The following is a 72,089-nucleotide window of genomic DNA, read 5'->3' as shown; positions in this document are numbered from 1 at the left end:
ACTCAGCTTCTTCAAGTCTGGATTCACAACCACTTTTGGAAGACTAATGGGGTGGCCTATCACCGATTCAACACTACCTATTCATCTTTGGGAGAATTCATCACTAGGAAATGGCATGAGGCGCTTCGAAAGAAAAGTGGATGAAAGTCTTTACACATCTCCAGGATCGAGATATTACCTGGAGAGCCCCTTGGTTATTCCTCGGTGACGTTCTTTTTCGGTGTGGGGATTCTGACACTATGACCTTACTTGGACTTTGGGGTGTAGTTGAGTATACTCTGTTGCTAGCACTTAGACAGTATGGGGTACATCAATTTATCCCGGTAACATGCGGGCTAGCTAAATCAAAGTTTGTGTATCATGGTGACAGTTATAAGAAGATGATCAAGGAAGCAATTGATTCGTCGAAGAAAGTATTTCGGATGGATGTTGTAATTTCCAGAGACATGCTTACTCTGGATTATGTGGAGTGGTGAAGACTGAGAAAGAATGAAAACATCCTGGTGCCAGACTGCGAAGACACCTGAACCATAGAGGAACATCTCAGGCATGTCCCTTCCGAACTTGAGATAGCCAAGACAGAGTTTGAAGCTGTGAATAACGAACTGAAGCAGAGGGTTAATGAACTTAAAGCTGAACATTATCAATGGAAACTCGATGCCGACTCTCAGAAAGATAGAGCAGACAAACTGGGAAAAGAACAAAAAAGAGTCCGTTTTGAGCTTGAAGATTTGAGAAAGGGGTATCAAGATAAAGTCAATGATAACTCCAAGTTGAAAGTAACCTCTGAATACTGGAAAGACGAAGCTCACAGTCTGAAAAGGAAGTTCGAGGGGCCTGATGAAAGAGCTTGGAAGGAACAGCTGAAGACTGCTCAAAGGCGCTTGGCAGACAGTCAACATAAGAACTAACGCTTGAGAATCCGGGTGGCTGACTTAGAGAAGCAACATGAAAAGGATGGCAAAAAAAATAGATGAGTTAGAAGCTATTATAGATGGATTCAAGAAACAAGCAAACGAGTTTTAGATAGTGTCTTTCGACGGAGGCTTATAGTGACGTTTCATTGGGAACAAACACAACAAAGGGTGAAGGCTAGAGACGCAGCTATCTGAGATTTCCTGGATCAAGTGCAGAAGGTAGCTCGTCATCTTCACGGACTGGCAAGGGAAGCATGAGTGGTTCGACAAGGCATTCAACCAGTGACAGATGAAGGCATAAGGCTTGTCAACCTACTAGAAGCTGTTAGGGGTCTAGAGAATTTAGTCTGAATGTACCTTTAATTTATTTTTATATCTCTTAAAAGATAAAACATTTTTGTCTAAATAAGGATTATTTATAATAATGGACAATTTTATGGATCAATGCCTCCAAATTGTACACATCATACATTGCATATTTTGCATTTTATATTTCATGTTTGTTTTCTTTATTTTGTATTTTCCATGTTTTTACATTTGTATTAACTAACAGAACATGTCTCAGACACCAAGCTTACCACCGTCATCATTAGATACGCATCACCCGCACAATACTCGAGCAAAAAAGAGATAAATGGAGGCCAGAATGGAGAAGATCGAAGAGAGCATAGCAAGACTTCATAAAGAATTGGAGGACAAAATGGCTCAGAATAGTCAAAGTACCATGGAGTCCATCAAGAAAAGCCTGGAATCCTTAGTCGACCAAATCGTGGCTAAGTTGTTTGGTTTACAACAACAAGCAAGTGCACCCAGAGTAGGTGCGCCTGAGGGGGTAACCATATCACCAACCCCACATGTGGTTATTACACCCGGGCTCTCACCCGGACTGCAAGAGAACTCATCTGCAATGAAAGGAAAAACATCATCTGCTGCGAAGGTGCAAACGTCCACAACCTGTCCCGACAACCATCTGGATGATTACAATATCCCAGATTTCGATGAAGAGGATAAAGCGAAAAAGATGGAAGAGAATATCAAAATACTGGAAGACCAGATGAAGATGGTCCAAGGAGACCATGATTATTATGGAGTGGACGCAATGGAGCTGAGCCTAGTTCCAGATTTGGTGCTTCCATAAAAGTTTAAGGTTCATGAGTTTGAGAAGTTCGACGGGAACAACTGTCCTTCAGCCTATATCACTATGTTTTGTCGGAAGAGAACAGGATACGGGGGAAATGACCAACTCCTGATTCATTGCTTTCAGGAGAGCCTGTCCGGTTCAGCTATCCGGTGGTACAACCAGTTCAGCCGAACTCATATCAAGGCATAGAAAGACTTAGCCAAGTCTTTCTTAGAGCAGTACAAACATATCAATGATATGAGACCAGACCGAGTTATGCTGCAGAGCCTGGAAAAGAAGCATAACGAGAGTTTTCGACAGTACGCACAGAGATAGAGGGATTTATCTGTGCAAGTTCATCCACCATTGGATGAAAATGAAACTAGAAAGCTGTTTGTACAGACCCTGAAGACACCTTACTTTGGGCACCTGGTGGCAATCACAGCGGGAAGTTTCTCAGATTTGGTTATGGCTGGCGAAATGGTTGAACTGGCCATTAAACAAGAAAAGATTGAGGGAGGTGACTCCACTAAAAAGCCTCCCATGAAGAACAAAGAGCGAGAGATCAACAATGTCAACACATACATCACCAACAAAGGTGTTACGGTCTTAACTTCAAAAACAACTGCAGCTGTACCATCCGATACTTCTAACCAAACTAAGAGAACCAAGGAGGGAAAGGGAAATGAGCAGTTCGATCCCATTCCATGACGTATAAAGAGTTATATCAACAATCTTCGACACTCATGCGGTATACCCTACCCAATGGATCCGATAAAGCCCCCATATCCAAAATGTTTGATGAAAACACCCACTGCGAATATCATGAGGGTGTGCAGGAGAATTCAATCGAAAATTGTCTCGCATTCAAGAGGCTCGTACAACGAATGCGGAACAAGAACTGGATGAACACCGAACGTCGCCCAGAATCCCTTGCCCAATCATCAGGAGACAGGAATCAACGCAATCACCATCGAGAATGGCGAGAGAATCAAAACTTGTGTTTCGGAAGTTAAAGCTCATTTGGCTTGGGTATGGAGCTAAATGATAAAGGTGGGGCTTCTTATACCCCATTCACGTATAACAAGGATTGAAGTTGGTAACCATTGTTGTTACCACAACGAAGAGGGGCATAATATGCAAGAGTGCCCAGAATTCAGATCGATAGTCCAGCTCATGATAGACCGTAAGGAGCTGGAATTTTATGAAGAAATTCAAGATTCTTTGGAAGCGGAGGTTTGTGCTACTGGAGAATCGCTACTGGAGAATCATCAGACAAAAGATTCGGTAGGGGTAGTCCTTTGATAATTACCCCTAAGACAAAGATGACAGTAACAACACCAGCCAAGGTGGCGATCACAGTACCTCGACCTTTTCAATACAAGGACAATCGACAAGTGCCATGGAAGTACGAATGCCAAGTGAGTACTTCCAAAGGATGTGATAGCAAAGTGGGGCAAATACCACTTGAGCCATTCAAAGAAGATGCTAGTTGTCAATGAACCTATAAAGGAGGAAGAAGCTAAAGAGTTCCTCAAGATCTTGAAGCATAACGAGTACAATATTGTAGAATAGCTCCACAGCTTAACTACGCGTACTTCAATGCTAGTACTATTTTTAAACTCAGAGGCACACCGAGAAGTACTGTTGAAGGTCCTTAATCAAATGTTCGTGCCATAAGACATACAAGTCAGCAAGATGGATCAACTGGTAAACAATATTCAAGCTGATAATCTCATCTCATTCTCAGATGATGAGATTCCATCTGGAGGAAAATATCGAACTAAGGCATTACACATCACTACCTATTGCAAGGGGCATGCCTGACCGAGTGTGTTGATCGACAACGGCTCGACCCTGAACATGATGCCTTTGGTTACATTGAAGAGGCTACCAATAGATACCTATCATATGAGAGCCTATCAGAACATGGTCTGAGCGTTTGACGGGTCTAAAAGAGAAGTAATCGGTAAGATCGAGATACCATTGACCATCGGACCAACCACCTATGATGTTGAGTTCCTTGTGATGTATATCATGTCGTCCTATAGCTGTTTTTTGGGAAGGCCATGGATTCATCAAACATGTGCAGTACCCTCCACATTGCACCAAAAAGTTAAATTTGTTATTGACGGGGCCTTAGTAATTATCAATGCTGAGGAAGATATCGTGGCAAGCGTGACCACGGAGGCCCCATACATCGAAGTAGACGAAGAAGCAGTAGAATGATCGTTTCGCTCCTTAGAGTTTGTGAATGACACATTCATGGCGGAAGGAAAGAAGATTCCAAGACCCCGACTCTCCAAATGCACAAATATGGAGATCAAGCAAACCCTGGGCCGAGGCACCAGGACTGGGAGAGGTTTTGGGAAATATTTGCAAGAAATGATTAATAATGTCCTTCCTGTTTCAAAATTAGACCAGTTTGGGCTCGGTTTTCAGCCCATTTATCATGAAAAGAGAAAGAAGATCCAAACGAACTGGGAGAGAATATTAGCCAGATTGACTGGAAACGAACTCCGATGGAAGCCTATGACATTCCCGCCTCTTTACAAAACATTCAAGTCAGGTGGTTATGTGTTGGAAACCACCATATCCGAGTTAGAAGTGGCTCTGGAAGATCTGAACATCAATGTCGTGACCACAGAAGATGTTGACAACGGGGATAGATCCAAGATATGCCCTCTGCCACCTGGGTTCGTGCCTAGCAGTTGGTCGGTGAAAGAACTACCTATGGTTTACAAGAGTCTTTCAGAGTAATATTCGAACTATCCCTATTTGCCTATACCCGGGGTAATAGGTGATCTTTTGTAAGGGTGAATAAACATTTTGCTTAAATTCAATAAAATATGCATTTTTTCCTTTCCATGGCAAACAAATTTTATTTCATTTCCTTTTGAATTCATTGTTCATTTTCTACATTTTAGCACTTCATTTCCATTTTTCTTTCGAATTTGATTCTTGACTTTTCCATGTGGGATATTTCCTCTCACACACACATCTTCTTTGTTCCTTCAGGACCCCAGATAACGATAATGTAGGCATTAATGATCCTGATCTGAAAGTGGATTTTGAATCGACCATTTGTCTCGGGGAATTTGATGAATGAGGCACTGAAGAGGAGTGTAACTTGCCTACCGAATTGTTGAGAATGGTAGAAAGAGAAGAGAAACAAATACTACCACATGAGGAGGCGATCGAAATCTTGAATCTGGGCACTGAAGATGACAGAAAAGAGGTTAAAATTGGCACAACTCTATCGGCTGAAGCAAGACAAAACCTTATAGTCTTACTTCAGTAGTACAGAGATGTGTTCGCTTGGTCGTACCAAGACATACCGGGACTAGACACAGATATAGTAGTTCATAAACTACCAATTAAGCCAGAGTGCAAACTCGTGCAATAGAAACTAAGAAGGATACCACCCGAGATGCTCCTTAAAATTAAAGAAGAAGTCAAGAAGAAATTCGATGCCAGTTTCCTTCAAGTGGCCAAGTATCCAGAGTGGCTGGCCAACATAGTGCCAGTTCCGAAGAAAGACGGGAAGGTTCACATGTGCGTCGATTACCGGGATCTTAACAAGGCAAGCCCTAAAGACAACTTTCCTCTGCCTCACATTGATACGTTGGTAGACAATACAGTCGGGAACGCTTTTTTTCATTCATGGATGGATTCTCGGGATATAACCAGATCAAGATGCATCCTGAAGATATGAAGAAGACCACGTTCGTTACGATGTGGGGAACTTTTTTTTATAAAGTGATGCCCTTCGGTCTGAAGAATGCTAGGGTAACATATCAGAGAGCTATATGATACAAAGAGAGATCAAAGTTTATGTCGATGACATGATTGTCAAGGCACAAACCGAGAATGAACATGTCGAGAATTTGAGGAAGCTCTTCCAGAGATTGAGAAAGTTCCAACTGAGATTGAACCCTAGCAAGTGCACCTTCGGGGTAACATCCGGAAAACTATTAGGCTTCGTAGTCAGCAGAAAAGGCATCGAGGTCGATCCTGATAAAGTTAAGGCTTTTCAAAGTCTATCTCCACCACGAACACAAAAAGAGGTCAGAGGTTTTCTGGGCAGATTGAACTAAATAGCATGGTTCATATCTCAGTTAACCGACAAATGTGACCCAATCTTCCGTCTTCTCCGAAAGAACAATCCAGGAGCATGGGATGAAAACTGCCAGATTGCATTCGAGAAAGTAAAGGAGTATTTGTCTCACACTCATGTCATGATGTCCCTTATCCCAGGCAAACATCTTTTCTTGTATCTATCCATATTCGAGAACTCCATGGGGTGTGTCCTGGGTCAACATGACGAATCCGAGAAGAAGGAAAGAGCCATATACTATTTAAGCAAGAAGTTCACCGATTGCGAAGTCAGATATCCTCCTATCGAGAAGGTTTGCTATGCTCTAGTTTGGGCCACAAAAAGACTCCAACAATACATGTTGTATCACACTACTTGGTTGATTTCCAAGTTAGATCCTTTAAAGTACATGATAGGTGTACCTGCTCTATCTGGAAGGTTAGCCCCGATGACAGATGCTCTTATCTGAATTTGACATCGAGTACGTGAGCCAAAAATCAATCAAAGGAAGTGCCATATCGGAGTTCTTGGCTAGTAGAACCGATGAGAATTACGAGTCATTAGACTTTGATTTTCCAGATGAAGACTTGATAACTATCTCCTTAGAAGAAACAAGTACTTCGACGGACAATTCCTGGAGAATACATTTCGACGGTACATCAAATGCATTAGGACATGGCATTGGGGCAATCTTGATCTCTCCAAAAGGGAATCACTACCCATTTACCAGCAGACTAAACTTCGGTTGCACCAATAACATGGCAGAGTATTAAACCTGCGTCCTGGGAATCCGAGCTGCACTGGGGCAAAATATAAAGACTTTGCGGGTGTACGAAGACTTAGCCTTAGTAATCTATCAGCTTCGAGGAGAATGGGAAACCAAGGATGTAAAGCTGTTAGAGTACCGGAAACTGGTACTGGATCTGCTCGAAGAATTCGACGAAGTCACCTTCCACTATGTGCCAAGAGAAGAAAATCAATTGGTGATGCTTTAGCTACCTTGGCAGCCGCATTCAAGGCTGGCGGGGAGTCTGAAATGATGCCAATTGACATGCAGTCGTATGAATACCCGACTTATTGTTACCAAATTGAAGAAGTGAAAGACACTAAGCCTTGGTGCTACGACATTTTACAGTATATCAAGCATCAGAGTTATCCAGAAGAAGCCACCGAAACCGATAAGATAACCCTTAGAAGGATGGCAACTGGATACGTCCTCGAAGGAGAGGTTTTATACAAGAAAAGCCATAATCAAGTCCTGATAAGGTGTGTCGATGCTGAAGAGGAAAAAATGATAGTGGAAGAAGTACATGATGGAGTTTGTGGAGCACATGCAAATGGACATATGATGTCAAGACAAATAATGAGATGCATATATATTTTTTTCCACACTAGAAAGTGAATGCATCAACTATGCTAGAAGATGTCATAAATGTCAGATTTACGGAGATAAAATCAATGTTCCACCTAATCCACTTCATGTAATGACGTCGCCCTGGCCATTCTCTGTGTGGGGGCATGGATGTTATCGGGCAAATCCATCCAAAAGCTTTGAATGGTCACCGTTTCATTCTCGTGGCAATTGATTACTTCACGAAATGGGTAGAGGTTACATCATATGCAGTGTCACTCAGTCCACTATTTGCAAGTTTTTGAAAAAAAAGATTATATGTCGATATGATCTACCTGAAAAGATCATTACCGATAATGCTACAAACTTGAACAACAAAATGATGAATGTTGCTTGTGAACAGTTCAACATAAAACATCACAATTCCACTGCTTAGAGGCCAAAGATGAATGGAGCAGTAGAAGAAACAAATAAAAACATTAAGAAGATAGTGGAGAAAACGACTGAAACTTATAAAAACTGGCATGAGAAGTTTCCTTTTACTTTGTTCGCTTATCAAACCTCGGTATGAACCTCGACTGGGGCAACTCCATTTTTACTAGCTTATGGAATGGAAGCAGTGCTACCCATTGAAGTAGAGATTCCTTTACTTCGGGTCTTGACAAAAGTCAAACTGGATGATGCAGAATGGGTACAATCCAGATATGATCAGCTTAATATGATAGATGAAAAGAGACTGAAAGCCATTCGTCATGCTCAAATCTATCAGAAACGAATGATCCGAGCACATGACAAAAAGGTGCGCCCGAGAATATTCTGCGAAGGAGATTTGGTACTAAAAAGAATTTGGCCAGTCTAGAAAGATTTTCGAGGAAAATAGATGCCAAATTGGGAAGGACCTTACGTCATGAAAAAAGCCTTCTCCGGAGGAGCCCTTGTCCTGGCTGAAATAGACGGACCTAAACTGCCACATCCCATCAACTCGAATGCAGTCAAAAAGTACTTCACTCAGGATGAAAAACCAGAAAGGGCGTCTTAAGTCGGAAAAAAAAAACGTTTAGGGTGAAAACCCGAAAGGGCGCCATAAATTGAAAAAAGGAAAAAGAACAAAAAGAACAAAAAAGAAAAAGAAAAATAAGGTGGGTTCAAGATGAAAACCCGCAAAGGGCATCTTGCAACCAATGATGGGTCCAAGTTGAAAACCTGAAAAGGGCGATTTGAATATTGACAGTGGAAACATCCCGGCATCTGAATCTCCTACAAACTCAACAAGTCAGAGAAAGGTTACACTCTCCATAATGTTGTCGCATTTTCAAAGATCCCTTGGAAAATGTTGTGTTTAAAGTCACCTGACGGCTTTTCAGCTCAGAAGCGCCCACATTATCGAGATCTCGTACTTCATCATGTATTCATTTTCCAAAATGTTTGTCATGTATTATTTGTTCTTTTTCTCCCTTATGAATAAAGACGATCTTTTCTCTAAATCAATTCCTTTTGAGCATCTTGAATTGAACTTAAACTCAATGATTTATCTACTTATGCAAAAGATAATCGCATATTATTGTACAAAGATTCATTGAAAAGTATAGGTACCCGGAATCCGATCAAGGCTCATGCATATACTTGAGATGGTCGAAAAGTATTTCCCAGATCAAGGATAAAAAAACAAAATATTCACATCAGATTTCAACATTTGAAGAATTCAAGACTAAGGATCGGAACTTCAAGATTCCAGAATCAAGATTTCAGACAGGTAACCGGAGATCGAGATTTCTCTCCAGGACCCCAAGATAACATATGTTGCATATACATTTTAGGCACACCTAAGAGCATTGCATTCATAGCATCACATATATGCATAACTTTTTCAGGTTTTAGCTAGAGTCAATTTCAACTTTGCAGCGAAGGATATTGAACTCGAAGTGACAGAATTTGTTCGAGAGTAGATTTCAACTTCACGACGAATGATATCTAGCTCGAAGCCAAACTTCAAAATAAAGGGGTCATCCACGATTTCAACTTCACGGCGAAGGGAATTGTGTCCACCCGCAACATACAATACTTGGATTTCAACTTCACGGCGAAGGATATTCAAGTCAAGGCTCAAATTCACGACGAAGGGGCCATCCGCGATTTTAACTCCACGACGGAGGATATCGTGCCATTCGGAGCTCAACTTCACGTCGAACGGGCTTCCCAATTTCAAAACCAATTTCAACTTCATATCGAATGATATTGGACCCAAGACAACACAAGCTCAACTTCACGACGAATGGGCGACTGATTGTCAACAAAAAACTTTTTAATTTCATTCAGAGTCGATTTCAACTTCACAACAAAGGATATTAGACTCAAAAAAGCATAAGCTCAACTTTACAGTGAAGGGGCGGCTGACTGTCAACAAATAATTTCCCAGTTCCAGGACCAATTTCAACTTCACAACGGAGGATATTGGACTCGGAGCAATACAACTTACTTGGATTACAACTTCACAACGAAGGATATCCAATTACCAGACTCAACTTCACGACGAAGGGGCCACTCGCGGTTTCAACTTCACGATGAAGGGAATCGTGCACACAAGCAGCATCCATCTCTAGATTGGATTTCAACTTCACGACGAAGGATATTCAACTCAAAGAAGGAGTGTCTGTCAATAAACGTTCTAGTTTCTGAGTCAATTTCAACTTCACAACGAAGGATATTGGCCTCGAAACAACGTAACTTATATTGGATTTCAACTTCACGACGAAGGATATCCAATTCCCAGGCTCGACTTCACGACGAATGAGTCACCTGTAGCACAACAACACCAAAGTCTTTAGGGCAAGTTTCACTTTCACAACGAAGTATCTTGAACCAGAAGATGATTCAGAGGCCACTTGCAAAAAGTTCCAGTTTCGAATCAACCTAACGACGAGGGAGTTATTTCTTGATTCAATCCAAATCCACAAATCGGTCTTAATATCGAATTTCAACTCTACAACGGAGTGCATTCGGTAAGGATGAAATTCATGTCTTTTAATCTTTGCTCTACTTTCGTTGCACGATAATGAGCAAAGAATTACAGCTGAAAACACTGAATTTTGACCGTTGATTATATAATATTGTTTTTTGTTATTGTAAACTATATTATATAAATATATTTTTTTTTATTAATTTCGTTTTTTATATTTACAGGTCCATTACCCACGTGACCCAAGAACTACAAATCACAGCCGAAACCAATGACCCAGTAGACCCAGAGGTGATCCCGTGAACCGCTTGAACCGGGTTCAAATCAAACCGGTGAACTAGGGTTTAGAAATCCTAGTTGCTTATCGCGCTGTTTCCAAGCTGAGCGCCGCAACCCCAGACTCCCAAGAGTCTCACGCCCGAGTCCCTCGGTCAACAGCTCTCAACCACGCCCGATTTTCACGGCCACACGTCCACAACAGCCTGAAATATCCGGCGCAGAAACAAATAGCAAGTGTCAGTGTTATAATCGAAGTGAAACACTCAGATTGAGGCTAAGAAATAGGAATTTTATTCCTATAAATTGATGTAAATTCATGCACTGTAGGACACAGTTTTTTACACAATTGTTACACCAATATACACAGAGAAGATCACAGACGATTAGGCATAAAAATACAAAGCAAAATCGACAACAAGAAGCACTTGTACTCTTCGAAGGAAATAAATAAAGGAAAAGGTAGTGATTATTTTACCTTTGATTCAGTTTGTGTGGCTTGCATGTCGTTGTTTCTTTTCTTTTTTTGGTTTTAAACCTAACGGCCGAGGATCCAAGGGGAGAACCGTGATCTTTCTTTTTAGATCTACGATTCTCCGAGGCCTATTTTGTAAAACCAGTTTGATTTTTGAAATGGGGAGGGGATGGGCTCTCGAAAAACGAATTTTTTTTTAACATTTGTCGCCGATGACCGGCAGCCGGCACCGATCAACGGCGGCGACGAGGCGACGTAGGGTGGTCATTGGCCGTTTTCTGGGTTTTCATGGTGGTCGTGTTCTTCATTTGAAGAACACGGTTGAGTGGGTGAGAGCATTTTAAAAAGAGGAGAAGGGGGCTCGACTTGGAGAAGATGTGAAATGAGCATTTTAGAAAAAAAAATTGATTTTATATGCGACCCGATGACCCAGTTATGACCCGCGTGTTGACCCATTTACACCCTTGACCCGTGTGTTTCTGAACCAAAGAGGGCTAATCTCGCATTTGGTCCCATTGTCTCGTAAAACGATTGATTTGACCCTAAAATTGATTTTTAAACCCCGATCTCCTTTTAATTTGACCATTCAATTCGTTTTTATTTTCAATTTAGTCCCGATAAAGTTAATTTGTGTTTTTTTTAATTTTGTTTTATTTTATTTATATATATATATATATTATTTAACATAATACGTAATATTCTATTATATTATTTTATATATATATTTACATAATTATTTTTTTCATTTATTTATTTTTGTATATATGCATATTTTCTACCTATTTTAACTTATATATATATATATATTTGCCTTTTGTTTGTTTTTTCCCCTGTTTTTAGTATCCTATATATATATATATATATATATATATATATATATATATATATATATATATATATATATATATATATATATATATATAATATTATCTTCTTTTTATTATTATTATTTATTATTTATTTTTATTTCATCTCTATTTTCTTTATCCGTATTTTCCTTTTATATTTCTTTGATTTCATTTTAATTTTGATTTTACTTATTTATTTAATATGTTATCTCCATTATCTTGTTTGTTTTATTTATTTATTTATTTATCCTTTTTACATATCTTCGTTCTTTTACCTTCTTTATAGTTATTTTGTTTACTTTCTCGTTATTTCATCATTTCTGCTCTTTTTATCCCACTTTTTTTTATTTTTTTATTCTCATTTTTTTATCTAACGCTTTTCTCGATTTCCTAAGGACACCCTTTTAAATCAATCTAAGGTAAGTAATTCGGATCATTATTTTACCTTTTAATTTAAACTTACAATTTTCTTACTTAATGACAAATGGAAATTACATAGTACCGAAAGGGCAGTTCAAGGGTGCTAACATTTCCTTAACTGTAATCGACTCCCGAATCTGACACATCACTGGTAAGAAGCAGATCATGTAAGAAATAATGTATCCGGTCAACCAATTTACTTTTAAATAAATGATCGGTGGCGACTCCAATTTATTTAATCCAAGTCGAAGCCCAATTCCGGGTCCCAACCGAAAGACGGTTCCGACAATTAACAATATATTTTTCTTATACATATATTAACAATAGATTCATAAAATAGATTTAACAATGAATTATCGATAAAATGATATAAAATCTATACAAATTATTTTTTATTAGAAGTTGTTAGTCTTATTAAGAAATGAAAGTATCTAAAATTATGATAAGATTTATCTCTATAATCGTAAATTAAATATATAATTTGAACATTTTCCTATAACATTAAAACTATATTATATAAGAATAATACATGAAAAAGGATAAAATCCAACTAAAAGACTCGAACAAAAAATAGATACGGATAAATATAACTATATCGATAAATGAACCACAAAAAGAAAATTAAACTATTTAAAAGCCACCAAGAACCATAAATCAAAGTCGAGAGTTGTGAAAAAATATCCACGAACGAATTCAAAACCGCATATCCAAATTCAATCCATGAATTCATAACAGAGAAGATCAACATGATTACAAATTTACAAATAATTACCATCTTAATAAGTCATGGCATCATCAAATTCGAAGAATGACCAAACGATTGAAAAAGAAGACGTAAAACATGTCACAAAAACAGAGAAAAATAGGTTATAAAGTTTAAATTATTTTTATAAAAAAAAGAAAAAAAAACGACGATTGAAAACTAATATCAAAATAAGTAATGTTACCGGGCAAACAAAATAAAAAAATGATATAATCTACAAAAAGTGACATAAACCCTAAGGGGTGCGTTTGGTTCACAGAATGTAAGATTACCAGTGGGAATAAAAGATTACCAGGGAATATGATTACTGAGAATGTTGTATTTTGTGTTTAGTTGGTTTAGCAGGAATGTAAGATTACCGTGTTTGGTTAAAGGAATAAAAGATTATTGAAATGTATATTTGACCAAATTGTCCTTATTATATATTTGTTTTTTTAACAAATTGGAAAATATTTATATATTTTCTTTAAAAAAAAATTAAATTAATAAAATTTATATAATTTTTTTACAAAATTAAAAATATAAAAAGGTTTAATGAAAGGATAAAATTTTATTTTAACCCCTGAACTTCATATAAAATTTTAATTATAGATTTTTTTTTGTAAATCTAAACTAGTTTAAGGATAAATTTGTAATTTAACATTCGTATAATTTTTATTATTCAATGACAGAATAAAGATATTTTTGAAAGAAAAAAATTAAGGGCATTTTAGTCCAAAACTCCGATAAACCAACAATACCTAAGGAAAAGTAGATAATGATATCCCGGTAATATACCTCAAAAAATCCACTATTAGTAATATAAGATTACCGGAAATGACATTCCTGGCCAACCAAACGGGGGAATGTGGATTCCATTCCCATGGGAATCTCACATTCCCCCAACCAAACACACCTAATGGGAGAGGGAGAGGGAGAGAGAGAGAGCAGCTACTCTGTAGAAATTAAAATCTATACAAATTCTTATCTAACTATAGAAAATTGTAATTGATAATTTTTTAACTTAATGATACAGCTAGATTTATTGAGAAATTAGAGAAAAACAAAACACAAAAGAAAAACACCAACCAGCTAAGCACGTGCACATAAATGCTTTACACTTATTTAAAGATTTTATAAAACTTTGAAAATATAAACTATTCTTATAATAACATTTATTATTATTTTTTTAAAAAAATAATTTCTTCTAAACTTAATCAGTATCTGATTAATTAGTGATACCAACTCAGTCGAAGCTACACCAATGTTAATATACAACAAAAGAAATGGTGATTCATAATAATCATGGGTGATTTATCCATTTTAGTTTAGACAAAAGATGGTTGATAATTATAACATAATATTCATATTTGGGGAGCATGCATATATATATATATATATGATTCTAACTCTAACACAAACTAACTTATTTAACTGGTTAAAAGAATCGTTGTTATTCCTAAAAGTCACGAGTTTGAATACTAGTGACTGCAATAGGATGATTGAGCGTTCATTATCAAATGGTTGAGAATATTTAAGATAAATTTTACTTTGTAACCGCCTTAGCATAATAAAAAAAATTCTCTAACTCTAAATAGGGCATAACAACGTTTTATTGTGAGTTTTTTTTTTCATTACCAGTACAAGATCAACCAATATCATACTATTAAAAGAAATGGTAAATTAATTGGAGTTGTTTACAAAGTTGGAATTAAGAATGACAGTAGAAAAGATTACATTAAGCAATTGTTCATAACAGTTACTAAAAGTGCATTAATTTGTCAACATTAAAAATAAAGACCAAAACATTTCATGAATATCTTCTACTGATGTGCCAACCAATATCTCATAAACAGTTAACATTGTACATATTTTAGCCTTTCAAGATTGTTTCTGGGGGTCATCTAAACATGTTTATTGAGCTCACCTTGAGTTTCATCCATCTCTAATGAAAAAGGAGATTCTAAAAGAAGAGCTTGAGCAAAGGTCAGTGCTGCAATCGAAAGCCTGTCTTATAATCTCGATTTGGCCTGCTCCACCGGTGCACTCTGTAATCGAACAGTTCAATCATCAGAAAGAGATGAAATTACAGCTTGCATTTTCAACTATACCAAATAATCGGAGAATGATTCCGGTGAACGACTTCGGTGCCATACAGCAAGCATGGGAAACCACCATTCCGATAATGTAAGCAAAATCTATGCATTTTAAGGTTTGCTTACCAGTGAAGCACCCTTGGCAGCTCTTTCGGTCAAAAAGGCACAAGGCTTGAAGAACTCTCCGTACATTTTCGACCACTCCTCGAGTCTAGAATATATGTAGTTGGATCCTAGAGAGTCGGCCCAAAACATGATTCCTCCCCTAAAAAGTTAAAATCAATTTAGTTCGGTGAAGTGCCGGAAGGATTAGTGGAAACCTTGAGACGTTTACGAACCTGTAAGGTGGAAATCCCATTCCCATAACAGCAGCAATGTCAAGGTCCGCTGCTTTCACTGCAATACCTTCAGCAAAAACTCGGCAGGCCTCATTCACCACCGGAAAGAATATCATCTCCGCAATGTCCTTGTCGGATAATTTCACAAACTGCATATCAAGTGTAGTCCCGAAAATATGAGATAGAGAATTTGATTTGCTGTTCTTTATAACCGAATATTAAGTTGCTCACAGCACTCGATGTGATCATAGCACCAAGCTAAGTAAAATAGGAGTGACATCACAAGCAACATTTTTGAAGACAAACTGACCTTAGGGTCAACAGCTACACCTGAGATGCTCCTCGACTGCTCGATGTACTTATTCAGTTCAGGATCAGGCCTGGCTTTTCGTTTATTATCGTACAAGTAAAACCCTTTACCAGTAGCTTCACCTGAAACAGTGGATCATGATAACAAGATATGCTGAAGATGAAATTTGTTTGTTAGCCAAGGTCCAAGAATGAAAATCATACCGGATCTCTTATCCTCTAGCATAATCGGGACAAGCATTGATTTATAGGTTCGATCAGGGAAGTTCTCAATGAACTGCATGCCAGTTGCAATTCCAACACCGAAACCAACCAGGTCAGCCAATCTGCAAAAGTAAGAAAATTAATACGATCAGTTCATCAATATATTGAACTTCTCAGGAACAACTGAGAGAATAAAAATCCGAGCCATATATTTTCCTCTTGAATTAGGTACCTGAATGGGCCCATTGGCATTCCAAACTTGGTAATTACTCGATCAATCCGGTAAACATCAGTTCCCCGTTCAACAAGGAAAAGGCCGGCTTGCGAATATGGGAAGAACATCCTATTGACAGCAAAACCTGTGCAATTGCCTACAACAATAGGAGTCTTCCTTATTTTCTTTCCTACATTAAGCATGTCAACAATTACTCGGGGAGATGTTTGCTTGGTATGAACAATCTCCAGTAGCGGCATGACATGAGCCGGACTGCATCAGACAGAGATGTCAACAAATGAGCCATACAAGTGAGGAAGCAGCACAAGGGAGCAAACGAACAGCCAGAGTTGCATAAAAATAATACCTAAAGAAATGAGCCCCAACAATCCGATCCTGAGATTTGGTCCTCTCGCCGATCAAGTTCAGATCAATAGTGGAAGTGTTACTTGCAAGTATGCAATGTGGTGGGCAGTATTTCTCGAGATCAGCAAAAATTTGTTGCTTCAAAGAAACATTCTCAATTACAGCCTGTTACAAGGATTATAAACAAAATTATGAATATCAAAACCAAAGATAAAATACTGTAGGAAAGGCAAGATTATAACACAGATTCTTAGCTACCTCTACGACCATGTCGACATCTCTAAAACTTTCATAGTCAAGAACACCAGTAAGCAGAGAGATTGTTTTTTCAAACTTTTCCTGACTCATTTTCCCTTTCTTAAGTCGGCTTTGCAGATTGGCTGCAGAAAAAGAATAGAATCTCACAAACCAAGCAAATGTCTAAAATAAAAGTACGTGAAAATTGGTATTGGAAAAGAAAATAAATAACCCAGTAACGCTCACCTTTGACTCTACCAATTCCAGCCTCCAAGAACTTCTCATTCACTTCTTTTAGGATTACCGGATAATTGCTAAGGATCAACGCCGTTGCTATCCCAGAGCCCATTAAACCTCCACCAAGTACAGCAACTTTCTTCACCTGTCTCGGCACCAGGCCCGCATCCGTAACCCCAGGAACCTGTCCATTGCTAAGAGCTCAGTGTTTGTAAAAAGTTAAAACAGAAAAGATAGCAAGGTGCCAAGGTTAGGGGTAGCATATGGGCCACCGTTTACAAAAGGAAGGAGTAATTGATAGTTTAAAGAATATAATGTTAAATGATTTGAGATGTCAATGGTACATTGTAAGACACAATTTTGAGCTTTGTGCAGCTAGACTACATCAAAAAGCATATCAATTAATCGAAGCATTATAAACATCAGTGATGAGAGAGACAGATGATTGTAATCAAAATTTGTGTTGGAATTAGAATAACCAATGTGAAAACCGAAAAAGAAATATCATAGCTATCAAATTAAGGAGCTGAAAGATAAAAGAAAATCTAAAAGCTTCGGCTTTTAATTGCAGAATCTATTAATTGTGTATGAAGGGTGAAAACGGAAAAATCAGTGCAACCTTTGATGTACCACGCATGGCAAAGAAGACATGGATCAAGCTTTTGCAGGTGTCGGATTTCAGAAGTTCTTGGAAAGCTTCTACCTCCTGCCAAAATCAAATGTGTCGTTTTAAAGTTTACTTTTAGCTGTAAATAAAATGGTAAAATGAAAAACGTATTAAAATAGTAATGAGGATAAGTAAAGACCTTCCAAAGCCCTGCCCTAGGACCAGCAACTATACCCTCTTCAATAACATCAATACAAACCAAGGGGTGTTTCAAATTAAGAGCTCGCTTCCGAGCCTGCTCTCTAGCAAAGTTAAGTATTTCCCTCGCTTCTCCAAGGGCCTCTATCTTATCAGTTTTATAGACACTAGCAACCCACGGTCTTCTTCTTTCCAAAATATCTAGTGCCCACCGACGAGCAGTGTCTATCAACTCATGAGATGGAACAACTGCATCAACAAGTCCCAAATCAACAGCTTCTTCACCTTTAACAGGCTTCGATGTCTACATAAGGGAAAGAAAGGAAGAAGAAAATGCTCGGTTAATGAACAAAGATATTAATATATTAACCATATCAAATAATACCAATGACTGACTAAAGCAAAAGAGCCGATCCAACAACATACCAACATCATCTCAAGGGATTTCGTGAGACCAACGAGTCGTGGAAGTCGCTGTGTACCTGAGCCCATTTAGGATCACAAAGCAGAATATAATAAAGCTAACAATAATCAGAATCACAGTACCGCCTACGAATGATCATTAATGACCTCAATAACCAATATATGATTAAATGTATATAGAAATAGCTACAAAAAGAACAAAAGAGTCACACCTCCAAACCCAGGAATTAACCCAAGCTGAAGTTCAGGCAGGCCTAATTGTGCAGTAGGAGTCGATATCCTTGCATGACATGTCTGAAAGGGAAGCATTATAATGATATTTTCCATGGAAAAATTATATTTCTGAAGAAGTTAAATAAATACGCACCATTGCAATCTCTAGACCCCCACCTAAGGCAAGGCCATCAATGGCAGCAACCGATGGTTTTTTTGCAGCTGAAGTACAAAGCATCTAGAGTCAACATGGATCCATATTCCATACAACTTGATATGGTTTCCAGTTTAAATATAATTATAACCAGATGAATACCTTCTAAAGTGTCGGTGAGAATCTCAATTGATACATAGCCAGGCTTTGGCTGTTCCACTGGTAAATACAACTAACCCATCAATGTCAAACCAATGCAATATATACATATAAACGAAAATTCTGAATACCTTTTCCCGATTGAATTCCACCAAAAGATGTGATATCAAAACCACCGGAAAATTTTCCATTTGCACCTGCTCAAAAGACAAGACATTAGTATCTCAATAACCAATTCCAGTCTTTCTGGAAAGCAGTAACTGGGGTGATATATTTACACAGCTTTTCATTTAATTTTAAGGGTAATACCCATGAACTTACCTGTGACAACAATCGCCTTCACATCATCTCTTAGCAAGGCCTCATCATAACTCTCTTTTACGCTTTGCAACACTGAGGAGGCCATAAAAGGGTCAAATATACCAAGAAAAAAAGCAGAACAGTTCAATTATAGACCTAAATTTGCCTTTGAACACCAATCATGCTAAGCAGTTCCTTTTTTTAAAAAGGAAAAAAACTTTTACCTTCCAACACTCCTTTTCTCCATTACTGAATATTAGTATATACTATAAGTTTTTTTTTCTCAACTTTATCTATTCGATTGCTATCTAATTCAATCAACAAAAGAACAATGTTTTCAGTACCATAAAGTGAATCAATTATAAACCCACATACAAAAACAGAATGTAAGAGAATTCCAGTTCAACATTAGTTGTGCAAGTATAAGATCTCTGCTTTCCAATCTTTGTAAGAAAAAATAAAAATTAACTTAACAAATACAAATGTTCTCCTTGTTCCTAAACAAATCCCAATACAATAGATTCACAAATAAACCAAAAAAAATTAAAACTTTTTTCGACAATTAGTCTAAAAATTCAATTTGAGTCATAAATAACAAAGAAAAGGGTAAGTGGTAAAAAAAGATCGGATCAGAAGAAAAGGGTACCGTCAAGCGAGAGAGAATTGACGGGAGGATTGTTGATAGTGATAATAGCAACCCCATCGGCTCCAACTTCCATCACGGTTCTTCTATTGTCCTTGCTCCCCATTTTAGTTGAATTTTTCTTCTTCTTTGATCAAAATTTGCAGTACCAAAAGCAAGCACAATAATGGGTACCGAAAGTTCTCTAAAAAAATAATAAAAAAATTCGTTTGGGCGTCAATCTCATTTAAGGAGGTGTCGTGTGAAGTAGAGTTCTAACATGTTAAGAGGTTTTAATCACCTGCTTCCGTCTCTACCTTAACTTCTTCATCGTAATTATTTATATTTAACATATTAGTAGTTTAATTCAAATCTAGTACTATAGTCTCCTTATATTGCATTTCTCTGAATAACAACATTTTATTATTTAAAAATAATAATAATAATAATAATAACAACTTTTTTATAAGTTATTATTATTTATATTTAACATCTATGAATTTTCATATTATCTATGTCGTTTGACAAAATGATTTTGATACATTGAAAATTATTTGATAATTTTATAAAAATTAAATGATAAATATAATTATTTTATCTTTTTAAATGATTTATTTCTCTGTTCCATCATTAAATGATAAATATACATGATCGTAAGTAATTTTTATGAAAATTTAGTGATGTCAATATTCTACTGGCTATCTGTTAGGCAAAGACATGGAAATGTAATGTAGGGGAAATTATCCCGAGAGAAAGATAAGGTAGGTAGTTGTATTTTGATCATTCCAAAGTTTTGCACATTGCCGCCTTCCTTTTAATTTGTTTGGCAAATACATTGAATTATTATTTGTCTCGATAACGTATTTGAGAAAAAATAATTTATTTCATTTTAAGACTTATGGAAATTATTATAGTGCAAATGAGAAAAATATATGAAAATAAAAACATTAGTTTTTTTTTTTGCACCAAACAACATGCCCACACAATGGAATCTCTGACTTCTAATTCTAACTACATTAAACTCATCGGCTAACAACCATACAATCGAATCCGAGCACCTCAAGCTGTATAAATTTTTTCATTAATCAATTTGATCTATCACATTTTAGGGAGCATAACACACATACAATTGACAAATTCAAACATAAGACGAATCATTTGCCCGACACTCGGACGAATCTCTGATTTGATGGCGATGTTTCCAACAAGAAGATCGGCCTTTTTAACGTTGTATCGTTCCAGTAGTGCAGAGGTACACTAGAAAGGTCCAACCAAGTCACTCTTTCTATTTGAATCAATGACTCTGACCGTGGTTTAATTTTCATAAAGATCTCCTTCAAATACGCCCACTGTAGATCTTCCAAAAACAAAAATAAGTCTTCATCCTCGATAGTAAGTAAGAAAGTCTTACCTCCAATTCTCTGAACCTTTATCTCCCCAAGACCCCAATTTTGTAGTCTCAACACTGTGCTTGATGTACTGCACATCGAAGACATTATTCCAATAAGGCATCTTTTCAGCTTTCATACATCCTCGTCTTCAACATGACCAATAATCCTTCTCTTCGCAGGCAATTTCTGACTAGACGCTTCTCTGTTTCTACTCGCATATGGCATTAACTCGTCCTTCTTCGGCTCCCACTTCACCTCGATGGTCTTCTTCTTCCCCGCTTCAGTTCTTAGGACATGCTTTGCAAATGCCACCGATATTTTACTGTCGTTAATCTTCAGTCCATTCAGTTTCTCGATCATTCTTTTTGCATCATCCCTACTATCAGTGCGTACAACAGCAAACCTCATTCTCCTTCTAATTCTCTTGCTTGCAATGAACACACTTAGAACTTTGTCTTGGCTTTCAAACACCTGCCATAACCCCTTCCAATGCAACTCCGGTGATAAGTTGTCAACGAATAAGGATACTACACTCACTCCTGATCCTTGCATCGTTGATCACATGTACATCCAGATTCAAATCATGTTAGTTACCTTAAGCTATTCCATCTTTGTTGCATAGGATATGTGTATGATTTAGTAGGGTGTTTACTGATTCGTTTTGATGTGTTGTAGTCCTGCTTTCTTATCTTCATTGTTTGCGTTCATGATTGTGGAAGAGTTCATATCCAATCTTTGTTGTTTTGTTTGGCTTTGATTGGTTTTTATTATTTATGAGGATCCAAGATCAATGCCATTGTATGGGCGGTCAAGTGTAGTGGCTTTAGCACTGTTTCTGGGTTGGTTGTTTAGTGTCTTGCTTTTGGTATGAGGTCTTTTTCGCCTTAGAGGTGTTTTCGTGTTATTGTCTGGGTGTTTGATGGTGTGTAGCGTTGGATCTATTAAATATCCAGGTTGAGCATGTGTTTATTTGAAATTTGAATTTTCTTCAGATAATTATGTATCTGTCTATCATGAAATTTTAATCGTACCTATCTTATATAAAAAATTTATTTGATTAATATATATGTGTGCTTAATTGAAAAATATTTCTAGATCTTCCATTGATGACGTGTTGTTCCTGTCAACACACATTTTTCGTCCTACTAGGATTCAAACTCCTAAAAATATGATAGAATTTTAGGATTCAAACTCCTAAAAATAGGATAAAATTTTGCTAGGATTCAAACTCCTAAAAATAGGATAGAGTTATACTATTATATAAATTCCTAAAGATAGGATCCACAAGCACTATAAATAGCCATTGTAACTCACCATTGTAAGACAGGATTTACACACAAAACATAGAGAAAAGCACGAGAAGATACAAAGGCAAAGCTATTGTAAACGATTCAAAAAGTAAATAAAAGGTAGTATCTTTTTTACTTTTGATTTGGTCTCTTACATTTACGTTTTAATTATTATTATTTTATTTATTTAACTTTATTTATAAGCACATTTCCCTTGTTACTCATTTTATTTAATTGTTTTGTTATTTTTCTTTTCTTTTTTTTTTCATGTAATATTTTTTTTACATTTTATGTATTTTCTTTTTTACTTTAGTATATATTTTTATTTTTTTTAGATTATATATATAAATATATTATTTTTTATTATCAGTTTTATTAATTTATATATATATATATTTACTTTTTTTATTTTTTTATTTTATATATATATTATTTTTACTTTTTTATTATTATTTTATTTATTTGTTTTATTTCTATATTTTTTTTTCTTTTTCTTCTTTTTCTTTATTTTTTATATTTATTTTACTTACTATTTTATCTTTGTTTTCTTTATCTTATCTTTTATTTAATTTGTTTTCTCTTTATTTTAATTTAATTTATTTATTTCTTACCTTTTTATCTATTACATTTTTATCTAACATGGTTTTTTGACCTTCTTAAGACCACACCTTTAAAACTATCTAAGGTAAAATAATTGTGATCGTATTTTTACCTTTTAATTTTAAATTACAATTTTCTTAATTTAAGACAACCGGCAAATTACGTAGTACCGAAAGGGCGGTTCAAGGGTGCTAATCCTTCCTTGGCCGTAATCGACTCCCGAATCCGACATATCTTTGGTAAGACGCAGATCAGGTAAGATATAAGGTATCCGATTAACCTATTTATTTTTTAAATAAATAATCGGTGGCGACTCCAATCACATTTTTCAAGTCGAAGCCCAATTCCGGGGCCCAACCGAAAGACGGTTACGACAGCTTGGCGACTCCGCTGGGGACACAGGTAAGTGAGTCAGGCTAAGGTAATTTCCAGTTGTCTTTTTAATGAAAAGGGTAAGTTTAAATTTTAAGGTAACATTTCGATCCTTATTACTTACTTTTGATTATATTTTCGAGTAATTAGTTGTACTAACTGTTTTCTCAATGATTTCAGCCCTTAAAGTCTTTTTTCATCTAAGGCTCTAAACCCGAGCTCCGAACCCGTTTTAAGTGGGGGTGAAAGCGACGCATTCGTGTGAATTTATTCACCGTATATGCCTAGCAAGTAGCCTTCGGGATTCATATACCTTATGTCTTCGTGTGAATTTATTCTCCGCATAGACATAAGGGAATGTGTCCTCTCGGGTTTAACTTAGTCCACACAAACCTGTGATGGGTTTAGGACTAAAGGTCTGGCAAGCCCAAAGGGGCACCAGCAAGGAGAACTCGGGTACCGTTTTTTTAGAACCTAAACCGGGAGACTATGGAGAATTAGAGCCCACCCCAAAACCTCACTTCAAACCCTAGGATGTTTTATTTCATGCTTTACTTTCTGTTCAAAGCATGCGAACTAGACAAATATGCGGTTAGGATTTGTTTGAAATTAGCATGCGGGATAGAGATCATGTCCGGTAGGAATAATAAGCATGTGGGGTAGATATCATATGGGTAGGACTTTCATTTTTATGATCGTTTTGATTATTTTTCACCTCACTAACTCTTTTCATCTTTATTTTATTTATTTTCATCACTTGCATCATAAAAGAGGTCATTGATCCACTAAAACGTGTTTGTTAAAACTCGAATAATCTGAATCCATGGACAAAGGTGTTGTAATACAAGAGATTAAAAACCCCGAGGTACGACTATGGTCCGAGAAGACTCAGAAGGAAAATGGAGATAGTCTTCAAGGAAGCTATGTGTCAGAGCTAGTTAGCTACGCCTCTATCAGTTTAAAACAGAATAATGTGCAAGAACTTCGAGACATATGAGATAGTTGGAAGAATGATCGGAAACAGAAGTTCAATCAGCGGTATGGTGACATTGCACTTTTGCTTCATGTTAAGACCAATGAGCCCTTAATCAAAGTCTTGGTTCAATTTTGGAACCTGGGATACAGTTGCTTCACTTTTAACCAGGAGGACATGGTACCTACCATCGAGGAGTATACTACACTATTGCACTGTGAAAGCATTAAACTGGAGCGAGCCTACATCAAACACATCAAGGGTCAGCCTTTCAAGAACGGACTGGCTAAGATTGCAGGAGTTGATGAAAAATGGGTGACTGACCGACTCCGAAACAAAGGTAACGGGCAAGACTATAGACCTTTTTGCACTAGGTCTGTATGGCTTGATCATCTTTCCGAAGGTTTTAGGATGCATTGACGCAGCCGTGGTGGAACTGTTTGAGCAACTTCCGAAACGAGTCAACCCATCACCGACCATCTCAGCCGAGACCTTTTGGTCTCTCAACCATTGCCGAAGAGCTGGCGGAGGTAGATTCATTGGATGTGTTCAGTTCCTTCAAGTCTGGATTCACATCCACTTCTAGAAGACTAATGGGGTTGCCTACTGTAGATTTAACACTACGTATTCACCTTTGAGAGAGTTCATCACCATGACAGGATATGAAGGCGCTTCAAAAGAGAAATGGATGAAAGTCTTCACTCATCTACAGGACCGGGATATTACCTGGAGAGCCCCCTGGTTGTTCCTCAGTGATGTTCTTTTCAAGTGTAGGAATTCTGACACTATGACCCTATTTGGACTTTGAGGTGCAGTTGGGTATGCTCCGTTGTTGGCACTTAGACAGTATGGGGCACATCAGTTTGTCCCAGCAACATATGGATTATCTATATCAGAGTTTATGTATCACGGTGACAGTTATAAGAAGATGATCAAAGAAGCAGTCGAGTCATGGAAGAAAGTATCTCGGATAGATGTCTAGAAGATTTAGTCCGAACATACCTTTTATTGTTTTTATGTCTCTTACAAGATAAAACATTTTTGTCTGAATAAGGATTATTTATGATAATGGACACTTTTCTGGATCAATGCCTCGAACATTTCATGCATTTTTGCATTTTGCATATACATTTCATTTTTTAAGTATTTTCATAAACATGAAATCTCTTCATGGAGAATTCGATGAAGTGGTTTTAACCACATGACACCACATGGAAGCAAGATTGTAACATCATAAAAAAACTATCACAACGAATGAGCCCAATCAGCTGGTTGTACGACTAAACCTGCCAAGATGATCTGAGAAAAAAGTCCACATATCCTAAGGGCTACAATGTTGAAGCTATTTGTAGTTGCCACATAGGATGCTCCAAATATTCCTCTGAGAACTATAAGGCGCTGAAGCGCAAGATCCAAAACCTGATGGATTCAGGGGCATTGACAGCCGAAGAAGGGGGCATGGCATATACCATTTGCACTTAGAGGATTGTTTTGTTTGAACACGTCACTGATATTTCATGTTTGCTTAATCTTTTAAACGATTGAATTTATGCTACTTTCTAAGGTGGAGCAATTGAACAAATTTTAATCTTTAGTTCTTCGAATATTAAATGAATTAAGGATTCTTTCAAGAGAAAATCGCCTCAGTGACCAAAAATACCTTATAATATACGATTTTAACCAACTTTTTTTGGATTTGCCAAAATGACCAATAAAATCGCAACGCGATATCAAAATCGCAACGCGATATCAAAATCGCAACGCGATTTAGAAAATCGCAACGTTAAAAAGAAAATCGCAACGGTCAAAAGAAAATCGCAACGCGAGCTTCCAAGTTCGCAACGCGATTTAGAAGAAAATCGCAATGCGATTGATAGAATCGCAATGCGATTGATAGAATCGCAATGCGATTGATAGAATCGCAATGCGATTTATATAATCGCAATGCGATTGAGAGAGTCGCAACGCGACTGAGAGAATTGCAACGTTGAAAATAAAAAAACATTTGTTTCTCTAAAAAGATAGTATCCGCGCGGACGTGTCGAAGACACGTATTACCACGACCACGACCACGACCACGACCACGACCCGACCCGAGACGAGACGACGGCGGCGGCGGCGCGCGAGAGTCCCCCTTGTTCTCTTTCACTCAACAAGGAAGTGCAAAATACAAGCCTTAAATATAATTCCCAATAGTGTTTCCAATACTATGTGGGATTGAGCATTACCAACACTTGTTCCCAATATCATTATTCTTCATAAGTTATCATCCATTACAATATGAATTATCGATAATAAATTAATTCATTTTAATAAGTATTTAAAATTATAACTTGATAAATACATGAAATAATTCTATTATTAAATAAAAAATATATTTTTTATATTAAAATTATTGAGATAGATATTTACTATAAAAGTAAAAGATTTTTTTTCACGTACAACCTCTATGTGAATTAGTTTCACAATAAGGTATCGGTTATGCATTGGATTCTTTCGTATTAGATGGTCTTTAATAAGATCATCATCATCATTCTTTTGTTCAACAATACCATATATTAATGAGGTATATTGGTCATTAACACGACTAATTCATATTGTAATGGATGATAACTTATGAAGAATAATGATATTTGGAACAAGTGTTGGTAATGCTCAATCCCATAGTATTGGAAATACTATTGGGAATGGTATTTAAGGCTTGTATTTTGCACTTCCTTGTTGAGTGAAAGAGGACAAGGGGGACTCTCGCGCGCCGCCGCCGCCGCCGTCTCGTCTCGGGTCGGGTCGTGGTCGTGGTCGTGGTCGTGGTAATACGTGTCTTCAACACGTCCGCGCGGATACTATCTTTTTAGAGAAAATTCTTAAGAAACAAAAATCTTTTAACTATTTTTTTAACTATCACAACGACACTGTAGACTATCGCATTGCGATTCTTGGAAGATCGCGTTGCGATTTTCTTTTGACCGTTGCGATTTTCTTTTTAACGTTGCGATTTTCTAAATCGCGTTGCGATTCTCTCAATCGCATTGCGATTCTATAAATCGCATTGTGATTCTATAAATCGCATTGCGATTCTCTCAGTCGCATTGCGATTCTCTCAGTCGCATTGCGATTTTCTTCTAAATCGCGTTGCGACTCTCTCAATCGCATTGCGATTCTATAAATCGCATTGCGATTCTATAAATCGCATTGCGATTCTATCAATCGCATTGCGATTTTCTTCTAAATCGCGTTGCGAACTTGGAAGCTCGCGTTGCGATTTTCTTTTGACCGTTGCGATTTTCTTTTTAACGTTGCGATTTTCTAAATCGCGTTGCGATTTTGATATCGCGTTGCGATTTTATTGGTCATTTTGGCAAATCCAAAAAAAGTTGGTTAAAATCGTATATTATAAGGTATTTTTGGTCACTGAGGCAATTTTCTCTTCTTTTAACTCTTCAAGAATTATAGATTTTTGACATATGACAAGATTAGACCTTTCTTATCATATCTCAAACCCCAAAATGAAATACCTTGATCATTACCAAAAAGACCAAATTTTGACATAACTTCCCTTTGAAATTCTTGAACATTGTCTTTATCTTTTTGATACACCCATACCTTTCTTTGAGTCAAATAAAGTCACACCATTAGACTCAAAATTGACATTTTAATACCCAAGGCATTGAGTTGTTCATTTGAACATGAGCATTCTTCTAAGACACAATTTGGGGTATCTCGCCGGGAGCCTGAACATTGAGATATGTTGGGAGCAAGGAGCAAAAAAACAATTCATTCGAAATAATTCTATCACGCATTAACTACACTGTTTTCATGTGAATGAAATTAATCCTGAAAATCTATCCCCCTGAGGATACCTCTTCTGTGAGGACTTCCATGTATGAAATGATGAACGACTTTCTTTCTTTATCCCTTTACAACAGGAGAAAATATATATCCCTTGTGTCCCCTTTTGAGCCTGTAGTATTTTTCTTCTGATTCAACCCTAACCAAGGATCACCCTCCACATTGGGGGGTAAGGTGGAAGAAATCTGCTCACATGAGTGAAGACATCAATCAAAAGGAGACACCAAAAGGTGGACCAAATGGCAAGTGCGAAGATCCAATCAAGAACAAAAAAGAAAAGAAGCAAAAAAGCAAAAAAAAAACAAAGAAAAAGAGAAAGAGAAACAAGAACAAAAAAAAGAGCAAAAATCAAAAAGAAAAAGGGACAAAAAGCACATGCAAAGATTCCCTAAAGACAAATGGCACATCAAGCTTCAAACTATGAGATTGATCAAGCACAATCATTCCCGAATCTCTGAATCACTTCACTCGAAGATCATGGAATATCCAGAGAAAATCCAGAGAAACACATATGAGCAGATCCAAATTGAGCGAGACAGGATTGAAGGCATCAGAATGAATTGATCCTTGGTTCAACACCCTGAAACACTTGTTTGGGCCTATTTATCCTTTTCTTTCATAACCATGAGCCTTGGCCTACATTACGTGCCTTAAAAGTCCCTTCTAATCATACATGGATTTCTAAACAGAAGATACTATCTTCAGATTTCATCCCGCCCATCAGGATTAATCTTTGTTTGCAAAAAAACAATGTAATTAATGCATGGTAGAAAAATAACAAAGGGGGGTTCAAGACGTAAATCCTGAATAACGTCTTGAAACCAAAGGAGGGTTCGAGTTGAAAACCTGAAAAGGCGGCTCGAATATAAAATTTGTGCAACTGAGGCGATCACACAAATTCCTTGATAAGCCATCGCACAATCCGAGTGTGACCACGAATACTGGGAGTCGAAGAACACTTCCAGTAGAGGAGCATGCAGGCTATCCCATCAAACCTTTGAGCATCAAATGCCAAACCTTTGAGCATCAAATGCCAAACCTTTGACCAAACACAATAACCTGAGACTTTTTATCCTTTCCTTACTTGACTATCTCCCAAAGATAGCTTGGATCTTGGCAGTTGTCAAATAACTATAATTTATTGAAGGATTAACATTATAATTAATTCTTTGATATCCGATGAACTCTAGTTTTATGATTCGTCTCAATTGTAAAACCGTGATAGGGGCAATATTTTAAAACTTGAGATTAACATTTTTTGAAACTCTTTTAATTGATATTTTCATGACTTTGAAAATAAAAGAGAAAGAAAAACATTTTTTTTTCAAACAAGACAGTCTCTCTAGAGTGGATCTTGGTAAATGACATGTGACTCTCAAACACAAAGCTCATTCTTAGAATCAATGATGAAGCAAGAAATGAGGAACATTTGGGGTATCTTTGAAGATTCAACATCAAATATTGGGGCATTTTTGGATATTGAGGCATCTTTGGGGATTCAACATCCTAATGCGAATTATCAGACATTTTTCAGGAGATAAAATATAACCAATTCATGTTACATGCATCTTATGCATACATTTTAGAGCGTCATATCTATCATTTTCTTTCCACGTACATAATTTTTACAGCTTTAGAGTCAAGTTCGACTTCAAGACGAAGGATACTCGATTCAAAAGCACCTTTACAGATTGATGTCGGTTGCTTAGCTCAGCAGCAAGAAGCTACACTTCAACCAACTCGACAGATAGAAAGATCGACATTCATTTTCAGATTCGACATTTCCAATATAAATTCTGTCTCACTTGAGACAGTCTCATTTAATGCAGATGATTATCTCACTTGAGATTGCTTTTTAAAACAGACTTTGTCTCACTTGGGACTGTTTTACTCGAAAGAAGATTTATTTCACTCATGATTGTTTTTCTTAAAACAAGATTTGTCTCGCTTGAGACCGTTTTCACTAGAAGAGTTTTGTCTCTCTTGAGACAGTTTCCCTTGAAACAAATTTTGTCTATCTTGAGACAGTTTCTCTTGAAACAAATTTCGTCTATCTTGAGACAGTTTCCCTTGAAATAAATTTTGTCTCTCTTGAGACAGTTTCCCTTGAAACAAAATATTTGAATATGTTTTATTTGAAACAAATTTCGTCTCCCTTGAGACAGTTTCTTTTGGAACTAAGTTTTGTCTCTCTTGAGACAGTTTCTCTTGAAACAATTTTCGTCTATCTTGAGACAGTTTCCCTTGAAACAAAATCTTTGAATTTATTTCCCCTAAAACAAATTTTGTCTCCCTTGAGACAATTACTCTTGAAACACAAAATCTTCAAATTTATTTCCCTTAAAACATAATTTTGTTTCCCTTGAGACCGTTTCTCATGAAACAACAGATATCTTTGAGATCGTTTCCCTTGAAACGAATTCTATCTCTTTCAAGACAACTTCTTTTGAAGCATCATCTGAACCGTTACACTCAGCTCAGGCACATACTTGAGATGGTCGAGAAGCATTTCTCAAATCAAAAATAGAATGTGCACATCAAATTTGAACATTTGAAGAATTCAAGATCAGGGATCAAAATTTGAAGATTCAAGAATCAAGATTCCAGACAGGCAACTAGAGATCGAGATTTCTCTCCAGAGCCCCAAGATAACATATGTTGCATATGCATTTTAGGCACACCTAAGAGCATTGCATCCATAGCATCACATATATGCATAACTTTTTCAGGTTTTAGCTAAAGTCAATTTCAACTTCGCGGCGAATGATATTGAACTCAAAGCGACACAATTTGCTCGAGAGTGGATTTCAACTTCACGACGAAGGATATCTAGCTCGAAGCCAAACTTCACAATAAAGGGGTCTCCACAGTTTCAACTTCACGGCGAAGGGAATTGTGTCCACCCGCAACATACAATACTTGGATTTCAACTTCACGACGAAGGATATTCAAGTCAAGGCTCAACTTCACAACGAAGGGGCCATCTGCGATTTCAACTCCACGACGGAGGATATCGTGGCACTCGAGACAACACAAGTTCAACTTCACAACGAAGGGACGACTGGTTGTCAACAAACAACTTCTCAATTTCAGAGCCAATTTCAACTTCACAACGAAGAATATTGGACTCCAGACAACGCAAGTTCAACTTCACGGCGAAGGGACCGCTGCCTGTCACAACAACTTCTCAATTTCAGAGCCAATTTCAACTTCACAACGAAGGATATTGGACTCCAGACAACGCAAGTTCAACTTCACGACGAAGGGACCGCTGCTTGTCAACAACAACTTCTTAATTTCAGAGCCAATTTCAACTTCACAACAAAGGATATTGGACTTCAGACAACGCAAGTTCAACTTCACGACGAAGGGACCGCTGCTTGTCAACAACAACTTCCCAATCTCAGAGCCAATTTCAACTTCACAACGAAGGATATTGGACTCCATACAATGCAAGTTCAACTTCACGACGAAGGGACCACTGCTTGTCAACAACAACTTCCCAATCTCAGAGCCAATTTCAATTTCACAACGAAGGATATTGGATTCCAGACAACGCAAGTTTAACTTCACGACGAAGGGACCGTTGCTTGTCAACAAAATTTCATTCAGATTCAATTTCAACTTCACAACGAAGGATATTGGACTCGAGACAACACAAGTTCAACTTCACAACGAAGGGACGACTGGTTGTCAACAAACAATTTCCCGGTTCCAGAGCCAATTTCAACTTCACGACGGAGGATATTAGACTTGGAACAATGCTACTTACTTGGATTTCAACTTCACGACGAAGGATATCCAACTCAAAGAAGGATTATTGTCGAGTTCGACTCCATTCAGCTCGATAACACATCAATCGCACTACTTTCCGGTTACAGTCGAGGTTTTCAAGTCGAGAAGATGACCTAGGTTAGCCGTGCCTTAGTGACAAGCAACCATTTTCAAACAGCATAGCTTAAGTCAAGAAAAAGCTATCTGTCAATGAAGATTTCTGAGTTCGATTCCGATCCAAGGTCTTTAAACCGAGAAGAAGACCGAAGGGTAACGGGAAGCCACGTGCTGATTCAAATTCCGAACTACGGCTTTAATTTCATATCATTTCAAGATGAACTCGACTTCACGATGGAGGAGTCATCCGTAACTCAATTCGACAGGGAGTTATTGAAACATCAGAGTTAATTTTCAACTCCACTGAACGAAAAGTGTGTCTTTTAATCTTTGCCCTATCCCCGTTACACGACTATGGGCAAAGAGGGGCAGCTGTCAACACACATTTTTTGTCCTACTAGGATTCAAACTCCTAAAAATAGGATAGAATTTTAGGATTCAAACTCCTAAAAATATGATAAAATTTTGCTAGGATTCAAACTCCTAAAAATAGGATAGAGTTATACTATTATATAAATTCCTAAAGATAGGATCCACAAGCACTATAAATAGCCATTGTAACTCACCATTGTAAGACAGGATTTACACACAAAACATAGAGGAAAGCACGAGAAGATACAAAGGCAAAGCTATTGTAAACGATTCGAAAAATAAATAAAAGGTAGTATCTTTTTTACTTTTGATTTGGTCTCTTACATTTACGTTTTAATTATTATTATTTTATTATTTAACTTTATTTATAAGCACATTTCCCTTGTTACTCATTTTATTTAATTGTTTTGTTATTTTTCTTTTTTTTTTCATGTAATATTTTTTTTACATTTTATGTATTTTCTTTTTTACTTTAGTATATATTTTTATTTTTTTTAGATTATATATATAAATATATTATTTTTTATTATCAGTTTTATTAATTTTATATATATATATATATATTTACTTTTTTTTATTTTTTTATTTTATATATATATTATTTTTACTTTTTTATTATTATTTTATTTATTTGTTTTATTTCTATATTTTTTTTCTTTTTCTTCTTTTTCTTTATTTTTTATATTTATTTTACTTACTATTTTATCTTTGTTTTCTTTATCTTATCTTTTATTTAATTTGTTTTCTCTTTATTTTAATTTAATTTATTTATTTCTTACCTTTTTATCTATTACCTTTTTATTTAACATGGTTTTTTGACATTCTTAAGGCCACACCTTTAAAACTATCTAAGGTAAGTAATTGTGATCGTATTTTTACCTTTTAATTTTAAATTACAATTTTCTTAATTTAAGACAACCGGCAAATTACGTAGTACCGAAAGGGCGGTTCAAGGGTGCTAATCCTTTCTTGGCCATAATCGACTCCCGAATCCGACATATCTTTGGTAAGACGCAGATCAGGTAAGATATAAGGTATCCGATTAACCTATTTATTTTTTAAATAAATAATCGGTGGCGACTCCAATCACATTTTTCAAGTCGAAGCCCAATTCCGGGGCCCAACCGAAAGACGGTTACGACAGTTCCATTATATACTGTCTTGTTATCAACAATCATGTCAATTTATTAATAATATAAAAATATTTTATATTTATTTAAATTTAACTTTTATTCTACTTTTCATTGTTACTTCAAATTAGTCATCCTTACTGAACTAGTTTCATACATTTTCCAACCCTCTAATCAAATTTTAAATTGTAAAATTTTTAGAATCTTAAAAAAAACATACCGAAAAGATTTTGCTCAATCTAGATTCAAATAAAAAGTTTAGAATCTTAAAAAGATAAATGCGGGAAGATTCAGACCAGAAAATTATGAGTCAAGATACCGAGTAGTTTTATTGTATGACATTTTTAATATACGATTAATACAATATTTTATCGAAAATGTTAATATTTTCGGTAGAAAAAAATAAAATTTTAGGTAACGCTTTACCAGAAATATTAAACATTTTAGGTAGCGTCCAATATTAACATATTCAACATAAAAAAAATAATATTTTAAATAATATTTTACCGAAAATATTAAAAAAAATATTAAATTTTGGATAGTATTTTATATGTATATTAAGATTACCGTAACTTAGACTCCCGAGATCCCCGGGTCAAAAGTTGTATAAAGACGTGGTCTGTCAAAAGTATTTTCATTTAAAAATAAAACTTATGAACTATGCGCTGCATCATGACACGTTCGATTAGGAAATGAGTGTCATCTAGGGAAATAATTTTGTAGGTACTACTTTAGGAACTGGTTTTTCTTAGTGTTATTCACTTATTAAGGGAGAAAACGGTAAATTATGTGTCCAATACCTAAATTATCAATTTTAATCCATTTTAACACCAAAACTTTTAAATTTTTTAAAATCATACCTAAAATTTAGTTTTTGTTTCATTTTAGTATTATATTCAAAATTTAACATTAAGTTTTGATTTTTTTTGAAAGTTTAGGTACTAAAACGGACCAAAACTTATAGTTTAAGTATTAAATACTTTAAGTTTTTTAACGACAGGTACTAAAATGAAACAAAAACTACATGTTAAGTATGGTATTGAAAAAATTAAAAGTTTAAGTATTAAAATGGATAAAAACTGATAGTTTAAGTACTAAACGCATAATTTACTCTAAAAAAACTAAACTTATCGTCATCAAAATCTACCAGTTACTGCTAATGCTAATATCAAACATTTGTTACATGTAGAAAGAATTCAAATTATATGGAGCTATGTAAATCTCCTAATAAGAGTTTAGTTCACAAAATGTAAAATCATATTAATAAGATTAATCTAAGATTACTTAGCATAGTATCATGCATGTATGATTACAATTGTTATACCAATATCTACTCCCTTTGACGCCAAATGAACCCAACGATGTAAAAAAAAGGAAAGGGATTCAACACACCTATTTGGAAGCACCATTACGATGCATTTGAACACCTCATGAACCCAACAACCAACAATGAAAGGGATGATGATTGGCAACGGCAAACACTACGTCGTATAACATATAAACTAAGAGAGGATACAAACCTATGATACTAGACTACAGAGCGGATGCACTAAACTTTAGGAGTAAAGTGCATTCTATTATTTAAGAAAAAATGTGAAATTTAATTTAATATGTTAAGAAAAATTAAAAAATAAAAATTTGTATATACCTATTATTTAAAAAGAAGAATATCAAAGTTTTAGACTTCATTCATAAATTTCTGACCACTGCTCGACTGAATGAAAACTTTAAACCGCCTACCACCATTTAACTAACATAGAGAGTGGTAATAGAAAATAAGATAAATTATTCTAGTGATCACTTAACTATAATTCTTTTTTATTTTAACCATTATTTTTGAATTTTTATCAATCAAGTCACTCAACTATTTAAATGTATTTAATTAGGTCACTTGCTGCATTTTTTTTTTTTGCTAATACTGAAACAACAACTTAGGAAATGGGGCTTCTTTCTTGCCCATCTAAGTCTATCACCTCGATGGGAGGCTCTTCATAAATCTTCGTTCCAATTACGCGACCCCTAGCCATTGCCGCAAGCTTGTCCGCAACCATATTGGTTTCCCGACAAGAGTAACTCACTTTAACCTCCCATTCTCTCGCGAGCAGATCTTTAATCAGCTTAACAATGGTGCATCCATCCATTCCGGAGCTTCGATTGTTGATTAAACTCACTGCCGTCTTGCAATCGGACTCCACTTCCACTTTCCGAAATCCCATGCTCCACACCATCACTAAAATATCATGGAGAGCCCATAACTCGACTTTCAGAGCATTGCATATCCCAATACTTCTGGAGAAACCCCGAATCCAATTACCATGGTGATCACACATCACTCCTCCAGCGGCAGCCGTACCCAACGCCCCTCCCATTGCTCCATCGGCATTGGCTTTAACCCAATTTTGTTCAGGTTTATTCCATCGATCAGTCGCCTTGTCTAAAGCGTTTCTCCCTGGGTTCTCTATCATCATTGAAGCAATACTCTCCTTGAAACTAAAACACTCAGCGAGAAAGTCGGTTTGCTCCACATGGTGCTATCCAGCAATATGCTACATCTATGCTTCCATAACTTCCAGCAAACAATAACAAATAACAGGCTCTAACAGCGATCATTAAAAGAAAACTACCTCGGCCATGAATATTAACGATAAACCACTCTTGTACAAGAATATTCATGAACACCCTCAACTTGTCGGCTTGGATTAACGCCCTCCAGATTTTCGCAGCAAACGGGCATTGACGAAACACACGGGACATGTCCTCCTCTCCTTGTTGGCAAAGCTCACATCTTTGATCCTTAATATTTATATATTCTTTCAATTTGATCATAATTTTAATTTAATTTAATAAATTTAATTCTCCAATCATGTGACAACACGTATCATTATCACATTTCAGTGACTATCTGTCCTAATGAATAAAAGAGGTGAACATCTCCCATCCACCATAAACCTCCACCCACTTGTACATCAATAGTTTGGTACGATGAGGATGAAGACACTTTACTAAGTAAAAGAATCAACTAGAATGCTGAACCCCCAGCGTACAACTCCATAAATTCAGAACAATGATCCTCAACAAGAACAAGAAGTCAAGAAATTCCCTCAATATTCATAAGGTTTCCAAGCCTGATCTAGATTCTAACATAGGGTTCAACCTCAATGAATCCCCCAACAAATGTTCTCTTAAGGATCCAACCTTGTCCACTTATTTATAGGTCAAAGTTAGACAACTTTAAGAGTAAGAACATATTAGAGTTTTTTAAATCATCCAACAACATCAACCACTATTTGAGCATCAATGACAAGAGGCCATGAAAAAAGCCTTTAACGAGCTCTTGTCACTCAATAAACAAGGTGTCAGGCATCGTGGGGACGATGAAGAAAGGGTTTCCAATGATGACGAACATCACCACCAGCAGAGAGCAAACCACATTTTGTAAATTGAACCCTAAAGGTCTCGTGAGGGCATTCGACCATTCACCAAAATCACCAAAATGATATATGACAGTAGCATTTCAGAATGATAAATAGACAAGTTGAATAAATTGAAGGCCACCCATGATTTCTCTTGCAAGAAAAGAGCCCTTTGGCACATCACATACTAGCTGAGGCATATCTGCCAAACTTTAAAACTGCTAAAAGATATATTTGATGGTACAAAAGACCCAATGAACCATTTGTCTTAGTACAATAGTTACACAGATCCTGAGAGCCTCCGATGAACACAAGTGCAAGGTCGTTCTAAGAACCCTCTAAAAGGGAGATAAGAACTTATACCACTCTTTTAACAAATTCTAATGATGATTTCAAAGAACGATCCCAACAGTTTACGGGTCATTTCGCCAAACAAGCACAAGTTGTTATGTTACATCATTATGGCCTTAAATATATAAACTAGATGTATGAAGTTTCTACAAGATATATGAAAGTCGAAGAAATTAGGCCAATCACCAGTTCAATCTACAACACATCCTCTAACATTACAATCGAAACCTCTACCAACAACTGAAACATTTTAAGCCTTGACCTACGTTCCACTAGGTTCTCTAAGTGAATAATTGATCCTCTTCTTCCAGTAAAAGAGACAATTTCTAATGTAGTGAAACCCACCAATTCCAAGTGAATGTGGTCGAAAAATGATATCCAAAGAAAGAGGCTCTCTATAAGGATATACTTCAATATATAATTTTTCCAATTAACCTATGAATTTAAAAGGATTTATAACCCTAAGAGACGGATGAAAGATTTTATGTCAGGAGAAGGGCAAACTTGAACTTATAAAATTTCAGGAACGAAAATAAATTTTCAATAGAAAATACATATAAAAAGTTCTAAAATATAAGGTACCTCGTCCATCCCTACCTACTAATAATCATAAAAAAATGGGAAACACAATACCACTATACTCACTGACATCTTACTGGTAGAGTAACCCATTGTCATCATTGGATGACCACTGATATATAAAACCAATCTACTTTCAGCTTGACATTAAGGTTCCTAACCCCTACCGAGGAAGGATGCCTGAAGGTAAAGTAGGAGACAACCAGAGAATCCTTTACTAAATCATTACAACTCACCCAACAAGTTTATCAAATTTTAAAGGGTCATTGGTTGAAGATCCAACAACTATGCAAGTAGAAAGAGGGATAAACATCATTGATAGATTCGCTATGAGCATGGATAACCTCAATATATGATTTCAACCCAAAAAAGCCTGAGTTTGTCGAATAAATGGAAAAGTTCCCATAGTTGTAAGGCGAGAGAGAAAACTTTACCCATATGTCATCTAATCTCCTGAAGCTAGAGAAGAGGGCTCTAATGAAAATACTAAGGTCCAACATCAATATATTATTATGGATGGTGATGAACATGCTTGGAATTAACTGGAAAGTAATTATGAATGTGCTTCAACCAAACAAGCTAAGCAGAGAAAAGTAGCATGATATAGTCAATATCTTCAACAATTCCACATTTTGGAAGTGTTACATGTAGCTCCATACCATTATGAATCAAGTGACATTTTCCCGAAAGAAAACTCCATGCAAACTCTTTAACTTGGGGTGATAGATTAGCCTAAAGCTTTCCCCAAAGATCATCTATGATAAAGAGACAATCAATGGCGGACTGTAAAGATAGAGTCACCTTATAATCAGATCTAACAATTAATAGTGATGCTGACGTGTCACCATAAGATAATGTCACGCCATCATTACTACATTAGCAATTTTGTTAATCTTTTAACAGCAAAGACCAAAATGAAACCAAAACAAAATAAAAGTAATAGTTAAAATACTAAACATCTAATTTATCCTTTTTATTTGTTAAGACAAATCCAAATAGGGACCATGATCAACAGGTTTAGACCAACTAAATTAAGACAATAGAATAATGGATAAATTACACATATAATATCTAAATTATCAATTTTGATTCGTTTTAGTACCTAAACTTTAAATTTTCTAAAATGATGCATAATATTTAATTTTTATTTCATTTTAGTACATCATCATTAAAAACTTAACAACACTTTATTTTTATGGATAAATTACATCATTCATCACTAAACTATCTTCTCACTCCTATTTTGGTGCTAAAGTTTAAAAAATTTCAATTTAACTACTCAACTTTCAAATTGCTCCTATTTTAATCATTCTAATTTACTTTTTTAATAATTTTTGTGACATAACATTTTTATTATTATTTAATTAATATATAATTAAAATAAAAAAATTAAATTTGAAAGCTAGAGTATTTAAATTAGGAGTAATTTGAAAATTAAGTAATTAAGTTAAAAAAATTCAAACTTTAGTGACCAAAATAAGATTGAGAAGATAGTTGAGTGATGAATGATGCAATTTACCCATAAAAAGGTGTCACAAAATCACCCGCTTTTAACAATAAGATACTAAAATGACACAAAAATTTAATGTTAGATATGATTTTGAAAAAATTAAAAATTTAAGTATTAAAAAAAACTAAAATTGATAGTTTAAGTACTAAAAGAGTAATTTATCCTAAAAAATACACCCAACTTAACTAATTTGAAATGTCTCACAATCCGAATCGATTAGATCAAACGTTGCCGATTAAGAAGCCAAGTCTCTCTCTTTCTTTGCAAATTTCTGACCCCGAAAAGGAAGACATGGCGGCGGAAGCATCTTTACAAAATCCCCTGGAACTCGGGACTAAAATCGTCGCCGTTGGCCGCAACTATGTCGAGCACGCCAAAGAACTAGGAAACGCTGTCCCCAAGGTATCTAGTTCCCATTTATTACCGTATACAATGAGCAAATTTGATCTTTTCCAGTGTTGGATTGAAAGAAAATTGAAGTTATGATTTTTTTCACCAGGAGCCGGTATTGTTTTTAAAGCCGACATCGTCGTATTTGGAAAACGGAGGGACAATTGAGGTTCCACACCCATTGAATTCTTTACATCATGAAGTTGAGCTTGCTGTTGTGATCGGACAAAAGGCTCGGGATGTGCATATAAGCACTGCCATGGATTATGCTGGGGGTAATATCGTATCATTCCTATCTAAAATATGACATGTCTGGTTCTAGTTTAGACCATTGAAGTTTATGAGATGGTTCTTTTCAATTTTTTCCTGGTACAACCATGGACTGGTATTCATGAACCCTGTTTAGTGCTTATTTCTGGGGTTGAAAGTAAAGCTTTTGAGCTGAAAGATCAAGATGAAAGTGGGTTTAAGATTTAAAAGATCTCGCTTTTCCTGCGAAAAATATGATTATGGAAGAAAGTAATATTGGATTTTGTTATGACTTGAATGTGAAGCATTTGATGCTGCCTGTCAATCACTTTGATTTTTAAATGACCATTTTTTTGTGTGCTTCAGGCTATGCTTTAGCACTGGATATGACTGCAAGGGAAATCCAATCTGTTGCAAAGGTACAAAGGTTATTCATATCAGCTCTCTTTTAAAGCGTGATTCCTTCGCGTGAGAATTCGGTTTGCCTTTGGATATTCTCCAGCTTCAGCTTGAGTTGCTATTTACTCTTTTCATTGATGAGTTAACAAATGAAGATGGTATATAACACATGTGATGAAGCATGTAGCTATAGGACCTAATCATTCAGCCTTGAGGAAAATCGAAAAGTTGAAATTCATTCTTTGATAAAGATCTTTTAAAATGATTTTTTCTCCTTGAGGAACACAACAATTCTCATTCAGATGATTGTACCATTATGGATCTTAACTAAATGTTCATTTTTACTTCCTGCGAACTAGTATTTTTATTTCTAATTGGTCAGATGCTTTTTCATTTTATAATGATTCCATTTATCTTATTATTTTAGTCAATGATAATCCTTATTGTTACATTTATCAGTCTGCAGGTCTTCCATGGACAGTTGCTAAAGGGCAGGACACCTTTACACCTATCAGTTCTGTTGTAAGAAATAAACCTGAAATAGTTTTCCTCTTTCCTTTGAAGCACATGTCCCAAATTAGTTTTGAAGATCTTCTATTTTTTAACACACGCTGCTTGTAAGAATCAATATTTTGTTCCTACTAGAAAAGTAAACAAGATTACTTTTTATCCAAATTTCATGTGATTATTGCTTTTAGCTGATGAATAAATCCAATCATGCATGTGCAGGAGCGGATAACATACCGTTTACTGACCTTTAGATCTAGGCATGTTCTTTTCGAATAGGGACCGAGAGGAATAGGTTTTCTTTCACTTATTCTATCAAGTTATTTACCATTTACATTCTGTTTACTTGAAATTTCTTCTGCAGTTTCCTAAATCTATGGTGCCTGATCCTGACAATTTGGAACTGTGGTTAAAGGTTAGTAATTAATACATTAGTTTTCTTTACTTCACCTTTTTTTTTCATGTACTTTTGCAATTCTTCAACTTAATATTCTTTATTCCAACTTGTAAAGGTTAGATGCATTTTTTTCATCACAGGTAGACGGAGAAATACGACAGAAGGGTTCCACCAAGGATATGATTTTTAAGATTCCTTACCTCATTAGCTACATAAGTTCCATTATGACACTTTTTGAAGGAGATATCATATTAACAGGTTCTAAAGCATTTCCTCTTTCTACCCCCCCCCCCCCCCCAAAAAAAATTTATCTTTGAACATATTTAGAAGCCATTGACAAAAATCACATCCCCTTTTTGAAGGGTATAGAGGACTTCCTACCTGATTTTGTTGCATATTTAGATGGTTAAATTGCGTTTTCTCGTCTCTCGGTTAACTTTAATTTCTCCATTACGTTTGTATAGTGTGGTATGGGGTGACTTGTTGGTTTGCTCTAGTTTCGTTGTAAATTCTAGCATATACACATGTTTTGCTCCTTTTTCATTTTAGTTTTTGGTTTGAAAGCTTATTTATTGTATAAATTTTCATTAACAAAAAGGGATCGCTTCGATCGAAGTCTTAATTAGCTGCCTTTTGATTTAATATTCACAGGCACCCCACAAGGTGTTGGCCCTGTAATGGTAGGACAAAAGATAACTGCTGGGATAACAGGCCTTGTGGATGTTCGCTTTGATGTTGGAAGACGCCAAAAGCCTGAAAGCGCTTGAGGTTAGTGCCTCTATGATGCTGCAAGAGTTTGTTGAAGCAATACCCTTTAAATTTTGGATTCGACTGCAGCAGGGTATGAATGGCTTATTCTACCATTGGAGTTAACCAAAGCACCTGAGCAGCTAAAAGGAAAACGTAAACATAACCATTTCCAAAGGACAACCCTGAGGATCATTCTACGGGTAGGCACTTGATAATAGTACTATGATTCTTGTGTTTATGAACCTGTCTTTCAGTGAATTATACGGAAATCGACTCAAAACTAATGTTGTTAGCTTTTCGAACTTTCTAAATGTAATGGTTTGTGTCAGTCAAATAAAATTTTATGTGAGATTTCATAACAGTCGCTTGAAGTGCAGCTTCAAACCAGCAAGGTTCAACATAACTTGGAATATACAATAGTTTCACCTGTCCAGGGAATACTTCAAAGATATATTATTCGGACTTGTGTACGAGTGTCTATACTGACCCCTGGAAATGGGAAACGACACCCTTTTGCAAGTAAAAAGAGGGGAAGATCTCATATAGCAAACTAGAACTTCTTCAAGAAGTCGTGAATATGTTTATTGATCTCATCAGGTTTTTCTTCATGGAGAAAGTGTGCTACTCCTTCCATGACAACCACTTCCTCCAGAAATGGAACATATTTCTTGAAACCTCCTTTTTGCACGTAATCCTTGGTTCCCGGCGCATTGTAGGTCAGATCCAGGTCGCCTGCGATAAACTTAACCGGCACTTTTACTTGACTCCCTGTCCATGGTGCTGTAAGTTCCCAGTTTCTACAACAAAGATACATCAACATCATAAGCAAGTTCCGAACAGAATACAACAAAACTCTTGAAGGGAGAAACATATTTACAAGTTTATAGCTCGGTAATAGTTTAATCCTCCGGTGAAGCCTTTCTTCTCATATTGGTCGATATAATACTTGAACTATTCCTCTGATAACCATAAGGGCAAGCTTACTGGAGTGTCTGGGTGTCCAAAACATTTTCTCTTTGGTAAAAGAAGGGGACCTGGTGTACGGTATGTAAAGAATCCCTTTAGAATCCTCTCATATCCTCTCTCTTTGAACTCGGCCTCTATGACTCCAGGCTCCTGCAGAAGTACTCATATTCGATACGTTCTTCCGAAAGGAACTAGAAATAAAATAAATAAATAAAAAGATGAAATTTTTACAATGAATAGAGAGTTACAGACACTTGTGAAGATCATTAATTAATTAATCCAAAACTATGATTTTAATCTAATCTGATTAAAATAACACTTCAAACAGTAAACCCAACATAAAAAAGTTTAGGGAAAGTACAACCAAAACCAAAGAAAGAATAAAAAGTGATTAGTCGCACATAACTAATTAAAATTCAATGGAAAAGAGAAATCAAAGTGGGGGAAGGCAAAAAAAAAACCTGAAATCTGCAGATGTAATAATCTTCACCATAGACAGCTCTGAGAGTTTCAAGAGGCTTTCCATAAGGGTTCCTAGGATTGAACACGACACTCATGTTAACCAAAGCCTTAACCCTGTCTGGTCTGAACATGCACAACCACCAAGCGATGAGCGCACCCCAGTCATGTCCGACGACAAAAACCTGCTCCTCTTCGGCGGCGACAACGTCCAAGAGACCAATGAGATCCCCCACCACGTTCAGATAGGTGTATCTCGAGGCATCACCTGGTGCCTCCGTTTCCCCGTATCCACGCAGGTCAGGAGCCAAAGCTCTGTAGCCGAGCGAGGCGAAAGCATTGATTTGGTGGCGCCATGAATACCAAAGCTCTGGGAATCCATGGAGGAAAAGAATCGAAGGGCCTTTCCCTTTCTCGGCAACGTGCATGTTTATGCCATTGACTACGATTATCCTATGCTCTATCCCCTCCATTTGTGGGCTGCTTGAATAGGGTTTCGAAGCTAAATTGTGAAAATACTGAAACGTGAACAAGTGATAGTGGGGTTAAAAATCTAGATAATGAGCGGATATAAAACTAGCTAATGCCTTGATCGAATACATTTTAAAAAATGATTAATGCCAAGTGCCAAAACTATACCTTTTCTGTTAAATAAGTGTATACATTTTTTTTCTATCCAAGTGCATAACGTTACAAACGTTATCTTTTTAGGCACTCAGACGTCAACGTTGTTATCCTCGTTAAGTGACACATGTCATAATCTGATAAATTTAATTTTTTTAAAAATGTTAAAAATATTATTATATTTATAAAAAAGAGCCCTAACTTTTCTTATATTATAAAATAACCTTAAAATTCTCAAATCTTAACCTTAATTCATCGCCGGCGCCCTCTCCGTCCACGACCACCGCTGTCGACATAGTCCTTTCTATCATCCTAGTTACATGTCGTCGTAGTTGCCGTCGATTAATCATCAGAATCGTGTGAGATTACGATTTTCATCCTACAGTTTGCGGAATTTAAAACATCGATTTTTCGTCGATCTGTCGACAACCGGTCATGATTTCATAGGGATTTTGGTAGTCGAGGGGAGGTTGTGTGAAATTCTTCTTCAATGGCAAAGGGCGGTGGTCGGCGTAAGTATAGGGGTTGAAATGAAGATTTTCAAAGTTTAGGGGTTATTTCAAAATTTATGTGTTTTCTTTTCAGAAAATGTATAATTTTAATTTTTTAAAATTTTATATAAATTTTTTAAAATTATCAGGTTATGACACGTGTCACTTAACGGGGAGAACTAACGCCGTTAACGGCCTGGACACCTAAAGGGTAATGTTTGTAACGTTAGGCACCCGGATGGGCAAAAAATGTTGGCACTTATTTGACAAAAAAGTATAGTTTGAGCACTTATTTGGACATTAAACCTTTTAAAATTATTAACGAAATTATTTTTATATTTAATATGACTCTTAAATTTAGGAGAATATATTCAATGTAATCCTTTGACTAACAATTATTATAATATTGATATGACATTTTACGTCAATTTACGGTAGTTGATGACGTGATTGATAGATTAAATTGATTTTTTATTAAGTTTTAGAGTTAAATTGATCTTTTAAGTTTAGGGATTTATTTAAATTTTTAAAAAATTTAAAAAAATTAAATATAAAATATAAAAATTTCAAAAAATTAAATATAAAAAAATAAGAAAAATAAAAATAAATTATTAAAAGGTAAAAATATATATAATTAGTTTATCTTGAATTCAACCCGACTTTTATTTATAAAAACTTGAACTCTTCCATCATGCTCAACTTTATTTTATATATTTAGTATTGATTATTTTAAACTCCAAATGTCTTTCTAATTCTATTTACTAAAGTTTTATAAAATTGAATTAAATAAATATTACAAAGTCTTATAAAAATAAAATTTAAAAGTTATAAAATTAAAATTGGTCTCTAAATAAATAAAACTCACATTAAATTTCGTCTCTAACAATAATGTTTTCAATTACTCTGGTTAACATACATACATATAATTTTATATTTTTATATTTAATTTTTTATATTTTTATATTTAAAATTTTAAACTTAAAATATTTTTCTAAAAAAGTAAATAAACCCTGATTTTTAAAAAAAAATTAGTCAAATCAAAAACAAATTTAGCACATCAATCACGTCATTAGTCTCGGTGGACCACCACATCAGCGTTGTAGATTGTTATATTAGCATCGTAAAGTATTATATCAGTATCCTAACGATCAACAACAGAAATCGTAGGTTAAAGGATCACATTAATTTTTTTTAATTTAAAAGCTATATTAAATATAAAAAGAATTCAAGAGCCACATTAATTTTTTTTTAAAGAAATACAAGGAATTTAGATATTTTTTCAATAAATAAAAAGTATGGGGAAAAATATTATGATATTTCATTGTAGTTGGCCAGTAATATTTAAGTTAGGTCAACTTATGAGTTTAATCCGAGGATTTAATCTTTACTTTTAATTTGAATTCATATTTCAAATTTGTGATTATTGTTAAATCATTTTCGATATTCAAATCTTCTAATAATATAGTTTTTAATGTCCGGATTTGATTCTTCCATTAAAAGTGCGATAAATCATACTATCGGAGACAACCAATAATTTTATTAAGAGACTAGGATGGATTTTATAAATATTTAGGGGTTAAATTACAAAATTTTCACTGGACTAATTTTATTGATGGATAAATGAGATTGTAACAGTTGCAAGTGATTTTTCTTTTCTAGTTTGAACAGAGAGTCACAGTCGATAACAATAACAAATTGAAGAAGATAATTCATTTTGTGTATACAAAGAGAGGAAAACATAGATATTTTTTTATATTTTGTGTGGTACTTTATATACCTCCTCTTAATGTTGATGTCAGACCTAGAATGATGATGATTATTTATAGATTGATATAATGAATAGATTTAGTCAGTGATAGAATTGACAGCAATCAGATCGAGGGACTGTAACCATCTAGAGGACATGAAACTTCAGAGGCCTCAATAGATGGAGGATTGAAAATGGAGGCACTTTTTTCCTGAGAAAATTTGAAGGACGTACAACAGTTATCTAACTTGGTCGAATGAATCATAAAGTTCCTAGAACTGAGACTCGTATGACATTTATGGAGTCTTTTGTTGGGAACCATCATGATGTTTGCTTTTTTAATTGGATGAAAGCTGATACACTTGTTACCCTATCATTGGTGTAGGTTGGAGGTATGTATTGTGACCGTTGGGAAGGGTTGCATCCTCTGATTATTTAAGGGGAAAGTTGGAGCAAAATCCTTAATTCTTTTTTTCCCTATTAATTTTCAATCTACAATAACTCTTTTCAGCGAAATTCTTGTGAAATTTTCTTCCTTATTTGTCCTTTAAAATTTCTTCTTAACACTATAACGCCTAAATTCAAGGTTAGTAGTTTGAGTTAACCTGAGACTTATAAATTGATCCCCATATACCTTTTAAAATAGTTTGGACCAAGTTGAGTTGGGTTTGGGCTTGAGATAGGCACAATTATTAAAGGATTGAGATCATTTTAATAGTAGGTTAGAAAAGGGAAGACTAGAGATGTAATTAACCTATTTTCAAAATAAAAGATGAAAACCCTTCCAAATTTATGATTTTCACGTGCACCCACCCCTAATCTCACCAAACACTCTTCATTTGTCTTCTCTTCCTTTCAAAGTAAAACAAAGATGGAATCTTTAAGGATTTCAAGCTTAGTTTGGTTTAGAAAAGGTAGGAATGGTAATCTCCATCCTTCAAGCTTCGTTTTAAGCTTCACATTTCAAGTTTTAGGCATAGGAACCAAAAATGGATTTTAGGGAGGTTTAAGAGAATCAAGTTATTCTAGCATTTTCCGATGGATAAGTATAAGGAGTGTTCTTAACTCTAATCCAAGCCCCTAGATAAGTTAGTAATTCATTTTCTTGCTTTGACCAGTGAAGGAAGTGGGGTAGAGCTCTAAAGCAAGAGGAAAGAAAAAATTAACCATTGGGTGATTGGTGGACGTTTCTAGCAACTAAGAAACCAAGGTAACACATTCACAACTTCTTCATATCATTTGTGAGTCATTGGATATGCATTTTAACTTAAAGTTGAGTTATGGAGCATTCATGGTAGATTTCATGTTTTGTTGTTATTAGCATGTTTAAAACCCTTTTTATGACCCTTGTAAATCACATAAAACATAAATAATGATTGGGGACGTCATAGAATAGTTTGGGAGAGTTTGAGTGTCAAATTCGTGCCCAAACAAGACATTTTCGAGTGTGAATATCTGTACTGGAAGAACAATACAAATACTATTCTTATGAGAGGCATAAAATCAAGAGGATTTTATGAAAGAGTATCGATACTCATTTTAGGAGTATCGATATCGAGACCCACGAGACTGATATCGAGACCATTTTTCAAGTGCTTGATTTTGATATCGGTACGTGAGAGGATTATCGATACTAAAGGGACAGTACTGATACTGAGAGGCTTAGTATCGGTACCAGAGTACATTTTGGGGCGTAAATTTCAAAAGGCTTTAAGAGGAAATGAGGTTTCCCAAGAACCCAATAATTACTCTCAAATAAGACTACAAGTGAGAACAAAATTAATGCTATAATACAATAGAAACAAGATCAATTAGGGTGACATAAAACTAGCCTTGGTTGATGTTTAGGAAACGATAAGTTACTGTGGCATTGGGCCAGTGAGCTCAGTGTTCGGAATTTGTTTCCATGAGCAGGTATTTAGAAGAAGCAGGCGAGGAGCCCTTTTTAAGCAGCAGTTCCCTGATCGAGTGTAGAGCAGAGTATGTCTTGAGATATCTTCTTTAGAGGGCATGTATTATTTATAGACCCCTTTTTTGTATATTCATGTCGTAACTTTATTTTGAAATGTTGGATTGAATATTTTGCTATAATTATTTTGGGAGCTCCCAAATGTAAACATATTTATACTTTATCTCGAATTTGTTTATTCGAAATGATTTTAAATGGACATTTTAACTAATCAATTAAGAGAATATTTGAGTTAGCCACTTCGGTGGTCTCGTATGACATTCTAATCGTCCGATTGTGTGTCAAATTGATTTAGGTTGTTTACAAACACGATGAAAAAAAAAGGATCATGAAGGGATAGAGAGTCTGGAGAAGTAAAGATGAATCAATCGTCTTTGATGATTGGAGGTCCCTTCGCGTGCATGACTAGCTGGAATGAGGCCAATAATCTATCGATGAGTCGTGGTTTGTTATTGGCAAACTATGAATTTGAGTTGGAAATCCCTTCGGAATTGTGATGTTTGATTAACTGCAACTAAGTCACAAGGGATAATCGGCAGTGATTCTATCTAACTTTGTTCATTTCGAATGTTGGGTTAAATCTCATGATACACACTTTTACGAATGATGTGTTCATTTCCTATGGGTAGCTACAGGCCAGCCTACCGAAGTTTCTAATAGATCCTTATTGGCTACCTTACTTTTCGATGATAGAAAAAGTGAAAGTTATCGATGGTCGTGCTATAAAATCCTCTTACCCTAAGTGGAGTGGTTTAGAGGACTTGTCCAGGTCTTCTAAGCTTTATGCGGAGACATACAAAAATGCTCGAGATAAGAGAGTCCATTGTAGATTGAAGCAACAAGAAGAAATTGAGTTTAGAGCCTTTATTGCATATCTTCCGCTTATTGAGGCCTTTCTATATCCTCCGAAATATTACAATCTCTCAATATGACAATTGTCAACCCCATCGCTAACTAAACCTACTATGTGACGACCAGATCTACGTATCATATCGATCTACAAATAGCCATAATCACTCTAGGTCTTCCACAAACACTAAGTGAAACTATATAAAGTGCAACACAATAAAATAAAATAAAAAGATCTTGAACTCTCTCTTTCTCCCAATCTCTCCTTACACACCATTCTTTTTCTTATTCTTTTATTTACTGGAGCCATCGATCGCAACTCAATCTAAATCAGAAGAGATGAATTGTCGACTACTAATCGTCATCACAATCACCATTTTACCATCAATAAATTTATAATTACATTTTTTTAAGACTAAGATATTTTCATTAGCTTCACCCTCGTATTAATGCCCCTCTTACTCTTCCCCTCCTACTATTACATTTAATATTAGATGGTATATGTTGCGTGAATTAAGTGCTTCACAAACGGTGCAAGTGTACACGTCACAAGTTATAGTATAAAAAAGATATCGTCTCAACAGTGATTGGAGTAGATTTGTATTCTAACTTCGTGCACTGTAAAAACAAATAAATTATTATTATGGGTTGCACAAATAGGAATCCTGGAAGAAGATTCTTGGGCTGCAAAAACCATGGTTTTAAGCCATGTGGTTTTATGTCTGATTATTCTTCTTGTTCATTAAGCTCCTTCTCAGGTAGAAGAGTCTTGTGTAGCAAAGTAAAAAACGCAACTTTCTTATGTATATTGGTTGCTACTGAGATGAAGACTGGTGTTGTCTACGGATTGTTGGTGGGCTGGAGGTTGCTTCCTTTTTGTTAGCAGCTTTTGCGTTGAAAGTTGATGTTATCTTGATGAAGCCCATATAGACACTATAGAAAAATCAATGGAACCAAATTATATAAGTAATCAGGTGATAGTTTATAAATTTTCAAAAATAAAATGGAAACTTCCTAGTTTTTTAAGACTTTTATTTCCACTAATTTCTTCCTTGTAGATATAATGGCCAATTTACCACGCATTTTTTACTGTCTTTTCTAGGATAAAGGGCATCTCGTTCTAAATTTTTCTTTTTTGTTAATCTTCTAGGCGGCCTTCTCAAACGAGGTAGCAATATAGAGGGATATTTATAACTTTTGTAATTTATTTCTAAAGATGATTCTGTAGGAATCTTGAGAGAATTTTTAATATACATGGAGTTTTAGAATTTATATATTAGACTATCAACATATATGATATTATGTATTTGTATTATTCGTGATCTATGTGTTTATAGTCAATTATGTGTTTTTCTCATCTGTAGATATAAACAAGATTGAACCACGTTAAATTTTGTCTCTTACGCATGTTTTATTCTATTTTAATATTACCTTGATTATTTTTCTGTTCTTAAAACAAAATCGTATAAGAGTTATGATCTGAAGTTTTGAAATAATTTATTACTATAGATTTTGTTAACAATTTTGGATAATGATGGCAATTTAATCCAGATACGATGGTTCTGACCAAATGGTCGAGATTATAGATCTCATTCTTCTTCAAGAAAGAGTCGGTCGAGACGAGTACAATTGCAGACATTGCTTAGAGTGGAAACAGTTTGGAAAGCGAAAGAGTCAGTGCTTGAATTCCATATTGAAATAGGGCTCACCTATTCTGCTGAATCACTAAGTGAGGCGATTAACACGAGTAAAGTTGTTGCCAAGTCAATGGAACGACCAAAGCTAGTCGCTTTGATTTCGCATTCACAGTGCTCGGCATTGGGATCACTATCTGTCACTATACCAGCACCAGCTTGAAGATACGCTACCCATTCTCGGCGGTGGCGGTCAGCATCTTTGTATGAGTACATTGTGTCATAACGGGTTCCTGTAGTTAAAACCATGGTCCTGAGAGCCAATGCAATATCCATATCACCGTCGAACGAAATGCCCCCAAAACCTCCACTGTAAGGCCCTCGTCTCGACACCTCTAACTTGTCAATTAGCTCCATGGCCTTCACCTATTTATGGTGGCGGGACCATAATCTCAGAATTAAGGCAAGCTCCTAAATATTCATTCTACATTTAAGAAAAAGGGATTTTCTTAAGACATGTAAATGATAAGCATTGAACCTTTGGTGCTCCGCTAACGTTTCCGCCCGGAAGTGCAGCACGGAGGGCGTCCCAACTAGTGAGATGATCTTGCAACTCACCAGTAACCTGCATCATTTAAGTTTCGAGAAGGTAAATGATGATGTGCATGTCCCTACTCCCTACAGAGTTATGATTCTTACTGTGGAGCTTATGTGCATCACATGCAAATATCGTTCGACGGTCATCAGCTTCTCCACCTTTACAGAACCATATTTGGAGACCTAAGCAGAAGAAACATGGAAGTTTTAAATGAAACTACAAAGTTCATTTCTTTGGAATGAAAAACTAGACTATAAACCTTTCCCATGTCGTTTCGTGCCAAATCAACAAGCATGATATGTTCTGCACGTTCCTTTTCATCACTCAGCAGTTTCTTTTCAGCTATGTCATCTTCCGCTAGTGTTTTTCCTCTCCTCGCTGTTCCGGCCAATGGCCTATTTACAATCTTATTCTATATATGGAAGTAACAAAATTTGAGATCTTAGAACAGCCAACTGAAGTGTTTCATGACATCAGCTTAGAGAAGGACAAAACATGAAGTTTAATAGTATACCTTTTTTATCCTGGTAAGAATTTCAGGACTTGAAGCAACTAGAATACCTCCTCTAGACTGAAAGGGCATATCAGATTATATAATTCAAGAAACATAACTGTTGATTCACAACTAAAGAATTAATGAACAAGAAACTAACTTGCAAGTAAGCCATATAAGGACTTGGATTAACAACTCTCAAAGCTCTATATATTTCGAACGGATCGGCAAACGTTCGCCGTTCGAAACGTTGACTTAATACAATCTGGAGAATATCCCCTGCTAGAATATGCCCTTTTGCCTTTAGTACAGCCTTCTTATACTCTTCCCTTTCCATATTTGACTTCATTAAAGAAGGTCCGAAATCATGTGTGTGCAAATCTATGGAGCCTGGAGATAGCTTTGGGCTAAGAATGAAATCCGAGTGTGTCATAATAAATTAGAACACATAAAATTTAACCGAAACTAGTACTACATAACAGTTTCATACAGATCATCACCCTGTAGTCTAGCCACCAACTTCGCGAGGTGTTTAACTCCTTCGTTATAAGCTTTTTCGACAGAGGGGTGTCGGTCTAGCCTCACCCAGTGAATTACATATGCTTTCTGCAGATAAAAGGAACAGTCGATATTACTCCACCAGGATGTATACGTTTACTGCAGAGTTGATTTATAAACTAAAATCCTGAACTGTTTATTGTTGATGGAGTAAAGATATACGTTTTCCACATGATCGAATACCACGACGTCATTGTAGAGCCCTACATGTATGTCTGGGAGGTTTCTGTCATCATGTGGTGCCTTTGAAAAGGGGAGTTTTTTCTTCTCCACATAGCGAACCGTATCGTAGGAGAACTAACTTATAGTTCATTTGTGCATGGATATGCAGGTACTCTATACTAACCAACCAGTCAATTTTGAAGAACTCAAATCCCAAGATTTTCTAAATTCAACCTTTGATCATTGATAATGCCAAAATCTTCTGGAAAACATATGGCATACACATCAAATAGTATGCTATGGCCATATAATCTCCATGAAAATCATAAAAAACCATGCATATGCTCTTCTGCAATGTATGATCATTTTTGTCATTATTGCTAAATATTAACTTCAGGTATATGTCGTTATTACTGAAGACAGCTATCGGATTGAGCAAAATCGTAATTGATAATTTGATAAAATAAAAATAAAGATAAAAGGGACACAAAATTTACGTGGAAAACCCCTAAATAATATAGGGTAAAAACCACAGGCAACGGTAGAAGAATTTCACTATAAGAAAATAGGAATTACAACTTCGCTCGATATACGAAGGAGAAAACAATGATAATTCTCTCTTGATAAAAAGGAGAAAGCGACTCTCAAGAAACTCTCTAGATTCTCTAGTATTGGAAGAAAGCTAGAATTCTTTGGGAAGATTTTGAAGCTAAATGTGTTAGGGTATTTATAGTTGAAGCTTAAGGACTAATCTTGAAAATACTCTAAAGTACAAAGACTAAATGTGAGATTGTACCTTTACCATTTTTTCAACAATTAACACTTATATTGACAATTCCACCATTCGGTGGAATTATATAATTTTTTCCCCAACTTTCGGTGCAAGTTGACACCGATTTTCAACAATCTCCTACTTGAAGATTTGATTGAAACAATCATATCTTCACACCATTCTTTTTACCTTGTACCTTCATGTTGCTTTCGTCTCTGACAGGCCACAAGAGGATCGACGCCAGGTAAACTTATCAGCGTTGATCGCCTTCGTTATGAAATATGTTATGTTGTCTTTGGTATGGATCTTCTGCATATCTACCGTCCCTTCTTCCACCTTTTCACGAATGAAATGGTATTGAACTCGTATGTTCTTTGTCCTTAAATGAAATTTTGGATTCCTTGCTAGATGCAAAGTGCTTGGACTGTCACAAAATCGAGAGACATACTCTTGATTGTGCTCAGGCTCCTCCAATAGCATCTTCAACCAAATTGCTTCTTTACTGGCTTGTGTAGCTGCTACATATTCTGCCTCTGTTGTGGACGTAGCCACAACTGATTACAATTTTGAAACCCAGTTTACAGCTCCACCAGCAACTTTGAACACGTAGATTTGCTTTTATCCAAATCCCCTGCATAGTCAGAATCTACATACCCATTGATTAATAAGTTTGATCCTCCGTAACATAATGCAACATTTGAGGTCCCTTTGATGTATCTCATGATCCTCTTTACTGTATTCCAATGCTCTTTGCCTGGATTCACCATGTACCGACTAACCACTCCCACTGCTTGTGTAATGTCTGGTCTTGTGCATATCATAGCGAACATTAAACTTCCCACTACTGATGCATACGGTACTCGAGACATCTCCATCATCTCTTCTTCACTGTGACTTATACTAGAGGATAATTTGAAGTTAATAGGAAGAGGGGTAGAAATTGACTTACAATATTGCATGTTGAATCGTGACAAGATCTTCTTTAAGTAATTCTTTTGTGAAAGCCAAATCTTCCTATTACTTCTGTCTCGATGAATTTGCATCCCTAGAATCTTGTTTGCTGATCCCAAGTCCTTCATTTCAAATTCCCTAGGAAGTTGTGCCTTCAATTCTTCAATATGATCTTTGTTGGGTCCTGCAACCAATATGTCATCCACATACAACAACAATATAACAAAATCGTTATCACCAGACCTCTTGAAATAATCACAAAGGTCTGCATTAAGTCTGTTGTATCCACGACACACAATGAAGGAATCAAATCTCTTATACCAACACCTCGGCGCCTGCTTTAGATCGTACAGAGATTTGGTCAACCTGTAAACCAAGTTCTTCTTTTCTTTTTCTTAAAAGCCTTCAGGCTGGAGCATGTAAATTTCTTTTTCAAGATTTCCATGAAGAAAAGTTGTTTTAACATCTAGCTACTCTAGATGTAAGTTCAATGTAGCACACATTGTCAAAACTACTCGAACTCTTATTAGTCGAACTACAGGAGAAAAGATTTCATTGAAATCAATACCTTTTTTTAGCATATGCTTTGACCACCAGTCTTGCACAATACCTCTCAACTTGATCGTCACCATTTCGCTTGATTTTGAAGATTCATTTGTTACCAATTGGCTTCATTCTTTGTGGTAGTGGCACAAGGTCCCATGTATTATTTTTATGAAGGGCTTTAATTTCTTCTTGCATCGCCATCATCCACAGTGAAGCATCTGAGCTATTTATTGCCTTCTGATATGTTGATGGCTTACCGTCCTATGTTAAAAGGCAGTATGCAATATTTCATTCTATAACATAATCTGAGTGTCAATTGGAAAGTCTTCTCACACGATCTGATTGACGAGTTATTGGAGCTTCAGAATTCTCTAGTTTTTGTTCATCATGTGCTGGCTCTGCTACAGAAGAATCTCCTTGTTCAGACTCCTTTTTCACATGTATCTGAGTAGTCTCTGACTTTTTAGTGTTATCATCGTCTTCTTTTCTTTGTAGTTTATCTTATACAAAGATAACATCCCTGCTAATAATCAATTTACGGGCGGTGGGATCCCACAAGTGATACCCCTTTACACCATTAGCATACCCCAAGAATTTGTATTTCCTGTATTTTGGATCCAGCTTTGAAATTTCTTGGGAGTTGTACATCACCTACACAATACTTCCAAATACATGGAGGTTTGAATAATCAACTGGTTTACCAGTCCACATCTCCATTGGTGTCTTTAGCTCTATTGTAGTTGATGGAGCTCAATTCACCAAATAACAAGCGATATTGACTGTTTCTGCCCAGAACAATTTTACTATACCTGCATCCCTCAACATTGCTCTTGTTCTTTCTAACAAGGTTCTGTTCATCCACTCTACCACTCCATTTTGTTGAGGAGTGTTCGCCACTGTGAACTGTCTTTTGATGTATTATTTCCTGCAAAAGTCATCAAATTCTTCACTTGTGTATTCTCCTCCATTATCTGTTCTGAAACACTTGATCTTATTTCCAGAATCAAGTTCCACCCGCGCTTTGAAGTTTTTTAAAGTGAAAAACACATCTGACTTCTTCTTAATAGGGTACATCCAACATCTCCTGGAGTATTCATCAATAAATGAGACAAAGTATTTTGCTCCGCCTAGGGATGTAACTGGTGCTTGCCATACGTCAGAGTGAACCAATTCTAGAACACTTTTTCCTCTAGAATTTGACGTGTTGAATTTCAATCGGTGTTGCTTACTTGTTACTCAATGCTCACACAAAGTAAGTGATACCTTTGTTAAGCCTGGAAGTAGCTTTTGCTCCACAAGGACTTTCATTCCTTTTTCTGACATGTGTCCAAGTTTCTGATGCCATAACATTGCAGAATATGAACTACATGAGGCAACAGAGGCTTCTGCTTCTAGCAAAGTCTCTCCCTTCAGCATGTACAAGTTTGCTGCTAGTTTTTCACCTTTTATCACCACAAACACTCTACAAAACACCTTCATGATTCCTTTCCGTGTTTCAATCTTACTTGCATTATTATCCAACAATCCGTAGGATAATAAATTTTTCTTCAAGCCTTTCACGTGTCGTACATCTCGAACAATTTTGATTGTTCCATCATACATCTTCAATTTGATGGTTCCTACGCCAACGATCTCTAAGGCATGATCATTGCAACTATACACAGATCCTCCTGAGACAGGTTCATAATGATGGAACCATTCTCTTCTTGAGGTCATGTGATATGTTACTCCCGAATCAATGAGCTATATATCTGTAAATCTTTTTCTGTCTTCCACGGTGGTTGACGCTTCATAATATAGAGCATCTCCATCATATGAAGTGTTTGAGGTATTTCCTTGTGGATTGGAGTTTTTATTTAGACTCCAACAATCCTTCTTCAAGTGACCATTCTTTCCACAGTTTAACACTTTAAATTCTTCTTACTCCTCGACTTCGATCTACCATGTTTGTGACTGCTGCTTTGGTCACGTTCTGTTGATCTCTATCTGATCGTTGTCAACGCTTCTGCTTGTTGTAGATTTACTTGTCTGTCTTCCTTGTTCTTGTGCCGATTTTCTTCTCGTAGAACAGCAGCTGCAACGTCATCGAAGACTAGACTGGTGACATTATTGTTTGTCAAGTTGATGATGAGTTGATCATACGAATCCGGTAGACTTTGAAGTAGAAGTTCAACACGTTATTGTTCTCTTATTTTACAGCTTAAGGATGTAAGTTGAGAAAATAAAGTGTTCAATGTATTTAAGTGCTCCGTCACTGAAGTAGATTCTGACATACGTAGAGTGTACAATTTTCTCTTAAGGAAAATTTTATTGTGCAGCGACGTGACCTCGTACAGTTTGGTGAGATGATCCCATATCTCATTTGTTGTCTTCTTCTCCTCGATGCTTGATAATACTTCATCTGCTAATGCTAGATGAAAGTTTGCCATAGCATTCTCGTCCATTTTGATCCATTTGTTGTCATCTGTGAAATCTACCGGCCTTTCATTGATAGCTGCTAGACAACCATCTTTCCTCATGATGGCCTTCATCTTCAATTTCCACAATGGCTTATATTACGGATAGCTCCCACTATTTCACTATCGTGAATAGTTCTCTAGAACCTTTAAAGAATGGGTAATATCTTCTTACTTTCTTATGTTAGAGGATCCACCTTTTGGTGGCAACTACAAAGATAATAAGTAGATATTACATACTCTAATCTGGCTCGACACTACAGCAAAACTGATATGTAGCGGCGTTTTTAGCGGCGTTTGGAGAAGAAACGCCACAAAAGTTAAACATATAACAGCGTTTCCAATCGTAGCGCCATAAATTGATACTTTAGCGGCGTTTTTAGTACAAACGCTGCAATAGAGTTGACATATAGCGGCGTTTTTACAAAAAATGCCGCAATAGGGTGGTAAATTAGCGGCGTTTATACCACAAACGCCACAATAGAGTATAAATTTTGCGGCGATTGAGCCAAAACGCCGCAATAGAGTGGTAAATTCATGGCGTTTATACCACAAACGCCGTAATATATTACACATATAGTGTCGTTTATTCCTCAAACGCCGCAATAGTGATAATCAATAGTGGTGTTTTTAGACAAACGCCATAATAGTGTTAATCAATAATGGCGTTTTTAGAAAAACGCCGCAATAGTGATAATCAATAGTGGCGTTTTTTAACAAACGCCAGAATAGTGTAATCAATAGTGGTGTTTTTTTGTATAAACGCCGCAAAATATTAAATATATAGTCCTCATTTTCTCTTACCCGAACCTTAAAATCATTTAAACTCTTCTTCCCTCAATGATTCTTCTCTGGTACAACAACAACTCTCAAACGATTTCAAGTGACGTCGTCATTTGTATGTCCCGGCGACCAAATTGGGCCTCTCACCGACGTACTATAACACAATTGCACGGTTTGATCCATATAGAGTTTACAAGGACGAAAAACTTAACGATGCGTCGTCAAACAAAGAAAACAACTTTCCTACATCCTTTCCCCATGAATGACCAAAACTAAATTCTACTGAACAATATAGCGAAGACTGTTTATACATAGCTTTAATGTTTCTAAATTGTAATGTATTATGTTGTTAAGCATTTTTATGCATACCTTATGTCTTAATTCAAATGTATGGTTGTTGTTACTTATATAAAGCTACATATATCAGTGAATTTAGTAGATGTAGAGCAGAAATGATTAGTTGTAAAATGAACTAATATTATGTAAATTAAATGTTATTAGCAACGTTTTTGATAGATTTACTTTTGCGGTATTTGTATCCAAAAATGCCGATAAAGAATAATATTTTAGTGGCGTTTTTGGATACAAACGCCGCAATAGAGTTGTTATTAGGTGGCTTTTTTAATCACCTCAATAGAATAGTTCCTTAGTGGCGTTTTCGTAAAAAAATGCAGCAATAAAATAGTTCCTTTGCGGCGTTTGTATTAAAAACGCCGCAATATTCTGATATATAGTGGCATTTGTATAAAAACGCCAGTATTGACATGTACAAACGCGGCGTTTATGTTAAAAGCGCAGCCATTACATGATACAGTAGCGGCGTTTGTATAAACAAACGCCGCAATAGTTAAACAATTTAATACCCATCATTCCAAATCCCTAATTTTCGTACCCATTTACTGAATATCGTTCATAACATTCTCTACCAGCGCAAACTTCTCCACCAGTGCAACCACCACCAGCGCAACCTCACGTTGTCGTTGACCTTGCGTCCTTGACAACCCTTCTCCAATTTGCATCCTACCAAAAGTTTCTCCACCAACGCAGCCTCAGAATCGAAACGGTTAGTCAACCTTGAACCATCGATCGACCGAATTAAGGGTTGATTGATTTTTATTTGTTTCAAATTTTATGACAATTGAGTTTTGTAGTTGGAGATTGAATACCTGCATTTGTTCAAAAAAAAATTATTCTTGCCCTCGTTCAAAACATATTAGGTTTCTTGTAAATTCAAAAACTTTACAAATGTAAGAAAACAACTGAAAATTACAGAATAATTCTAATATTTCAAGTTCAAAACTTCACAAAAACATGAAGTTACAGAGAATAAAACAGAGATATTAGTAACATCAGCAGTAAAAGTAGTTAATGTTCAGCAAAAGTTGCTACAATTAAACATTGTTACTGTTAGCATGAAAAAACCACAGGAGTATACACAATTTTGAAAGGAAATGTACAGATAAAAATTTGATGACATCACTGGAATCATTAAATAAATAAAATGGCGTTTCTTTAAAACAAAGAGAGAAGATCAAACTTTTGCCTCACTTTAGCATGTTGAACCAGTTTCATTATATGTTGTGAATTGTGTACAAAGAATTCAGCCGTGTGTGGAGGGGTCTAAATCCCCAATCTGAAACTTGGATAAAAGCTTGGTAAGTGACATGTACCTTAGGAGTATGGAGTAATGTGGTAGATAAGTATAGGACTTAAGTGTTATATTGTATAAATTGTAGTTTGCACAATGTTATATGTTTTAGTGTCAAGTATTCTATTTAAAATTTAGAGTTTATGATTTTAGGGTTTAAGGTTTAAATTTTAGGTTTTAGAATTTAAAGTTTTATATTGTAGTGTTTAGCATTAAAATAGACATATTATAAATTATTTGTTACACAATATGTATATCAAATACTTTCTCTAAATTAAGACTCGATATGTCACTCAAATACAAAAAAAAATCAAATTTATTTAGTAAGAGTCTTTAGAATTTATTTAGCAATCTCAGTTAGAAATTGAGAAATCTTGTTAACTAGAAATCTTTGTACGGAAGAAGGAAAAGAGGGGTGGGGGTGAGAATCTGGAGCCTAGACAGTGAGAGCCTATATCGTGTTTGTATATGATCTAATTACTTTTCAATCTCAATACTTTTAAAAGCTCTTATTGAATTGTTGAGTGGAATGTAATGTTTGTGTTAATTCAAATCAGTATAAAAGTCTAGTCTCCATAATGGTCCGTTCATATGTTCTGTTTTTGTTAACATTTATGTAATTATCTGTTTCTTTTTACCTTTTTAACTTGCGGTTGGGTTGATAAAAGCGTGTGTCTTGATTAGTTATTCATTGGTTTGGTATGCTTCAGTTTGTATTTATACACTTTTGAAGCAACGAAAATAAGGTAGAAGTATTTCTACTTTGTGTAATGTGGTACTATATAAAAGCCATTAACTTTTCTAACCTGCTTATAAAAAATATTTCTTCCTAATTTATATAGGAGATCTTCTTGTCCAGCTTAAGTGCTTTGTAGCCTGAACTTTGCATTACTGCAGCATATGGGAATATTTTACCCACCAAGTTTTTCAACATTCCACCATTAGGTTAGTCCATGATATTTTTGTTAATGGATTTGGAGTTTAATGTTTCTGCTTGTTTTCCATGTCTATGTTTGTGCTTGTCTAATGTTTATTCTCCAGTCAACAAACACTGCAACTATTTTTTCTTTGAATGTATAGTAGTAATGTTATCTTTATTGATTCAACTTTCCATAAATGCTAGACTTCTAGTTTCTTTCATAAAAGATTGTTTCTAGTTTTGTTGACTTGAACTTGTGAAGCATCTACCACTTAGCAGGGAGGTTTTTCATTGTAGTTGGTGTCTTAACTATGCCAACTATATGTATTGTCAGATATTTGCATTATTAAAAATCTTTTGGTATTAAGAACAATGATATTGTTAAGGATAAAGGATGTGCTATCTTACTTGAGAAGTTACAACGCATCCTTCTGTCTTCTCAGGAACAGTCAACAAACACCCAAGTCTACTGCCTTTGTACCGTCGTGCTGCCCCTGTTCAAAGATCACTTCAGGTTCCTCGCTATAAATTTCATTGTAATTATGAGTGCATATAATATTTGTCATGGAAGTTTATCAATATTTCTCTTGTGGAAGTTTATATTTTCTTGATTACATTTGATACCTTGGTAGTACTTAAGACACTTATACAAACCTATGTTCAATGTTAGTTTATGATTTGATCATCAATAGAAGTACGTTAAAGTTTAATTTTTCCTAGAAATGTTGTTTGGGAATTTGCTTTGATTTTAGTAGAGGAGACATTGGGAGATAAAGACAAAACGACTGTAGCATCCATTGAATTCCTCGCAATACCTCTCATCATTTGCAAATTACTTGCTAACTCTTAGGCATTTTCCTTATTATTATGTCAAACAAGACAATAATGAATCAATCAAGTGATCAATCTAAATTAGTAGGATACTTTATTTTACATATTGTTTCTTGCATGAATATAGGGCTTTGATGGAGGAGATGCTTGAGTGTATGTGTGGGGAGAGATTTGGGGGTTCATTATGTGAATTTTTAAATTGAATTCTTCATGTTATAAATTACTTTAAATTGAAATATTGAAAAGTTGTCGAGTCAGAAAAAGATGCTAAATAAGTTTAAGATTTAAGTCTAACATAAACCAGAAATTACAATATTCCTCTAGTGTCAATTTATTATGATGTGAAATTAAATGTAATGCTTCTGTTTAGGTTCTAAATTTATCTATAATATTAGCAATTAACATTTGAATTTGAATTAAATTGGAAGTACTGAAGAGCCAAATGGAGAAGCGGCAAAGTTTTACAAGTTGCTGAATGAAATGAATGAACAACTTTATGAGGGATCAAAGTTTTCAAAGCTAATAAGAACTTTGGTTTCAAGTTTAAACAAAAAAAACCCATTGATTTAAGTTGAATAGCTAATATAACATGGTGTTTAAATTTTTTTCCATTCCACAGGATATATACTACAAATTAGAGACAATAACATTTATATTTCGTTCTAAGTTCTTAATGCCTCTCTCTGTAACAAAGAAACATGAGTCTGTTTAGATGTAAATGCTACATTTCGATGAAACATGTGTAAATATTTAGTTCTATAGTATGCAGTTGTATATAATTCTCGTTATAATTTTTATAAATTAACTGAGATACATTTGCTCCCATACATTTAGTTCAATTTAAAAGTTGTATAATTTACGAGTGATTAGTTTTATACTATGCAAATATTATTATGCACTAAATATGATAATTTAATGCTTCTGTTTAGGTTCTAATTTTATCTATATTATTAGCAATTAACATTTGAAATTGAAACTCCAGAAATACAAAATGGATAAGAGTTGGATGGATTTCTCAAGGGTAAGCGTCGAATATCGAAATGGAGTCGAAAACTTTCTAAATTTAGCTTTTCTGAATGCAAGCCAAGAAAATATGATTCTTTGCCCTTGTAAGAATTGTGTGAACATTAATTGGCACATTCGTGAAGTTGTGTACGAGCATCTAGTAATTTTTGGATTTGTTCGGGGGTATAGAAAATGGATCTTTCATGGAGAGATTGTATCAGATAGATCTGCTTCCACGAGTTACTCGACTTATCGTGCTCCTTCTCCCCATCCAACTTTTAGAGAAGATGACATGGAAGGGATGTTACGAGATGCATTTAATATGCACAATCATCAGTCGTATGATACAGATATAATGTTATAACCCTTAATATGTTGTCTTTCAATGTATTCATTAATTAAATCGTTTTTTATTACTCATGTTTGTTTATTACAGATATAATGCCGAGGAGAAAAATATCTGATTTGCGGGTTGTTCGAGCTTCTGAAGACCATGTAGAAAGAAATAACGAGGAAACGAATGCACCTGAGTCTTCCGAAGTTCCTGAAACTGTTGAAGAAGTAGAAATTCAAGGTAATCTTCGAAACTTTATTTACTACTTTGTTCATTTTCAAAACTGACATTTAATAATTTCTTATATAGTTGAAAATGCTGGAACGCGCAAGACTCGAGGACGTACCACTTTAAAGGAATTATACCAACTTCCTCCTGGGCATCGTGTCAAAGTTTCAAGAAACGATGCCGGTCAACCTATTGGCCCAGAATCACGTCTTCTAGCAGGTTACTTAGGCATAGTTGGACGTAATGCGAATCTGTTACCGATCAATTATGAGTCATGGCGCAAAATGCCTAATAGTAATAAAAATCAAGCGTTGGATTTTGTTAAGGTAATAATGTCATTATAATAGATACTCTATATAAATTCAATACTAATTTATACTTACGGTGTACACTTATTTGCTGTATAGGAGAAATTTGTTTTAGAGGTCTGTGACGATTATGTGAAGCAAGCGTTAGGGAAGAGATGGAGGGATCACAAGAGCTCCTTAAAGAAGAAATACTTCAAGAATGATCTCAGCCTTGAAGAGAAGTTGCAAACAGTCCCACCAGGAATGCTCAGGTACCAATGGGAAGATGCAGTCAGATTTTGGAGTTCTCAAAAAGGACAGGTATGATGTATTTTTCATAAATACTTGTAACAAAATTTAAATCATCATTATAAGTGGTTGTTTGACATTGTAGGACCGAGAGCATGTTGGTGTTGCTAGTAGGCAACAACAAAAGTTTACGCACACGGCTGGATCGAAGAGCTTTGCTTGTATAGCTCATGAGGAGGTATTATAGATTATTGAAATAGTTTTTTTGTATTCCATGTACATACTAACTCATAGTAATTACATTATGGTACATTGTAGGAAAATACATCCGGTTCTAAAGTTGGTCGAATCCAACTCTTCGACATGACACATACGAAGAAGGATGGCACTCCTATGACTGCTGACGCTGCAGAAATTATGGTACGTTTATTGGGTAGATGTTTTAAATTTACCTGACTTTATTTATATTTGTACCATGACATTTTTTATTTTAATTAATTATTCACTTTATTATTAGGAAAAATTGAGGGAGAAAAGGGCAGAGTATCATGCTACTGCTTCGAGTCAAGGTATTGTTAATGATGATGACATTGAAAACCAAGCTATTAATGACGTTTTGGGTCCTGAAAGATATGGTCGGGTGCGCTGTCAAGGATCATTCGTTACTCCCACCAAATATTTTGGATCCAGTTCATCACAGTACATGTCATCACAGTCTCGATCTTCCCAATTAGAAGTTGGTCGTTTAAAAGAAAAGTTGGCTGAGATGGATCAACAAATGGCTAACTTGAAAGCGGAAAATGAAGCAAGGGAAACAGAGAGAGCAGCAGCGGAAGCAGCTAGAGCAGCAACGGAAGCAGAGAGAGAAGCAGCGGCAGCACAGCGAGAGGCAGCGGCAGAACAGAGAGAAGTAATATATCAGCAGAGATGTAAAGAATTTGAAAAACGACTCAATGATATGATGCTGATGATACAAAAAACGCAACCTCAGAATCCACCATCGTAGCCTCATTTATGTTATGAGCATTATGTTAATGTTACTGAACCGTGTTTAACTTAACCTATATTACGTTAATGAAAACTTTTATTTATTATATTGGATTTGATGTTATTGTTGTTTTGTTTGTTAGATAATGGAACAGGTTGAAAAAACAGATTTGGGGTATTAAGTATAATTTTTAGAATTGTTAAATTCTGTGTTATTTAGCGGCGTTTGTAACAAAATGCTGCAATATACCATACATTTAGCGGCGTTTTTGATAAAAACGCCGCAAAATCTCAATACATATTCTGCGGCGTTTTTAGGAAAACGCCGGTAAAAATAAAAATTTACTGCGGCGTTTTTGAAGAAAACGCCGCTAAACATCAACGACTATTGCGGCGTTTGTCTGCCAAATGCCGTTAAATATCAAAACCTATTGCGGCGTTTTAATGATAAACGCCGCTAAATATCAATACCTTTTGCGGCGTTTGTTGAACAATCGCCGCTATATGTTGTAACCTATTGCGGCGTTTTTTTGTTGAAAAATGCCGTAAACTTTAGCGGCGCTTTTAGCGGCGTTTTTTTTACGTCGTATGTAATTTTAGCGGCGTTTAAAAACGCCGCTAGAAATAAAAAAAAATGCCACAATAAGCCACTTTTGCTGTAGCGCGAATACCAATTGTTACGGAAGACGGCTATCGGATAGAGCAAAATCGCAATTGATAATTTGAGAAAATAAAAATAAAGATAAAAGAGACACAAAATTTACGTGGAAAACCCTAAATAATATAGAGTAAAAACCACGGGCAATGGTAGAAGAATTTCACTATGAGAAAATAGGAATTACAACTTCTCTCGATCTTCCAAGGAGAAAACAATGATAATTCTCTCTTGATAAAAAGAAAAAAACAACTCTCAAGAAACTCTCTAAATTCTCTAGTATTGGAAGAGAACTAGAATGTTTTGGGATGATTTTGAAACTAAATGAGTTAGGGTATTTATAGTTGAAGATTAAGGACTAATCTTGAAAATACCCTAAAATACAATGACTAAATGTGAGATTATACCTTTACCATTTTTTCAACAATTAACACTTCTTTTAACAATTCCACCATTCGGTGGAATTATATAATTTCCCACCCAACTTTCGGTGCAAGTTGACACCGATTTTCAACACTTCTTAAGTAGAAGAGTCTTGTGTAGCCGAGTTAGAGACACAACTTTCTTATGTATATTGGTTGCTACTGAGATGAAGACTGGTGTTGTCTACGGATTGTTGGTGGGCTGGAGGTTGCTTCCTTTTTGTTAGCAGCTTTTGCGTTGAAAGTTGATGTTGCCTTGATGAAGCCCATATAGACACTATAGAAAAATCAATGGAACCAAATTATATAAGTAATCAGGTGATAATTTATAAATTTTCAAAAATAAAATGGAAACTTCCTAGTTTTTTAAGACTTTTATTTCCACGAATTTCTTCCTTGTAGGTTCTGATATAATGGCCAATTTACCACGCATTTTTACTGTCTTTTCTAGGATAAAGGGTATCATCTTGTTCTAAATTTTTCTTTTTTGTTAATCTTCTAGGCGGCCTTCTCAAACGAGGTAGCAATATAGAGGGATATTTATAACTTTTGTAATTTATTTCTAAAGATGATTGTGTAGGAATCTTGAGAGAATTTTTAATGTACATGGAGTTTTAGAATTTATATATTAGACTACCAACATATATGATATTATGTATTTGTATTATTCGTGATCTCTGTGTTTATAGTCAATTATGTGTTTTTCTCATCTATATATATAGACAAGATTAAACCACGTTAAATAGTCTCTTACGCGTGTTTTATTCTATTTTAATATTACCTTGATTATTTTTCTGTTCTTAAAAAAATGGTATCAGAGTTATGATATTGTAACATCCTCCATGCCGGGTTAGTGATTAATTTGTAAAGTTTCAGCATTTGGTGATTTAAGTAAAATGATGGAAGAGTTCAATGACCTATTTGAGTTATTTGGTGTAGGATTGAATTATAAAGAAGGAGGATTTGAAGGACAAAATGGTCTTTTTATAGCAATATAATTTTGAGGTTAGTATTATATTAAGCATGTGGAAGAGTAGGAAATTAAAACAAGCTTCCAGAGTCATCTTCTTCTTTCTTCTTCTTCATACGTGAGACCCCAAGCTAAGGTAAGATTTTCTTGTTAGTGAATTTCTTGATGAATTTATGGTTGAGTCATGACTATTAGGCAATAGTTAAGCTTAAAGGAGGTTTAAATTGTTTTAAAACCTCAAGAGGAGAAGTATATGAAGAATTAAAGAAAGGAAGTAGAAAAGTGAAATCTTATATTAGGGTTCATAATAAGAATTAGAAGTGAGATTTGACTTGTCATCAAGTTAATTAAGGGATAGGAAGTGTTAGAATAAGAATTTGAACATGTTGCAAAACTAGTATAATTTTTGCAATTACATAGGAATGATTAGATTTGGAGTTAAAGAAGTGATTATGGAATAGAAATATGTTTAAGTATGTGTATTAAAGTTAGGAGTATTAAAGGAAGTGAAATAGGAAGGTTTGAGCTGAAATAAGGTGATTTTCGAGCTTAAAATGGGATTTCTGGGCTAGGGGAATCGGTACCCATTCAAGGGGAATCGATCCCCCCTCAAACGAATATGAATTTCCAGAATGCTAGAGGGGAATCGATACCCCCAGGGGGGGAACCGATTCCCCCATAATGAAAAAAAAAAGAAAGAATAGAGACTAAACTATTAATCCTTTAAATTGGTAGGCTATTAGAGGTTAATTTCAAGACTTAGGCATCTAATAATCACCTTGAAAATTTTGCTTATGTAGATATTGAGCCTAATCGAGTTCCGGAACCATCGACAAGTAGGATCAATCGAGGGAAAAACAAAGAAATCTAGGCGAGTGCATATGCATAGCATGAATATGTATTTTATTCAGTTCTAGACTTGTGATAAGTCTAGATTCAATATTTTGATACATGATCGTAGTTCATATGATGATATATGACATGAATCCATACCATATGCATTATGGGACATGAATATGAAAGAAAAGTTATATGAGTTATATGATAAAGGTATGGAAATAATATGTCTACGTGATATGAATTAGATAAATTGTGAAAGCCCATGTTATGTAAATGAGAACTATAGGTATAGTTGGCATGCCAAGGGTAGAGGGTCTATGTGGTCCTTCGGGATATATATGTATTCTTTGGAACATGTGTGAGGTCTGGTGAGACACATACTTGATCCTTGGTATATGTATATGATTCTTAAGGAATGATATGTGGTCCTTCGGGACATATATGTATTCTTTGGAACATGTGTGAGGTCTGGTGAGACATATACTTGATCCTTGGTATATGTATATGATTCTTAAGGAATGATATGTGGTCCTTCGGGACATATATGTATTCTTTGGAACATGTGTGAAGTCTGGTGAGACACATACTTGATCCTTGGCATATGTATATGATTCTTAAGGAATGATATGTGGTCCTTATGGACATTATTATATGGCACTACGGTGCAATTCTACGCGGTACTCCGGTGCAATTCTACGTGGCACTTAGGTGCAATTATATGAGCTGTGGTGACAGCATAGTGCACAACCTCACAATACTCACATACATTAGGTTCTCTGTATGGTACCATTGGCTAATGAACTTACTAAGGAGAACTTATGAATGTGAATTTGATAAGTATATGTGTAAGAAACATGGTTTTGGTTATTGCATTATTTACATACATCTTATTATTGCAACTCATCTCATTTTTGGCAATTACTTTATGTTTATTGATATTATTATATTATTGTCTCACTAAGTCGATGACTTAGCGTGTGAGTGTTTCACACGTAGGATCCGATAAAGTAGACGATCGAGGTTAAGCAGCTGGACAACATTACTCCTGCAATTATCAAATCAGAAGCAACTTAATCAGTAGGTCATTTTGTTATGAAAATGGATGTTGGCATGTAATTAAAAAGTTAAGTTGTGTATGCTCTGAATATTTTGGTAAACTTATAGTACCATATGTATATTATTGTATTTTTCGTAATATAAGTTCAAGTATTTTACTATTATTTGTAATGAGTTGTGTTTTAAAAGTCAATGTAATATCTCTGACTCGTATCTGGGTTGGGATACGGGTTGAGGGTGTTACAGATATGAAGTTTTGAAATAATTTATTACTATAGATTTTGTTAACAATTTTGGATAATGATGGCAATTTAATCCAGATTCGATGGTTCTGACCAATGGTCGAGATTATAGATCTCATTCTTCTTCAAGAAAAAGTCGGACGAGACGAGTACAATTGCAGACATTGCTTAGAGTGGAAACAGTTTGGAAAGCGACAGAGTCGGTGCTGAATTCCATATTGAAATGGGACTCACCTATTCTGCTGAATCACTAAGTGAGGCGATTAACATGAGTAAAGTTGTTGCCAAGCTTTGTTCCATCAGGGACAAGCTTCATATGAATGAATTTAACTAGCTTGTTCAAACGATATGGAGAAGTAAAAGATATTTGCTTGTTTTCTTAAGGTGCCATAGGGATGGAAAGTCTGCATCATTTATTAACGAATGCAGATTCAGCCAAGTCAATGGAACGACCAAAGCTAGCCGCTTTGATTTCGCATTCACAGTGCTCGGCATTGGGATCACTATCTGTCACTATACCAGCACCAGCTTGAAGATACACTACCCATTCTCGGCGGTGGCGGTCAGCATCTTTGTATGAGTACATTGTGTCATAACGGGTTCCTGTAGTTAAAACCATGGTCCTGAGAGCCAATGCAATATCCATATCACCGTCGAACGAAATGCCCCCGAAACCTCCACTGTAAGGCCCTCGTCTCGACACCTCTAACTCGTCAATTAGCTCCATGGCCTTCACCTATTTATGGTGGCGGGACCATAATCTCAGAATTAAGGCAAGCTCCTAAATATTCATTCTACATTTGAGAAAAAGGGATTTTCTTAAGACATGTAAATGATAAGCATTGAACCTTTGGTGCTCCGCTAACGTTTCCCCACGGAAGTGCAGCACGGAGGGCGTCCCAACTAGTGAGATGATCTTGCAACTCACCAGTAACCTGCATCATTTAAGTTTCGAGAAGGTAAATGATGATGTGCATGTCCCTACTCCCTACAGAGTTATGATTCTTACTGTGGAGCTTATGTGCATCACATGCGAATATCGTTCGACGGTCATCAGCTTCTCCACCTTTACAGAACCATATTTGGAGACCTAAGCAGAAGAAACATGGAAGTTTTAAATGAAACTACAAAGTTCATTTCTTTGGAATGAAAAACTAGACTATAAACCTTTCCCATGTCGTTTCGTGCCAAATCAACAAGCATGATATGTTCTGCACGTTCCTTTTCATCACTCAGCAGTTTCTTTTCAGCTATGTCATCTTCCGCTAGTGTTTTTCCTCTCCTCGCTGTTCCGGCCAATGGCCTATTTACAATCTTATTCTATATATGGCAGTAACAAAATTTGAGATCTTAGAACAGCCAACTGAAGTGTTTCATGACATCAGCTTAGAGAAGGACAAAACATGAAGTTTAATAGTATACCTTTTTTATCCTGGTAAGAATTTCAGGACTTGAAGCAACTAGAATACCTCCTCTAGACTGAAAGGGCATATCAGATTATATAATTCAAGAAACATAACTGTTGATTCACAACTAAAGAATTAATGAACAAGAAACTAACTTGCAAGTAAGCCATATAAGGACTTGGATTAACAACTCTCAAAGCTCTATATATTTCGAACAGATCGGCAAACGTTCGCCGTTCGAAACGTTGACTTAATACAATCCGGAGAATATCCCCTGCTAGAATATGCCCTTTTGCCTTTAGTACAGCCTTCTTATACTCTTCCCTTTCCATATTTGACTTCATTAAAGAAGGGCCGAAGCCATGTGTGTGCAAATCTATGGAGCCTGGAGATAGCTTTGGGCTAAGAATGAAATCCGAGTGTCATAATAAATTAGAACACATAAAATTTAACCGAAACTAGTACTACTTAATAGTTTCTTACAGATCATCACCCTGTAGTCTAGCCACCAACTTCTCGAGGTGTTTAACTCCTTCGTTATAAGCTTTTTCGACAGAGGGGTGTCGGTCTAGCCTCACCCAGTGAATTACATATGCTTTCTGCAGATAAAAGGAACAGTCGATATTACTCCACCAGGATGTATACGTTTACTGCAGAGTTGATTTATAAACTAAAATCCTGAACTGTTTATTGTTGATGGAGTAAACATATACGTTTTCCACATGATCAAATACCACGACGTCATTGTATAGCCCTAGATGTATGTCTGGGAGGTTTCTGTCATCATGTGGTGCCTTTGAAAAGGGGAGTTTTTTCTTCTCCACATAGCGAACCGTATCGTAGGAGAAATAACCAAACCACCCACCTACACGTCATTGAAATTTTAGCACAATTGTAGAAAAAGACAAGTCACACAGTTCAATACCAGAAAGCTTTATAATTTTTAGCCAAAAGCAGAACTTATAGTTCATTTGTGCATGGATATGCAGGTACTCTATAGTAACCAACCAGTCAATTTTGAAGAACTCAAATCCCAAGATTTTCTAAATTCAACCATTGATCATTGATAATGCCAAAATCTTCTGGGAAACATATGGCATACACATCAAATAGCATGCTATGGCCATATAATCTCCATGAAAATCATAAAAAACCATGCATATGCTCTTCTGCAATGTATGATCATTTTTGTCATTATTGCTAAATATTAACTTCAGGTATATGTCGTTATTACTGAAGACGGCTATCGGATTGAGCAAAATCGTAATTGATAATTTGAGAAAATAAAAATAAAGATAAAAGGACACAAAATTTACGTGGAAAACCCCTAAATAATATAGGGTAAAAACCACAGGCAACGATAGAAGAATTTCACTATAAGAAAATAGGAATTACAACTTCGCTCGATATACGAAGGAGAAAACAATGATAATTCTCTCTTGATAAAAAGGAGAAAGCGACTCTCAAGAAACTCTCTAGATTCTCTAGTATTGGAAGAAAGCTAGAATTCTTTGGGATGATTTTGAAGCTAAATGGGTTAGGGTATTTATAGTTGAAGCTTAAGGACTAATCTTGAAAATACTCTAAAGTACAAAGACTAAATGTGAGATTGTACCTTTACCATTTTTTCAACAATTAACACTTATATTGACAATTCCACCA

At 35.6% G+C, this 72,089-nt stretch overlaps 5 protein-coding genes across 7 annotated transcripts; 1 reads left to right on the top strand and 4 right to left on the bottom strand.

The window, feature by feature from the left end:
• Window positions 1-15,042: 15,042 nt before the first annotated feature.
• Window positions 15,043-20,020, bottom strand: LOC120156218 (peroxisomal fatty acid beta-oxidation multifunctional protein MFP2-like). The gene is made up of 18 exons (XM_039167628.1): window positions 19,903-20,020; window positions 19,278-19,349; window positions 19,088-19,153; window positions 18,960-19,016; window positions 18,798-18,865; window positions 18,643-18,724; window positions 18,434-18,489; window positions 18,009-18,311; window positions 17,822-17,908; window positions 17,212-17,386; window positions 16,987-17,108; window positions 16,730-16,893; window positions 16,381-16,635; window positions 16,149-16,270; window positions 15,946-16,067; window positions 15,636-15,784; window positions 15,424-15,562; window positions 15,043-15,249 (listed from the first exon to the last, which is right to left on the bottom strand). The coding sequence occupies exons 1-18, from the start codon at window positions 20,003-20,005 to the stop codon at window positions 15,214-15,216; spliced, it is 2,178 nt and encodes a 725-aa protein (XP_039023559.1). The 5' UTR covers window positions 20,006-20,020; the 3' UTR covers window positions 15,043-15,213.
• A 19,808-nt stretch (window positions 20,021-39,828) lies between these two features.
• LOC120155891 (probable acylpyruvase FAHD1, mitochondrial) lies at window positions 39,829-42,678 on the top strand. 3 transcript variants are annotated; one of them, XM_039167419.1, is made up of 8 exons: window positions 39,829-40,000; window positions 40,098-40,263; window positions 40,604-40,656; window positions 41,096-41,158; window positions 41,508-41,558; window positions 41,681-41,798; window positions 42,192-42,308; window positions 42,381-42,678. In XM_039167419.1, the coding sequence occupies exons 1-7, from the start codon at window positions 39,890-39,892 to the stop codon at window positions 42,305-42,307; spliced, it is 678 nt and encodes a 225-aa protein (XP_039023350.1). In that variant the 5' UTR covers window positions 39,829-39,889; the 3' UTR covers window position 42,308; window positions 42,381-42,678. The 3 variants fall into 3 exon arrangements, with proteins under 3 accessions (XP_039023350.1, XP_039023306.1, XP_039023394.1); XM_039167375.1 differs by having other exon boundaries at window positions 42,378-42,678; XM_039167463.1 differs by lacking the exons at window positions 41,096-41,158; window positions 42,381-42,678 and having other exon boundaries at window positions 42,192-42,337.
• Window positions 42,679-42,806: 128 nt separating this feature from the next.
• On the bottom strand, window positions 42,807-44,256 carry LOC120156113 (epoxide hydrolase A-like). Its single transcript, XM_039167558.1, has 3 exons — window positions 43,718-44,256; window positions 43,168-43,406; window positions 42,807-43,087 (listed from the first exon to the last, which is right to left on the bottom strand). The coding sequence occupies exons 1-2, from the start codon at window positions 44,186-44,188 to the stop codon at window positions 43,242-43,244; spliced, it is 636 nt and encodes a 211-aa protein (XP_039023489.1). The 5' UTR covers window positions 44,189-44,256; the 3' UTR covers window positions 42,807-43,087; window positions 43,168-43,241.
• A 6,848-nt stretch (window positions 44,257-51,104) lies between these two features.
• Window positions 51,105-59,367, bottom strand: LOC120147370 (anthranilate synthase alpha subunit 1, chloroplastic-like). The gene is made up of 9 exons (XM_039160782.1): window positions 59,275-59,367; window positions 52,841-52,975; window positions 52,611-52,726; window positions 52,281-52,527; window positions 52,142-52,198; window positions 51,887-52,039; window positions 51,729-51,809; window positions 51,568-51,654; window positions 51,105-51,455 (listed from the first exon to the last, which is right to left on the bottom strand). The coding sequence occupies exons 1-9, from the start codon at window positions 59,365-59,367 to the stop codon at window positions 51,105-51,107; spliced, it is 1,320 nt and encodes a 439-aa protein (XP_039016713.1).
• Window positions 59,368-69,377: 10,010 nt separating this feature from the next.
• Window positions 69,378-71,484, bottom strand: LOC120147272 (anthranilate synthase alpha subunit 1, chloroplastic-like). Its single transcript, XM_039160714.1, has 9 exons — window positions 71,436-71,484; window positions 71,141-71,292; window positions 70,911-71,026; window positions 70,583-70,829; window positions 70,444-70,500; window positions 70,189-70,341; window positions 70,031-70,111; window positions 69,870-69,956; window positions 69,378-69,757 (listed from the first exon to the last, which is right to left on the bottom strand). Exons 1-9 carry the CDS (start codon window positions 71,482-71,484, stop codon window positions 69,431-69,433), a joined length of 1,269 nt encoding a protein of 422 aa, XP_039016645.1. The 3' UTR covers window positions 69,378-69,430.
• Between the last annotated feature and the right edge of the window lie 605 nt (window positions 71,485-72,089).

Source organism: Hibiscus syriacus, unplaced genomic scaffold (genome assembly GCF_006381635.1).
Source record: "Hibiscus syriacus cultivar Baekdansim isolate YM2019G1 unplaced genomic scaffold, ASM638163v2 tig00000218_pilon, whole genome shotgun sequence".
Classification (NCBI taxonomy): Eukaryota; Viridiplantae; Streptophyta; class Magnoliopsida; order Malvales; family Malvaceae; genus Hibiscus; species Hibiscus syriacus.
This window is presented reverse-complemented; position numbering and strand designations above follow the sequence as displayed.

Excerpts from the sequence above, each read along its gene's own strand:
- LOC120155891 (XM_039167419.1), top strand. The coding sequence starts at position 39,890 with ATGGCGGCGGAAGCATCTTTACAAAATCCCCTGGAACTCGGGACTAAA. Across the intron at positions 40,264-40,603 it reads TGCCATGGATTATGCTGGGG|GCTATGCTTTAGCACTGGAT; the intron begins GTAATATCGTAT and ends TGTGTGCTTCAG. Across the intron at positions 40,657-41,095 it reads AAATCCAATCTGTTGCAAAG|TCTGCAGGTCTTCCATGGAC; the intron begins GTACAAAGGTTA and ends TACATTTATCAG.
- LOC120156113 (XM_039167558.1), bottom strand. The coding sequence starts at position 44,188 with ATGGAGGGGATAGAGCATAGGATAATCGTAGTCAATGGCATAAACATG. Across the intron at positions 43,407-43,717 it reads ATTACATCTGCAGATTTCAG|GAGCCTGGAGTCATAGAGGC; the intron begins GTTTTTTTTTTG and ends GTACTTCTGCAG.
- LOC120147272 (XM_039160714.1), bottom strand. The coding sequence starts at position 71,484 with ATGGTTGAATTTAGAAAATCTTGGGATTTGAGTTCTTCAAAATTGACT. Across the intron at positions 70,501-70,582 it reads CTTATATGGCTTACTTGCAA|TCTAGAGGAGGTATTCTAGT; the intron begins GTTAGTTTCTTG and ends ATGCCCTTTCAG. Across the intron at positions 70,342-70,443 it reads TTCTTACCAGGATAAAAAAG|AATAAGATTGTAAATAGGCC; the intron begins GTATACTATTAA and ends TGCCATATATAG.
- LOC120147370 (XM_039160782.1), bottom strand. The coding sequence starts at position 59,367 with ATGCAAATTGGAGAAGGGTTGTCAAGGACGCAAGGTCAACGACAACGT. Across the intron at positions 52,040-52,141 it reads TTCTTACCAGGATAAAAAAG|AATAAGATTGTAAATAGGCC; the intron begins GTATACTATTAA and ends TTCCATATATAG. Across the intron at positions 51,810-51,886 it reads CACGAAACGACATGGGAAAG|GTCTCCAAATATGGTTCTGT; the intron begins GTTTATAGTCTA and ends TCTTCTGCTTAG.
- LOC120156218 (XM_039167628.1), bottom strand. The coding sequence starts at position 20,005 with ATGGGGAGCAAGGACAATAGAAGAACCGTGATGGAAGTTGGAGCCGAT. Across the intron at positions 18,866-18,959 it reads TCTCACCGACACTTTAGAAG|CTGCAAAAAAACCATCGGTT; the intron begins GTATTCATCTGG and ends TTTGTACTTCAG. Across the intron at positions 18,490-18,642 it reads GTTAATTCCTGGGTTTGGAG|GTACACAGCGACTTCCACGA; the intron begins GTGTGACTCTTT and ends AAATGGGCTCAG.